This window comes from Acinonyx jubatus, chromosome A3, assembly GCF_027475565.1.
Source record: "Acinonyx jubatus isolate Ajub_Pintada_27869175 chromosome A3, VMU_Ajub_asm_v1.0, whole genome shotgun sequence".
Lineage (NCBI taxonomy): Eukaryota > Metazoa > Chordata > Mammalia > Carnivora > Felidae > Acinonyx > Acinonyx jubatus.
This window is the reverse complement of record NC_069388.1, coordinates 120,843,068-120,915,156: the sequence shown is the minus strand read 5'-3', so window position 1 is coordinate 120,915,156 and position 72,089 is coordinate 120,843,068. Positions and strand designations below refer to the sequence as shown.

Sequence of the window (72,089 nt, the reverse complement as noted above, 5' to 3'; positions counted from 1 at the left end):
TAAAAACAACCTTGGAAAATGACTAAATTTAAGAAAAAAAATCTGTGATTGGTTGAATAAACTGCAGCACATTTGTGTGTTTGCCAAACTATATAGCCATTATACTTGATGTTATAAGATATATATCTAGGTAGAGAAAAAAATTCTGCTATGATTGAATTTAAAAATAGATTATAAATCAAGATGTAGAGTATCTTAAAAACTGCATATCAAAAACAAGAGCCAACAGAGATGGAAGGATCTAACCTAAAAACTTAATAGTAATTATTACCTGTTTTTTTTCTTCTACTGTGTGTTTGATTTGTTTCTGCAATAAATCTGCATTATTTGTGTAATTAGAAACAACGTATTTTCCAGTAGCCAAACAAAAGCACCATGATAATTAAGATAAACATCTCAAGGAAAAGAGCGGATTCATATTAGCATCTAAATTAATGAAGTTTGTATGTTTCAACATTAATCAATATATTAATATATGTTAATAATGCAATAATTCAGGTTAATAGTATGAATAAAAATTATGATCATAATGACTAGTGGCTAAAAAGTCACTTGAAAAGCGGGACAAGTGCTAATTATTTGAGAAAAAACAAAAAGCAAGACACCTACTTCATCTCATTCATCAAAATAAATCAGATACTTTAAAAAAAAAACACCACCATAAAGAAAGATACAAAATGAGAGCAAACATTTATATAATATTGACATTAGGGAAAGATTTTCCAACTATCCAAACAAGTGCTGAGACTTTAAAGAAAAATATTGATGTGTTTGTGTAAATTTTTAAAAAGCTTTTTTACATCGAAAAATTATAAAATTTGGGGCACCTGGGTGGCTCAGTCAGTTAAGCATCCGACTTTAGCTCAGGTCATGATCTCGCGGTCCATGGGGTTGAGGCCCACATCAGGCTGTGTGCTGACAGCTCAGAGCCTGCAGCCTGCTTCAGATTCCGTGTCTCCTTCTCTCTGCCCTTCCCCTGTTCTTGCTCTGTCTCTCTGTCTCTCAAAAATAAATAAACATTATGGAGCACCTGGGTGGCTCAGTCGGTTGGGCGTCTGACTTCAGCTCAGGTCATGATCTCACAGTTCGTGAGTCCGAGCCCTGCGTCGGGCTCTGTGCTGACAGCTCAGAGCCTGGAGCCTGCTTTGGATTCTGTGTCTCGCTCTCTCTCTGCCCCTCCCTCACTCATGATGTCTCTCTCTCTCTCTCTCAAAAATAAATAAACATTAAAATTAAAAAAAATAAAAAATATGTAAGATATAAAATTAAATCTCTAGGGATAATCATACTCTATAAAACATTGCAATTAATCACCAATGGGATCACCTAATTCATAAAAAAAGGAGATATAATTAATACTAAAAATGAAAATATTCAACTTTTTGATTAGCAATAAAAAATTCAAAATGAAACACAGTGAGTTATATTGCTATTATCAAAGATAAAAGATGATCACTTCTGCTGAGGGTTTAAGAATATTGATCATCTCAGACTCTGATGGTGCAATGCAATTTGGGGCAAGCATTCTGGAGAGTGATTCATGATAGCATATGTCAAAATCCTTAAAAATATGCATGTCCTTTGATCCAGTCATTTCATTGCTAAAAAGTTAGTTTTCCTGGAGGTGTGCTTTCAAATATAAAAATTCATGCAGCTTTGTTTATCATAGCATTTTTCAAAAATGGAAAACAATCTTAACTGTTGACCAAAGAGAGAACTGAGTGAATAACTTCATATATTCCTAACAAACAATAATATGAAACTATTAAGAGTTATTTTGTTGTAAAAACTTCACTGTTATTTAAAGGTCTATGACAGATACTGAACAAACTGAAAGTACAGCAGAATGATTTAGCAGACTCTGGAGTACAAGTGTCATAGCACCTGCCTTTTATTCCCTGTGTAGTCCTGGGCGAATTATTTACCTTCTCTGACTCTTAGTTTACTCCTCTGTAAAATAGAGCTAATAGTAGCAATCTCATCAAATTGTTCTAAGGTTTACATTAATTCATAAATATAAAGGAATAGTGCCTGGCATGAGTTATATGCTTAAAAAAAGTTAGCTGTCAACAATAAGTACTTCAGATTTAATTTCAAACATTACTTTTATCATAATGCTCTTCCATATCAAGGACATCAAGTAGCTTCTGAATGTGTAGAGATCAAGCCCAGGCATTTTCACTTAGCAGAAAACCATCCATATCTTAAAAAATAAACAGAAAATTCCTTGAATATGGACATATCCAGATGCCTCTCCTTCTCCTGGACACTCCTGCTAGACGTGGCTTCTTCACTGCCTCTCCCGTCTCTGAGACCCTTCTCAGATCTCAGCCTCAATGCTGTTTCTTTCACTAGAGTACCGTGGCCATTCCTCTGTTGATCTAAAATACACCTGGTCTTCCACACTCACATGCTTACTGTACAAATCTTTCTCTCCTTTCTCCAGTGCATGGAAATGGAAAAAAAATTGATATGTCAGGATATATCATATTCTCTGGCCTTTCTTTACCATATACTTCCCTAGATACAGGACTATCTGACTTTCCTAGACAAAAGTCCCCAAGGGTAGGCTCAAGGTCCCTTCTCACATGAAGCCTATTAACAACTAATTTAGATGCTAAATATACAAATTTAGTCATGCATTTACAATCTAACTTTAAAGCACATCACTCTGTAAACGTATAATCTGGCCTGTAGGGCTATGGCCTCTTTGGTCCAATCTGCAGGAGTACTAGTTTCTCATGAGGTCATCTCAGAAGTCTTCCCGACTGATTTTGATACAAATGAAGAGCCCAGCCTCACACAATAGCAGAAATCAACTGGGAAATTATTAAATAAGATGCCTTCCTGAGATTTATGTCTCACCATCCCTGTATGTACAGAATCCTTCATGTATAAATACAGATTTCTTCATGTATTTTAGTATTGTACTTTCATGCTTATATAAAAACTAAGGTGGAGAACATTTCAGAAGGAGACATGTGCAGTGTGCATTAGGTCCTAACTTGTCTGAAGACTTAGACAGTCAGGGAATGGCCCCAGCTTAATCAAAACAAGTTTTCTCATCTCTCTCAAACAATTTGATGTACTTGGGTGGTTGCAGGGACCCCAAGGACTTCAACGTCTAGCAAAATCTGATCAACTCTCCAAAAAGAGTCCTTCAGTACCTCTCAGACTAACTGCAAATAACTTCCCATTTATCCAAACCAGGTGACAATATCAAATCACATTATGTTCATGTGGGAAGTAATTGAAAGGCAACTCTTTAGTTCTGAATTCAGAAGTTGGTCAAAAGTCTAACATTTTCAAAAGCTATATCATTTTGAGAAAGTGAAGAAAATTGCATTTTCTATCTTTCCAAAGAATCTAACTATCTTTTATTGTATTTTTAAGGTACCTTGGCTGCTGCTGTGATGTTGAAGGAACAAATCAAGGACACAAGGTTGAGAGATACAATGTGGCAGATTTCAAACAGGAGAGCTGCTGAGTACTTTACTATCTTTTTTTTTTATTTTCAAAATAAGAATTGAAATAATAGAAATATGTCAATGGTAAATACAACTAAAAAAAAAGAAACTGGGTGATGTAAAGCAGTATTCACATTGTGAACAATGGTCAGGGAACTATTCTTGCATTCATCCTTCCATCCATCTACCAGTTCATTTTTTTTTGAAAAATGTTTTATTGAGCAACCCTTGTGCCAGGTTCTGTTGTAGGTGCTGAGGAAGCAGCATGAACAAGGCAGACACAGTCTCTGACCTCACAGAGCTTACAGTCTAACAAAGGAAGAGTGTAATTTTATGCTCTCGTTAATTCATCAGAAATTGATGACAAAGATCAGATGTTACTAGAATAGCAATGTCTGGGAGAAAGGAAAAATTGTTGTCTTCTCTTGAGACACTTTTACTTCTCTACTCCTGCACTTGTTCCACCTCCCATAGACAAATGCGTTCCACCGCCACGGACCAAACACTGGATTCACTTCAGTACTAAGCACCCAGCCGAGTTGCCTGCCTTGTAAACAGGAAGCTCCTACATCCATGTAAAAGCATCTCACTATTTTGTGTGTTGTATTTACTGTGGTAGACATTCAGTATACATGTGTTTTAATGCAAAATCACTCACATATTCCAAAAGTCTTTGAACTATGGCCCCATTTCCAGAGTCTTCTTTCCAGCATTTACCCTGCCTTACCCCCATGTAATTAATACTTTATTACTCCCCCTAAGGTTCTGTAACACAGCAAGTTAACTGCCTTGGTTTCCTGCTAATTGTTTGACTACTTTTTCTCTGGTGTACTTGATGATCTTGTTCAATTAATTTCAGTCCAATGCAATTCAATTCAGTTTCATTAATTTCTGAGCAATTACTATGTACTGAATACATGACTACTTCTCTATAGAATACTCCAAAATCCAGCCTTCAGCTATCTGATAGATCTAATTCCAAAATGTCTATTGGACATCATCTCCTGGGTAACTGTAATCTCCTCATTCTCAACATATCCAAAACTAAACATCATTTTACTCTAAAATAAGAGTATACTTACTTCTCCGATTAACATGATGATATAAGTAATATGAGTATTACTTAAGTCAGCAATATATAAATCTTAGTGTTGTATTTAACTACTTCCTCAACAATTCCCCTAAATGAAGCTTGATTTTATTCTGCATACAACTCACCTCAATCAAAAAATTCTCTTAATGTGCCTTATTACTTTTATAATCTCTTCCACTCCAAACATACTAGATTACAAAGATGTGTCAGCTTTAATGACACTTAACTCCTACAGAATCATGTCTACTTCCATCAGTTTGGGGTATAATAGCTTGGGGTGCAGTGTCTTCACTCTAACTGCCTTATTTGCCACTTTTGATCCACATATGTTCCAGGGAAAATAGATGTATCCCAAATGGTATGTGATTTCTTGATTCTGAATTGTTTTCCAACTTCTCTCTCACCTTTTAGTATTCCTACCCCTGTCGTTCTGAGTGTTAAAATTCTTTCCACTTTTTAAGCCCTAGTTTAAGTCACACTTTCTTGATGATTTAAGCTATGAAATAAATTTAAAAAGATAAATAAATAAAGAACATGGCCTTTAGTAACAAACAGACTTGGATTAAATCCTGGATGCACAACTTTACATGCTGTTTGATCATTGACAAAATACTTAAAATTGTGGCACTGCTCTAAAGGAAAAAAAAAGTGTGTATCTTCAGAATGAAGATAATCCTACCTTGCACTTTGAAGTGAAGAAGGTTTATGCTTTGAATCCTTTCTTACTTTTTAGTGTTTATACAGAAGTATTCTTTCTTAATGGTATTTCTGTCACGTCCATTACCTTTCAGTGGGAATGGAAGTAGAAAAATGACCTAAGTTTGTAATCTTGATCCAGCTCCTCTGTCAGATATTAATTTTGTATGCAGGAAAACAATAAACTCTAAAAATATTCCAATGATTAAAAATAAATTAAAAAGTTAGTGTTTGCTTATGTGAAGAAACCAGCTAAGTGGAACACCTCATTTCCCACTGATAATCAATATAATTAGGCATTTCTGTGCCATGTAAAAAAATAAAAATAAATTAAAAAAATAAAAATAAAAAGCTTACTGTAGGAAATTATTTGAGAGTTAAATGTAAATTTTTAATTTTCTGTAATTTTTTCCTACATTTTTTTTGCTGCTCCAAAAAAAAATGTGGTGTTCTACAAGATTTGTAGTAAAATATTAAATATGTGTATCTCTTCCATGGGTATTAAGGTCAATCTTTAAGTTGAATATCAAATATTTATTGGGCTTCAGTTGACAAGACAGTAAATAACAGAACATAAGTTCTAACTCACTATTTGAAATCCATTCCAAACTTTGAGAACTATAGAGCTAAAATGATTTGCAAACCTTTGGCAAATAGGATTAAAGTATAAGCCATATTAAAGCATTTGACGTGCACTGTAGCTAAGCATGTCATATCTTTCGATAATGTTGCATCCTCTGTATCCCACTAATGAAAACGCCTATCAGGTATTACTGTCCAGCCCCGATGTATGAAGATAGCTAAGGATAAATGCACATTTACCTGTTACTTGCCTATAGTACATTCACAATTTGTTTTATGTATGTATACATCTCCTTGCCTCTTTCACCTTTCATTACGATAACTAAAACATAATATAGCAAATATTGTCTTCTTGTACTAAATCCTGCTTCCCCTGCCACCCCTGACAAATGTCCTATGCTCTGTATTTTGGGGTTGGAAGACTAGAAAGACATTTGTTGGACTCCTCTATCAGATGGATTCTGGGGTTGGGTCCTACCAAAAGAAGTACCAGATAAAGGGAAAATGTGGACTCCAATAGCATCTGGGGGTTAGTGTAAGGAATTAATTCTACTTTCTCACTTTTCTTTTTCTAGCCCTGGGAGGAGGGGGATAGCGGCTTTCTCTACTTTCTGATCTCAGAGTATTACCACCATTTTCTGTATTTCCCTATAGCCCTTTCCAACAATTTGTAAATATATTTCTATACTAAATTTTCTTCTGTTTGAAATTCTGAGAGTGGTTTCTATCTTCCTTACTGGACCTTGGCTGATGCATATAATATATACACAAATTATATCAATTGAATGAGGACATGAATTAGGACCAAGTTGTCAAACTCTGCAATGAAATCTTAGGGGAACAGATTAATGCTTTCTCAACAGCATTCATCCGAACTATCTTCTTGAAGAATAACTTTATTTCTTAGTTGTAGATCTCAGTTCTAGAGACCTGGTAGTGTAGCAGAGAGATACCCTTCTTTATGCTCACTGCCTAATTACACCTCCTCTGACTGATTGCTAGAGCATGTCAGCTCTCAAAGATTGACTTTTGTCACTTTCTGGAGATTGCTTACTTCTGTGCCCATATCCAGTGTGGTCTTCACATGGGTCTCATATTATCAAAAAGCTTGAAGGATGTGGACAAAAGTGATGTGCCCTTTGAGGTAGTATCTTTGCTAAAAGCAGGGTTGGTTTCAGATAAGATGTCATATTTTTCATGTGTAGCATTGCCTGCATGATCCACTTGTCATATTACTTCTTCTAGTATGTGTCATATTATGTTAGGTCATGCCATCAGAGTTAGCAATGAGACATGCTATTGCCAGAGCAGCAGCATATAGATTGCCACAGATTCAAAAGCCTTTGGTCTTTACACACTTCTGGGAGATACATGAGCTGGATCTTGTACCATTAAGTTCTGTGGCCACCATACAAGATATATCATATTTTTTCCAAGAGAAAAATAGTCAATAGGCTTGAAGAAATCATGAGGTAACATTCTGGAGAAAACAATCCCATCAATATTGAATTTTGAACTCCAGTGCCTTGGCAAGCCAGTGCCTCTTTACATTCAGCTCTTGACTTCCAGCAATGGCAGTCATTTTGGATAAATTGTGCCTTGACACTTTAGCACCAGCCAAATTCACAGGAGCATCTTTACAGATTTCAAAAAGCTCACATTTAGAAAGATAAGACAGTCTGGGTCTTGCCACTTTGATTCATATTTAGAACCAGTACAGATTTCTCTTTCAGTTGCCTATGGAAGACACATTCCCCAAATCGATGTCTGAAATTGCTAAATAAATTTCAAAGAATAGATTTTTTTCCTGACCTCATTTGAATGTCTAGACATTTGTGGATTATTGAATCTAAACCATCTGAAACATCAAGACAATGTTCCCCAAACCAAATTTAACCTGTAGATTAAGAATGCAATCAAGAATTGTAAAATCAGAGCTTCAGTGCCAGGTCTGTCGGGGGCGAACTGAGAAGTGGAAGAAAAGAAACAATCACTTAAAAACCTTCCAGCTAAATGCAGAAACAGGGACACAATCAGAGAACAATGTATTTGTGCAGATATTGGGGCAAGAAGGGTGGGGGTAGGGATCAGAGAAAGTTAATGTAGCTGGGAAAACTAATTACGCTTATTCTCAGATAATACACATTTACCTGGAAGCATGATTTATGTTCACAAGGTGCTTGTCAGCTTTCCTTTATTTGAAATTCAAACTATTTTAAGGCTATTTTATTCTATTAACAATTGCTATTAGATGACATTTGGAAGAAGAAATATCTGACCTTAGCCCATAGGAGGAGGCTGTATCAACATAGCTGGCACTAGAGAAAGATCTTCCTTCCCCCTTTTCTCCTTACAAGGAGCAAATTGCTACAGGGACATCACCTTGAATCGGTGAGCTTCCCAGCCATTTGGAAAACTTCAGGAATTACTTCCTGTTTTCCACAAGTATCTCTGGTCATGGGCAGGGGTTGGGGGGGGTGCTATTTCCCTTCTAGCCCATATTTAACTATCATATTTGAGCATATGATTGCAGCTCCTCTGAAAAGACTTAGAATGAGCTGCCAGGCTGCAAGGGATTGAATCGAAAGCCCCCTAACAGTTAAAGTGTCCATTAGCTCCTCTACACTTAGCATCCGTCAGAGACAAGAAGGGCTGGGAGCCCCGGGCGAATTTCTAACTAGCCTAATGAGGACAGAGATTCTGGGAGCAGAAAAAGTTCATTTGCTGAATTTCCAGCAAGAAGTCACTTCAATGTTGCTTCTAGGAAACACTGACAGGCTTTGTTGGTAAGAAATCATTATGCTGAGAGAGAAATGGGATATTGTTATATGAGGTTTTTAAAGAAAATTCATTTTGATAGATGTCTAACTGTGCATTCAATTAAATTTCCTTCTCTTTCTTAAAAAATAGATGTCAGGTAATTGTACTCAAGTTCTGTAAGCTGAAAAGTGTTATCCTTTCCTTCCAGTTATTCAAATTTCTTTATCAATATGTGTCTTTCTTGTCTTTATCCTTTGAGTATGGGGGGGGGGCTCAATGAAAATACATGGAGTTCTCCCCTCCTCTCCTGTGGATATGTGTGTGTCTTCCAGAAGGATTAGTAAGGACTGCTTTTGTGTGTGTGTGTGTGTGTGTGTGTGTGTGTGTGTGTGTGAAAACTGACTTCTATATGAAAATTATGTAGGTTCTGTGCCCCTGTAAATTCTTCTTAAAAATCAATGGGAATACATAACCGATTGCTAGACATAAAGTCTGTTTAGTTACATAATCACAAATCATCTTTGTTTATTGTGATGACCCACTATTTCCTAACTATATATCCTGCCATTTTGTGATAGTCTTTTTGAAGCTTCCTTTTTATTTTTTTTAAATTTTTTTTTAGTATTTATTTATATTTGAGAGAAAGAGACAGAGCGTGAGTGGGGAAGGGGTTAGACAGGGCAGGAGATACAGAAACCGAAGCAAGCTCAGGCTCCAAGCTATCAGCACAGAGCCCAAATGCTGGGGCTCAAACCCATCAACTGTGAGATCATGACTTGAGCCGAAGTCGGATGCTTAACTGACTGAGCCACCCAGGTGCCCCTATCCTTTTGAAGCTTTTGATAATGATAAACCAACTACCATTCAAAGCACTTACCCATTTCAATCCATCCTCTCTCACTCTCACCAAATTGATCATTCTAAAATATGGCTTTACAAATAATACACTCCTACTTCTAAAACTTCTAGCCCTCCATGTGGCTATGCATCCATCATTCAACTAGCTTCTCCTCCTGCTTATCTACTTTCCAATAATGGCCCTCTCTTATTCCTAAACAACCAATTCCTGGAGTCATATTCATTTACCCATCAATTTTTCTTTACATTCATTACAGCCACTCACTCTACTCTAAATCTATATGCCAAGTCATACAGAATTCTACCTTCATAATATTCATCTCATTTACCCACTCCTCTCCCTACCCACTGCCATCTAATTAATTAGGCTTTTATTATATTTTGCTTTGGCATTTTTAATAGCTCATTAATTGGTTTCTCTAACACCTACTTGCCTTATTCTAGATAATTCACATATGACAGCCATACTAATTTGGTGAAGATAAACTTCAACCACATAACTATCTCCAGCAAAACCTCTATGACTCCCCCAGTATGTCTATTGGATTTTACACACATCTTAACATTTAAAACTGTGCAAAATGTGGTTGACACCTACATTCAAGAATTTACTTCATTTTTTTTCATCAATATACGGTTAAGTTCCCACAAAATGTAATTACACACGTCCCTATCATGGTTCACAGTATTTTATCTTTGTATCTCCACTCATGTTCTCTGCAAGTGAAATGTCTTCTCTACTCTGTCTCCCATGAAAATCTTAATCTGTATTTAGATTTGTTTTCAAATTCTAGCTACTTTGTGAAGTCTTTCCTGATATACAATCCAAGCATGATTTCTCACTTTTCTGAGAAATAGTGCTTAATAATACTTTGTTGGCATGTCAAGTAGAGGAAAATGAAGAGGAATAGTAGGTCTTGGTTTCCATTACAGTGAGATTTCCAAACTTGTTCTTTCCAATTCTTGCCCTCTATGAACAAAAGGTCTTTAGAGTAATATTGGACAGAAAAAGCATTCCAGAATGTCTCAACCCATGGGAATGAGATTTCAAAATGACTAAGAACATTGGAGAGAAAATCAAGTTGGTTATCAGATCAGGCTGACCCAGCCCATGTCTTTCCCAACTTTCAGTTTGTTAAATCCTGGGCAATTTGGACCTTTGATTTATGAAAGCAATGGCACTAGGGTTAAATGTTGCAGGCAGGCTGTTTCTGGAGTAAAATTAATTTCTAATTCCCCCATATAAAAAAAATAATAGGCCACCTACTAAGTATACTTTTATTTTTGTTTTCTTATTTGCCCAAGCCTCTTTTAAAGATTTACAGGCAAGCAGAAAACAAGGGCTGTGATGGACTCGTCTTGATGTCCTAAGTGTTTACAAAGAGATGAGAGAGGTATTTGATACACATTTACTGAATTGGAGTCTGCCTTATCAGGTACCTGACTCTAAGCCCTACTAGCTGTTAGGTACTTTACAATGCACTATATCTGTAATAGATACTGCAGCACCCCCATCTTTTTTTTTAACATATATGCATACATTTCAACAAAATATTAATTCCTCAAGCTCAAGATGTGGAATTTATTCTTATACTGTTACTGTAGCATACATCTCTGAGTACATGCCATATGCCTAGCACAAAACAGAGATAGACAGATTCAAGAAAGTTTAATTCATGTTTGGATATATATGAAACTATTACTATATTTTTATATCTATTTTCATAATAACAGATTAAACAGAGAAAAAGAACAACAATCAAAGAGTTGACACAATGCAGGAGATTGCTTTTGGAACTTCCAAATGGCTCCTTCCTGTAGGACAGTGAGGGAGAATGAACCCCCCCAATCCCAACTGGCACGCACACTGAAGCTTGACAGGTTGTGAACTCCGAAAGCCTTCAGTGGCCATTGCACTGCAAGTCTCCATATTCTAACAAATGAGTAAGTACCTTAGTATATGAAAATATCCCAAAGATGACCTTTTTCTCTGGATTCCACTGCAACCATCCCCTGCCTTTTCCGAGTGGTTCTCCCAGTGATCCTTCCAAACCAGAAACAACACACTATAAGTCAGAATGGTATCAGTTCCTTCCTACCTTCTTTATCATTGGCGCTTCATTTAGTCACGTTTTCTCTCCTGATTCTATCCACCAACAAGCACAATGTAAGTAACCTGTCATTATTCCAATAACTACAGGGTTCTTTAATTGCTATTCCATATTTTATCTTAAACAAAATGAATTGAGTTGTAGAGAGAACTGCATTCAGAAACACTAGCCTATAGTTATAATGTCTCTGGTTTTTAGAAGGTAACAACCATGCATGCATGAACACACACACACACACACACACACACACACACACACACACCCCAAAACCAGTTCTGAGAAGCCATTACTGGGAGGACAATGAGCTGCTTCATATGTTTGTAGTAAGATTGTCTGGTCTGCTCAAACTCCTTTCAAGACTCCTTCTGCAAAGTAATTTGTTTGAAACCCAGAGAGATGCAGAGATCTGTCTGATAGGTGATTACAAGCGTCACATTACCAATATTACTCAATATTTTAAAGAACTATTGCTTTTTATCTCTGAATTCAGGTCTGCCATGGGCTGTTGCTAGAGCTGATGAGAATTTGTTCTTGGATGCATTTTGGGGAATGTCTGTAAGCCTTGTGTCTTGTTGATTCTTTGTTTCTGCCTTTTATCTCCAACATAGATCTTGGTTCCTAAAAATCCCTCTAATGTCAAATATTTGTATCATAGAAAGATCCCAATTATTTGGCTTTGAGGCACAGTCGAGAGAATCCTGCCATCTTTCATTAAATCCTTCAGTCTTACCTTTCAGTCAATATATTGAGCATCCTCTGGATGCTATTCCCTGGTATAGATTTTAATCATCTTGATTAGATTATTGTTTCTGCTACAAAGCACGATATGGGTTAGTATAATAACACAGAAATAGCAATAGTCTTACAAATTTGTATAATATTTCATAGATTTTGAAGTTCTATAAAATACATCAGCAATTTGTTCATCAAAACAACCATGTGAAATAAAGCATATGCTACTTTCTTTCAAGTGGACAAGGGATCAGGAAATTAAAGGGACTTACTCTAGAAGCCATGGATAACAGTCACATGTAAAATTTAATGACCAGAGATTTCTTATAAAACTTTAGCATAATAAGTAAGAGTAAAAATGAAAACGAAATAAGATCACATTTAAAAATTAGCAAGGTTGGCTTAAGAATGACATCCATCATGAAAGAATCTTGACTGATTAGTGATGCTTTCACTATTACTATATGAGGGACAAAAAAATCACATGTAGAAAAGTAGATTTTAGAAATAAATAAAAATACTAAGAAAAGGGACTTTTAGTTTTTAGAGTTCAGTTGTAACTAAACTCTATATCTAACAAGGCATTAGTTCATCTAGCGCTTTATAAGTGACATTCTGTGTTCATTAAAAGAGCCATAGATTTCATTAAAGTATTTTCATTACTAGACACACTGACCAATCTCTTGACATTTTGAGTAATTAACAAGAAAGGTGGTTTTGTGTATGTGTGTGTGTATGAAAATAGAATATTCTGGGTCCCCTTGTCAAAATATCAATAGCACTTCGAACTAGGGAAAATATGTGGCATTGAGATTATGTGTTATAAAAATATAAAATGAATCTCAGTATTTCAGGAAACTGCTGTCTTCATCAGTCTGTGTCAGGGAATTAATTTTCAGTCGTACATCCCCGCTGATCCATCTACAACCTGAGAAAGTCCAATTTCCTTCCTTCATACATGTCTAATAGAGTATGAATAGTTCAAGTGTCTGAGCAAAAGTAGAGGCCATGCCACAGACCTACTTCCTCAGTAACAAGGAGGACAGTAACTTCAACCTGCTGCTGATAGAAGAGCTTCCACCTTCCTTCCCCTAGGAAAGGTTTCACACCTGGGTGAGGTGAAAATTGCAGTCAGAAAAGAAAGGCCCAGTGGAAATAGGATGGACTGTGGAGCCCAGAATGACTTTCTGCCCACCCTTGCATCTCTGCAAACCAGTCCTGGTTGCCAGGGGAGAACTCTAAGCTAATCCCTCTCTTTTCTCCCTGGCAGAATCCCAAGGTTACCAACAAGTCCAAAGGTGCAAAACCTCCATTTAGGAATTTATAAGAAAATGGGAAAGAGGGCAGATGCAATTTGTAGACCACGCAAATTCCCTCCCAGCTAAAAACCTGAGAAAGTGGGAAGGGAACCTCGCCCGAAGCATTTCTAATTACAGACAATGCACACTTGAGAGCCATATTAAAATGGTTCATCCATTCTTAAGTCCTAAGTGACCTTTGCTGTGTGCCCTGCTCAGGACCCATATACTCTACAATAGTGATCATAAGAACCACTAATGAACATTATCAAATAATGGTGTAGTCCATATCACAGCAGTGACTGCATTTCCAGTATTCCGTATATAACCTTATGCCAGAAGTCATTAAGATCCTTCTAACTGGCTGTGTGTACCCAGGAGAGAACTGCATGTGGCTGTTGAAAGAGATGCATCATCCAGTGTAATGACACCCTCAAATGCAAGAAACCCTGGCCTGGTTCCTGTTTGAGCACGGCCAAGGCACACTGTTTACTCACTTTCTGAAATCAGCAGGGCAGGTGGATGCTAGAGACACCAGTGATGATGAATGCAGAACTCTGACCTGCCTGGGAATCTTCCAGCATAGCCAGGAGTCCCTGGGCTACCTGGATCATTAGGTCATATCAATAATGATTGTTAACCAATTTAGGCAAATCTTCTGTGGAAGTCCAGTCACAAGCAGTACTGAAAAGCCATATGCCTACCTTTGCTTGGGTAGTGAAAGGTTTCTCTTATATTGAGGTCCATTTGGAGTTTACTTTCATCATCAACTAAGGAGTATTTTCAAGGGCAAGGAAATCTGAGAGTGACTTAAAAAAAAAATGACTGAGCAAAGGTACGTATGTGTAGCACTAGTTTGGCAACACCTTCAGGAGATGAGACTGATGCCAGAGCAGTGAACACCAACCAGGGGGCACACCTTTGCTTTGTAGATCTCTCAGCCGGTGCTTTGTGGACTTGCTGTGGTAAAGCAGGTGGAGCATTAGGAACGATGAGCATCAGGTGTAAGTGGTGACGGATCTCTTTCTGTTTTCTCCACTAGGGCCTATGCAATCATGTTGTGGAGGGAAGCAGCCATTTCAACACGGGCTAGAACAAGGTTTCCAGCACAGAAAAGAATAATAGTATGTATCTACCTTGTAGAAGAACACGCTATATCCCACACCACATATTGGTTGGTTCTTACAACTCTTGAGGGTAATATATTAACTATTATTATCTTCATCTTGTAGCTCATAGATATCAAAAGACTTTCCCATAATTTTTTTCTAACTCTTTTATTATATTTGACACACAATGTTACATTCATTTCAGGTGCACAACATAGTTACCCCACAAGTTTTTGGTTATGCTATGCTCGCCATAAGGGTAGCTACCATCTTTCACCACACAATGCTATCACAGTCATCATCAGTCATTTCTTATGCTGTGCTTTTATTCCTGTGACTTAATCATTTGATAATTTTCGTGCATGCATGTGACAGAACCAAGACTTGTCCCATCCCACAGCTCATTCTCTTTAAAGCTGGTCGGTTCCACTGCTCCCTAAATATCCATGGACAGTGCCCATGACTGAGGAGGTCTTAGGACTGCCACTCATGCTCTCTGTTTAGAGACAGCAGCTCTCCACCACTCACTCTTCCTCACACACTCATTCCTCCCTCTCTCTCTCTCTTGTTTATGTACTTGATTCTCAGCATAAGATTTTGTTAGAAGAAAGAGGCATGCAGGTAAAAAATAAATAATATATTAAAACAGAATAGAATAAGGTAGTTTGAAAGCCTCTGCAGTGCTTTAACAATGAAAGAAACATCTCTGCACACTTCCAACATCAATTTATAGTTTGCTAACTACATAATTATGCTAAGTTAGAAAACTACATAGAGTTATTTCCATAAACTGGGTTTAGCCATTGTTATTTAATCTTTATTGCCTTTATGTACAGCTCTGAGAGACCCTTCAGGGATTGCTAAATATAGGTTTTAGGGCAAGGAAGGTACAACGTGCAATTACCATTGAATTCTGGTACCCACACTGGTAAGAAGAGTAATATGCCCCCCACAGCACCCCTCACACACACAAATGTATTTCCTACCAGATACTGGCTTAACAAGCCGCAATCTACTCTGCATGTGTGAACTATAACGTTAAAGAATTTCAAGTTACTAAAACACCAAGGACTGGGGAGTCCTCCAGTCTAGGTGGGACAACAGGGAAGAAGCACAAGGACCCAGTAAGAAGTGATGTGGTGAGCTGTGGGGGCACCTGCACTGAGGAACAAGGGAGAGAAGAACAGTGTGGCCTGGAGAAGACAGGTTCACTACTCCTCATTACATGACTTGAGATGAGAATGATGCCCTTTACTGAAGGAAGGGTAGGAAAGTGTTTGTCAAGCTCTGGAATCAGGAATCCAAGGATGCAGAGCTTTCTCAGTCCCCATTCCTATAGTGATACAGTGGATTTCCAATAGACTCCAGACAGCTGCCTCCAGAAGCAGTATGAGAAGCATGCCTTAGACATATGGGATGCTTGATACTTGTCAGGGCATGTTCTTGGCCCTTACCGTACACTCCTCCGAGCTTGGTACACCACTGGCACCATTTTGCATATGAGTAAACTGAGGCACAGGGAGGTTTGGTAACTTGCGCAAGATCACGTTGATGGTTGCATGCAGTTGTCAGCAAAGATTTAGATTTATTTGAAGTGCTTTGGGCATTTGAATTCACGAATCAGCACAAATTCAGGATTCCATTCCTTGACTTCTTCATTGTCGGGGCTCCAATGAAAACTTTTCTTGAAAATGTTAAGGGTTTCATGAGGCAGTGGGAGAGGGTTTGCATGTTACTAGGGTCTACAAAAAGTAATGTGCTCTAATGCAGGGGGAGGAGAGTGGCTTGCCTGCATCTCCTATGTTTTCAGCACAATGCATAAACCCAGAAAACTCAAGAACAGACACCAGATCCTAGTCTTTAAGCACAACCCAAGAAGAGTTTAACAAAAGATTTGAGGATAAGTTTTCTCATTCCCAGGGAGCATTCACTCTATAAAAGAGCAAATCATGTAGGGATTTGCTAGTTTGGAAGTTACCACGATGCATTTTAATTCACTGTGAAACACAGTACCTTCTAGAGGCTTCTGCCACTCTCTGGGCAGAGTTCCTCTATCTAGTTCTTCTATCTTAGCTCCTGGGAAGGGTTTGCTCACCCTATGGGATGAGCAAACATCCATATGGGATGGGATGGGATTCATGCTCACATGCATATGGGATGGGAGAAGGATTTCAACCAACTCAAACACAGAAATCAGTATGAAGTGCTTGGAAATGCTAACCTTACCAAAGATCAAACAGTGACCAGTTTCAGAAAAAAAGCACTCTGATTTGTGATGTTTGCCATACTATTGTAACTGCATTTACAACCCCACATTTCCAACATGCAATTCTCTTTCCCCTGCCCCAATAAAAAAGCAAGACAGATATGCAAATTTGGCGGCAAATTAATCAAAGTTCATTTCATTTTTATAATTATTTCATGTCTGCTGTTGTTGACTCTTACATACAACAGAGAGTATTTATCTATCCAGTCACTCATTCAATTTATGATAATATTTTTACTTTTGTAGAACTCTCAATTTATTTGGAAATAAAGCATTTGCAGATAAAATAGAGTATTATTAAATAAATTATTATTAAATTGACTTTTTCCCTTGTCAAACACCTTGTTCCTTTTGAACAAGCTGAGCAATTTGTAAGAGAACATCTGTCTCTTGACCTCCGTGTGTTATTCCCACTGAGGTACCAGTCACACAATGAGAAGAAAAATACAGATATAAATCTGTTAATCTTACCATAGGAGTTGACTATATGAGCCAGTTATTAGCTTGTAAAACTACAAAAAAGAATAGCAGAAGAGAAATTTCTAGAGAGTATCCTTTTTTGGATAAATGTCTGATAATATGATTTTCTTTGTAGGACTTGCTGGCAATTGAGACATAAAATATATATCTTGTACTAAAGGATCTTCTGAGTTCAACAGGTGTGTAACAACCACAAATTTCAGACAATAGCATGTCTATTGTGTGTTTATTTAAAATTCTTTTCGTTGTATGATATCTATTTTATTTCCATCATATATCTTTCTCTGTATTCTCCAAAGTGTACCTTGAGGACAGTGCCTTATATTACTTGTTTTTGCATCCTCAATGACTTGACCATAGTAGGTCCTCAAAAATTTTTAATAAAATAGCACAGAATCTTCTCATAAGTATAATTCTCTATAAGAGAAACTTGAAGGGCTATCTGCTATTATTGCAATCTGAATAAGATCAGGAATTGCAAATATGATACATCATTTCTACCTAAACATAATATAAGCAGAAATGCTTTTTTTTCTAATTTTTCAGAAGAAAAAAAAAACCCAAAAAACCCTTGCTTATCCTTAAATTGATTTGTCATTCAAATAACAGCCAACCAGCTTGTCTTTTTTGTGAATGTACTATTATACTATTGTACATGTAGAGACATTGTACAAAGACATTATCCCAAGCTCAAATATTGGTCATACAGAGATAAATTAGACATAGTTGACACCCTAATTCTACTTGAAAGGACAAGCTTGAAATATGTCAACAGATAATTAGCTATAAAGATCGTGGGAGATCAGTTGAAAATAGAAGCCAGAAATGTAAGAACTGCTGGGAAGAAGGGGTTCCAGGGACTTGAGGTACCCCAGTACAATCCTTGATCTCAGTCGCTGGAGCCAACGTCAGGGAAAAAGGAACATGAGTCATTCTGGTCCAAGAGAAAATGATGGCTACTTGAAAACTCCTTTTCTTTTTATTTCTTCTTTTAAAAAATTATCAATGACAGTTGTAGAAAACAGAATATTCTGTGTTAGTTTGTCCCGATAGCAGTTGCAAATTAGAGCAATTAGTTTCACAGTGCTAATGTATGCCATAATAATTCTTACTAAAGAATAAATGCAATCAAAAATATTTTCCAAATTTCAGCAACACCCAGGTTCTGTTTTTATAGGTAAATGATTAAAGAAGCTATAAAAACATACATGTCCAACATAAATTTGGTAGTAGACATGATAAGAAAATGATACCCTCACCTTCCCTGCATATGGATTATCTCTTCTTTTTCATATCATTTAATCACTGACAGTGACCAAATGTATTCCTATGTCGGTCGATTGTTGTATCTCAGGGTAATCATCTATTATTTGGGGCTACTAATAGCCTAGTTAATAAGGCCTACGGGAATATTATATTAACAGAATGAGCAAACCACAACCAGGGCTACTCTGGTTCAAATTAAAATGCTAGGTTTTTTTGTTGTTTATCATTATGTGTGTTGAATATTGTGTCTTTACCTAAGGGATTATGTGAGGTTTGTAATATTTATAAAGAGAACAGCTACTCATCTCAGGGCCATTTCAAGAGTATGTATTATTTATTTCCTGATCTACCCCCTCCAATGTTCAATATCTTTTAAGAACTGTGATTAATAAAACATTCCAATTTGAACAGTGTGGGTTCTATTCACAAAACATGGTTATTCAGCCCATTTCTATGCAGACATCACCAGGGAGAGTACTTATCACCAGAAAATGCATAATCAACATCAGATATTTTGAATTAATGATTTTAGGGAGGAGGTTCATTAAACTCTTTGCTTCATCCCTAAGTGGGACTTCTCAATTAAGTATGAAGAGATTGGGAAATAGAAGGGATGTGCACATTAAAAAATGGTGTGTCAAGCTCAGTTAAAGCTGTGCTAAAGCCTTTCATTCAAGATCTGTCAAGAAATCATTATCTTTTCTTTTTCTTTTTTCTCTGAGTTTTTTTTGTAACTGAGGTTTAATGTATTATTAATAGAAGAAGAGGGATAAGGAACAGTAGACAGTTATTGTGCAGTGCAGCAGCAGTTTTAGGTTTGGGTACAAGCACTAAGAGGTATTTCTTCCATCTTTAATAAACACGGATGCTGGAGAACGGGATCTGTGCTGATGTGAGCACATCAAAGCCGGTCAGAGCCACGGCCCTGCATGGGAATGTATCTTTAGAGCAATTTATGGGTCCTCATATCACAAGACCCATGGTACTGAATCTGTAAAAATATTTAGTGTTGCTATGTTTAGGCATCAGATGGCATTTTACATTCTATTTAGAAATGGAACTGAAATGAAGAAAGAGAAGCCATCGAGGGGTCACTATCAAACACCTAGCTTGTTCCCTCTACTGTTCTGCTTCAGAAGAGATAAAATGACCCCTATCCTCAAGACCACTGCCATCTGGTTGGATAACAATGGCGATGTAGAAGTCATCAGCCTTGTCAGAGATTAAAGCCCCAGTTTAAAACAAAATAAAGCAAAAAACTCTGCTTCCTTCTTTGCTGGCCTCAAAAGCTCTTCATGGATATGCTGAGGCTGGGATAAGAGACCTGCCAACTTTCCCCCATCCCCCGCCCCGCCGTGGTCCAACTCTTAGTGAACCTTAGATTCTTAAAAGAATTTGGATTCCTTTTATCCAATCACCCCAAAAATGCTTAAGTTATTATTTTCTCTGGTCCATGAACGTCAAATTCCTTTAACCTGCCTCTACTTACATATTACTCTGTTCTGTATATTGAACAAAGGAAGCCCTTAGGTATTTTGTAGCCAAATGTTTTATCTAAAAATGCTAATGTAATAATAGTTTTTTAATGTAAAGATTTAATATTTGCAAAAAGTATTTTTAAAGTGCTTTCCATGAATATCTCATTGCATACACATAACAGTGTGAATTACAGGAAGTAACACATGTTGTTAGTATAATAATTTTGATATATGAGTACAGTGAATACTTTGACCATGCTCACATTGCCAGGCCATAATGGAAGCAGCTGTTTTGATGATTCCCTTGAAATACTGAAATATAAACTTAGTTAAAAATAACTAACATTCTATGTGCATCCATTATGAAGAATAGTATAGAGAATCCTCAAAAAATTAAAGATATAACAACTACCAAGTGCTCCATCAATCCCACTTCTGGTTATAAATCCAAAAGATATGAAAACAAGAGTATCAAAGAGATAACTGCACCCCCATGTTCATTCCAGCATTAATCACAGTAGCCAAAATAAGAAAACTGCTTAAGTGCCCATCACTGGATGAATGGATAAAGAAGTTATACATACAATGGAATAATATTCAGTCACAAGAAAGAAGGAAATCCTGCCGTTTGTAACAACATGGATGGACCTTGAGGGCATCATGCTAGGTGAAACAGACCAGACAGGGAGCAGACACTTGGTTGCTAGGGACTGGGGGGTAGGGGAATTAGGGAGAGGCTTGTAAAAGGCTCCAAACTTTCAGCTATAAAATGAATAAGGTCAGAGGATCTAATATGTAACATGGTGACTATAGTTGATAACATTGTATTGCATAATTGACATTTTAAGAGGCTAGGACTTAACTGTTCTTTTAAAAAAAAGGTAAATATGTGAGGTGATAAATGTAATTCACTAGATGGGAGAAAACTTTTTCATAATGTTTATGTATATCAAATCATTATGATGTACATATTTTAAATATCTTACAATTTTATATGTCGATTATATGTCAATAAAGCTAAAAAAAAACCTATTCTTGCATCTTTACCATAAAAATAAGCAAATAAATAATGTTTACTGGCAAAATTAAATATTCAATACAGATATATTTTACACACAAACAAAAGTCTGCCAGATTGTTGCAGATGCTATGTGATAGCTTCTATAAAAAGGAAAAAGAGATTTTACACTTAGATCAACGCCATCTCACTTTACCAAGGACTAGTTTGTTTGCTAAATAATAACATCTCAGAAAACTGGCCTGGGGCAAACTTATAACTAACAAGATATCTTGTTTTTATTATTTTAGAGATGGTCCTCCTAAGAATCCATTTTGTGAAATGACTTCAATTCAAAAATTCAACTTATTTCCTGCGTTCAGACAGAGAGCATCTTCTCTCGTGCGGAGGATTTAACACACGATGGTGAACAAGAACATCAGCTTCTGGCCAAAATGAATGTGGCTGGAAAGCCGTGTTGAAATCAATCACAGGCACAGCTGGGACTCCTTGGAGCTGTCAGGAAATGGAATGGAGTCAGTGTTGCTTTGGAGAGCCTCTGACCTGGAGGCCAGGGCCCATCGGCATGAGTCTGTTAGTGCTAACCTGCAGCCGAGTGGTTTGAAACCCAGTCACTTCAGCACTCCTGGAGAAGGTCTTGATCACTATCACTGGACATCAGGGAGCTGCAAGGCTACTCTGGCATGTGATCCAGTGTAAAACACACACATAAATGTCTATCAACCTTTCCCACTTGGTCAAGTTTGCATCAGCCTATTACAAGGAGAAATGCATGAGACTGGACAGGAGGGAGACTCTCTGCCCACCCCTTCATATTGGACAGTCTCTTTCTTTAACTGATTTTGTCAGTTTAGCCAACACTTTGGCCTGCCATGGAGCATGGCACAAATGGTGCAGGGGGATTATGTGAGCACAGGCAGCAGAAAAATATCCAAGTCTATGGCTTTAGATTTTTTTTCTTCAGATAACTGGATTCAAAATAAAACATACAAATTTCCAGTGCTCTTTTCCCATAAGACACTGAAGAGTCTAGAGGTAGTGAAAGTCCAAGTCAAGATCTATAGACCATGTTGCAGCCCTGAGTTATTTCTTCCTGAAGGCTAATGAGATGTTTTCACAGAGATATTTTGTCTCCATCTTTTCTTTCCAAGTTTCCCAGGAACTAACCAACCTAACTCTAGTTTCTGTTCCCACTTGCTTTTTCACCCTGGCAATCTTAATTCTGGGTCTCTGGAAAATACTAAAGACACACATCCATTCATTCATCAAATATACTTAGAAGCAGCTGGTACAGAATGTTTAAGCTAGTGAGGAAGATAGTAATAAGCTGATACTTGTTTCTTCCCTTTGACTTCTTTATTTTTATGTTTATTTATTTTTGAGAAACAGAGAGCACATGTGCCTGTGTTGCGGGGAGGGGCAGAGAGAGAGAGGGAGACAGAGAATCCCAAGCAGGCTGAACGCAGAGCTGGAACACACAAACCAGGAGATCATGGTCTGAGCAGAAATCAAGGGTTAGATGATAAACTGACTAAACCAGCTACCCTTAAACTTCTAAGCAGAGACAAATGCTTTCATTTTTTAACATGTTTTCATGTGTGACTTTGGAGTTAAATGGGATTAGTTAATATCATAGCAAATATATGGGAATTAGTTACCTCCAATTCTGAATAGCCACTTATCACAGCCAAGAACTCTCGTATTGAGGAAGCAAGGGAAATAAATACTCCAACCTCTTTTTCCTTTACAATTTCCTGTTGATTCCACCTAATGGTGAAACTAAACTAAACTAAACTAAACTAAACTAAACTAAACTAAACTAAACTAAACTAAAGCAAGAAAGCCATGGGGCCTGTTTGAAGCATTCCGTAGGCATCAGCCTCCTGGAGTTCAGAGGACAGAAAAGAGGGAGGCAAGGTTAAATGACAATATACAGAACACATATTGCAAAGTGTGTGGAAGGCTTGATTAAACTTCTATGATCAAGTGTCTCAAATTCCAATCCTTGAACTTTTTTTGTATGCTCACTCCCTAGATGATTTCATCCAATCCTTGTCTTCGAATACCATGTATATTCTGATGACTCTCAAATTTCCCCCTACTTTTTCCCAAGTTCCAGCTGTGAACCTGACATCCACATGAGGATGTTTCAAATTCCACCCCTGCCCCCAACAGAAATCTACTCTATGCATCCCTGCTGCATCCTTCCATGTTCCCCAAATCACTAAGGGATAACATCATTGCCCTGGTTGCTCAGGTCATATATAGCGAGCCATCCTTAAATTACTTCTTTTTTCTCGCACTCCTCATTTCCAACACTACATTCAAAATGTAGCCTAAATTTATCTAAATCTTCCTTCCTGTACAATGACTGAGTTTAAGATTACATCCTGGCAAATGCCACCAAAGTTCTCTTTCTGCTCCATTTTTGTTCCTTCCCATGGCCAGTATAGTCATTTCTTCATGGAAACCTAACTACTGTCTTCTAAAAGACCCTCGTGGCTTCCAGTAATACTCCGAATAAATGATAAACTCCTGACCCTGGACCTCCAAAGACCCACCTGATTTGGACCTTTTCTATGTCTTAGACTTCATATTCTTTACTCTTCATTTATTCTCTTTAAACCCCACTGGCTTTCTTGCTGTTTCTCAAAACATCAGGGTTATTCCAGTTTGGGGGCATTTTCACTAGCTCTTTCTTTTGTCTACTATGCTTTGTCTCCACATTCCATATAGTTCCTTCTACCTCTCAATTCATTTCTCTTCCCATATGTTACCTCTGGGTCTCTCCTAACCTCCTCAATCTAAAATAACCTTTCTTCATTAATTTTCCTTATAGAATGTATTACCATTTGAAGTTATTCTAAATCATATCATATTATATTTATATTTAATGCCTATTTTCTAATTACAATGAAAGTCCAATTAAGGACATTTTTTCTTGTTTTGGGCTGATCTCTCTCTCTCTCTATATATATATATATAAACCTGTAAATAATAGCTTCTATAAATACATTTTTGACTAAGAAAAATAATTTTGCAAATTTAAAATTGGATATATGGGTATGTACATATGTGTGGGTATATATAAATAGATGTATAGATATATTAACAAGACATGTTAGCCAGCTACAGCTTAGCCAAAGCCAGTTTCAGATTGCCTCCTCCCATCCTCACTCCCATCTTTGTCCTAGAAAAGCAGGAGTGCCTGGAAAAACAGTGTAAAAATCCAGATCATTTCTGGAATCCATGCATCTTTCTTTTTCACTTTTCTATACAACTCCACAATAATATCCTATTGGACTAAAACCTAAATCATTTTTATAATTCTCTAGCATTGATACAAATGCCAAATTTTGGTATATGTATATGACAGCATGTGGCAGTTGAGATTGTTAACTTGTTAGATAGTAAATAGTGTTTGTGGGTTCCTGGGAGAGTAGATGGAGCTGAGAGTGGGGGAGGAATGACCAATATTATTGGGAATACACAACTTGTGTGGGGATGGACTGTAAAACCCTTAGCTGATGGACCTAGCAAGGGCTGAAGTTCAAGTCAAACTTTGTCAAGCCCATTCCATACAAGCTTGTCTACTTCCCACTAAGCCACTCAGCACTGTCTTCCTACACCCCACTTAAAGCCACTTAAAGTGACACTTTCACAGAAATGCTTCCCCTGATCCTAATGTGACAGTGAGTTTCCTGTCTCAGAATTCCCATCGTATTTTGTTTGTACCCCTTTTATGGCCTTCATCATGTGTAAATATTTACACATATCTGTCCCTGGCTCTACTGACAGTAAATTGTTTGATAGCAGGGACTGTCATATATTTCCCCAATGGTCAAGCATACAGCCTTGTCCATTGTATATGTTCAAACAAAATGTTTAAATATGTTTTATAAAATAAATAAATGATCCCAGAGGTATAGCTTATTTCAGTAAATTAATAAGCATGGAGTGCCTAATTTCAAGACCAAATCTGCAGTTATGGTCAGAGAAATCAGTTTCACAGAGGCAAAGAGCTCAACCATATTACCTCTTTAAATAAGATTTCACTTTAGAAGAAGAGCAGGTGGCACTCCATTTGGCAATACATGTCCCACCTAGCAGAACCACTGCACAAGTTACTGAAAATTATGGTGAACTAAGAGGTTATTCATTTTCACCAAACAGACTCGAGAGAATACAACATTAAAGTACATGAGATTGTCTGATTTAGTTTTGGGGGTAAGCAAGATGAAAAAGGATGGCTGCTAGGTTTCTCGTTGGGAACCTGGGTAAATAATGGTATCATTCATGGAGTCAAAGAGCACAAAAATGAAATTACATTTGGAAGTTCATGGTAAGTTAAATTTAAGATACATTATCTTAAAGTTCCTATGATGTATCCAATTAGAGATGTTTACCAGCATATCATATGTAAATCTGAAGTTCAGAAGATGAGGCTAGAGATATTGAGATTGGTGCCATCACCATATAAGTAGTAGTTAAAATCTCAAGAGTGGGTGAGATCCCTGGGAAGTTTATAGTGAGTGGGCCTGTGTGTTGCAGACTAAGCCCTTGAGATACTGGCATTTTAAGGCACCGGCAGGAAAATAGGTGCTGATGACAAAGGGAGTGTTCCAGAGTATTAAATCTATCAGAATATAGTTGGATAAAGTGGTCATTGCATTTACTAATTAGAAAGTCACTGACATCTCAGCCAAAGGGCAGCATCAGTAAAGTGATGAAGCAAGAAGCCAATTGTTTGGGGTTGCAAAATGAAGGCGAGGTGAACAAATGAGTGCAGCAAATGGTGTATTTAGAAGATTGACTATAAAGAATACATAAGAGATGTTAAATAGGCTTGGAGAGGAGGAGCTTACAGAGAGAATAGCCTTCTGGGAAGCAGTGACGTGATGCTGGCTGTACCTTCCAGTGTCAGGGCTGGGGATATTGGTGGTGTAAACTGTTAGTGCTTAGCGCCCAGTGTGATGTCTGGTGTTGGTATCCTCACCATATCGTGTCTGAAGGTGATGTGAACATGTTCTTGGCTTTATCCTAGCTTTCCATGCACCTGTCTTTTCTGCTTAAATCATCCAGAGTTAGTTTGTTTTCAAATGAGTATACTTACTGATATTTTGGTCTTCAACATCTAGACCAATGAAAGATAAATGAGTAATTAATTTAGTATTTGAGAACTTCAGGTTCAAACTTGGAGATCTTAAGTAATCTAAAAGTACATTTGTGTTCTCACTAGTCTTGTCTCTTTCTTTTATTTATTTCATTGCTTTTCAACTACCCAAGTAAGCAACCAACTGATGAACTAGGTAACCAAATACAGTTATCAATAATTTATTGACCCTTCTCTTGTTCAGTGATGTTCAGTGTGGGGGAATAACAGATTAAAGTTCCCGTTATCAAGGAATTCACAGGACAGCAAGGTAGTCTGGTGAAAACTATGAGAATAAATTGTCAGCTGCAGCATGTATACTCAACATGAGCCTTCCCAAGGCAATAAGTGTTTCTACACTTTATGTCTACTCTTTTCCCTGGGAGCACTTCAGAATTTTAAATAAACCTAAATAAGCCTATTTCTTCACCTTTCTACCATGCAACTTAGGGTGGATGGAATAGCAACTAAAGGCTCAACTAAAGCAACTTAGTTGGGTGGGGTGCTTATTATTAAAGGGTCTCCAGATACCACATGGGCATCTTCAGAAAAGCCCCTTACCTTCCTAGAACTGATCTGACACCAATATTATGACTTTCCAAATAACCAAAGTGTCTCAACATAATTATTGAGAACTTTTAGTGCACTTAGTCCTATTTCTGCTATATTTTTAGTGATGTCTAAAAGATTGATTACATATTCCAAACAATGATATCCTTATATTCATTTGATAAGAATAAACTAGACAATGTTATGATAGCAAATAATTTATAGCATCTTAATGACTTAGCAAAATAGCTTATTTCTCTCTCATAAAATCTGCTGCAAGCTAATCAGACTCTTCTCCATCCACCTACCCGTGATATTCTGTTTTTGACAATCTCATTTCAACATGTAGCCTTCAAGATATCCAAAGTAGAGGGAAGAGAATGTTGGAGGGTCATGCATTGTCTCCCAAATGCGTTGGCTTAGGAGTGATACATTTCACTTCTGCTTGTGTTTTATTGGATAAAAACAGTCATCTGTCACTGCTAACTCCAAAGGAGGTTGGTAAATATGGAAGAGCTCATGAAATATTGGATTTATTTTACTCTATCCTCCATAACATTTTTTGGGAGGGGGACTAAGACCTAAAAAGTTTAGAAAATGTAGATCAGCATACATTTGCTCATGCTTTCAACTATTCATCCATTCTTTTCATAAGCACTAAGTACCTGATTCTGTATTGGATGCTAATAATAAAAATAATGAATAGGTCTCAAGCTGTTTAATGCCTAATGTAGGATTGAAATAATATAGAGACAAGAGACTGATCTATCTATCTACCTATCATATATTTATTTTACCATCTTAGGGAGTAGTAAAACAACAGCTGCTTGATAAATGCTTGTCTAATTATACTTCCTTCAGATTTTTCTTGAATATTCCCTACTCCATGAAGCATCCCCTTTACTGCTCTTTACATCCTCTTTACTACTGCATAGGACTCAAGCACTCCTCTGTGTTGTAATTTAGTCTTCTCCAGAGCACTTATTAAAATATATGCTACTGATTTGTCTATCATCTCATTCCCCACGATATACTATACACTCAAGGAGGGCAAAGATCTGTTTTTTAATTCAGTATTTTTTCAAAGCTTCCACAATTATACCTACAATGCAGTCATCTCGATACATATTTATTGAATTACATGATTGAAGAAAATGATCAAAGCATAAAAGAAGTAAAACTGATGAGTGATGAGATTTTAGGTGAGAGGATTACTTTAACAGACACGGAGAGTCACGGAAGGTTTGATGGTGAACTGGGTAGTAGATGTGCAGGGTGCATAGGGATTTCCTGGAAGAGACTATCAAACATGGTGTCACCATCAAGATGAGTGAATAAGTGGTTGCCTAAGAGCTGGGTGGATGAATGTGGGCAGAGGAAAATTAATCGGTATCCTCAGTGACTAATTACATACTTTCTTACGAGCAAAGTGTGATGAGAAAGTGTTGTATTAGAGTCCGTCATAAAACTTCAAGAGACTCCCCATGATACTGGGATAATGGAATGCTAGAAAGATGTGCAACCTTTTGTGCTACAGACGATAAGTGTTCCAGAAACTCATCAGAGTGAGTAAGCTCAGGGTTGGGAGGCAGGTTACAGAGATAGTTGTTGTTATTTTTTGTTTATTTCTTTGTTTTTGAGAGAATTCAGCTGAATCAGTGAAGCAGAACAAGAACACACTAATAGGTTGGCTGGAAATGATAGAAACCTAAGTATCCCTCAAGGGCCAGTATAAATATCTCCTTTCCTGACCATTTCATTCTCTTCTCTCCTCTCTCTCGCCTCTCCTCTCTCTCTCTCTCTCTCTCTCTCTCTCTCTCTCTCTCTCTCTTCCATAAATGTAGCATCCTCTACCCTCTACATACTACTATTTGGGGTATAGGTGAATTTGCCAAAAGTGAATTAACTGAATGCCCAATGTGAAAATGAAATTATTTGCTGAAAATATAAATATACTGACTATAATCTGTGATGGGAATGAATAGCAGTGCTAAGCGTTTTTAACAAATTATTCTGTTTTTTGTGAGCCAATGCCTAGAACATATTTGGCACTCAAGTGCTCAGTGGCTGAACTTTGGAGTTCAAAGTTTTAGGCAAAAATATCTTTATTATTGTCTTCTTTGAAAGTAATCTTCCTAAATCAGAAGCCTGAACAGCAGCAGTCCATAAGATGGTAACATACATTGAAAAAGCACCAAGTGGTATGTTCATTTTTGTTTCTGATTTATTGTTCATAGACAGTAGATACGCATTAACTGGTTTTATTTTTACACTAGAATTCTGTGCCCTTTGTGCAAGATGTAGAAGTTAATTGGCAGCTAACTCACTTTGATGACAACTTTGGTGTGCTTGAGGGACATATTTTCGTAAATTGCCACATTTTTGATAGATTTTACCATGACTGGTTTACTTATAGATTGTTATTACGCTCCAGTAGGATTCACTGCCTCTGCTCTGCACAGATGATGGGGTAGAAACTCGTGCTCTCTTACTTCTTAGCAACAATGATAATAACAATGTATATGCAGTGTGTGTTTTCACAGCACAGCAAAGAAAGAAGAAACCCAAGAGAGCCCACACAGCCATCGGAGCATTTACTGTGAAACTAGAACAAAGTACTATAATTTCAAAGATGCTGTTAAAGGCATCTTGCCTTACAGAGAGGCACTGAAGAACACATCCATTAGACATGAACTTTTGTTAGATCTGCAAGCAGGCTTTTCTCTAACAGAGGTCAATAATGTTGTTTTCAAGCTGCTTTCTGCCTGAAAGCAGTTACCACAGGTTTGCTAAATCCCAAGGAACCGAACTCCCAGTGGTTTGAGTCTGAGAGCACTGGATTGGCTTTCATTTCCAATATCATGCTTCCTGGAGATTTAGGAGAATCACTACCCTTCCTCCTTAGAGCCTCTGTTTTCTCATCTTTACAAAAAGAGATTTATGATTATGTGAAATTCAGGCTCCAATCAAATTCCTCTTTGATGATGAAGTCTCAGGTAGTGGGTGTGATGAGGAAGGGGATAGGGGAAATGTGTATTTCAAGATGTGAATGGTAGAGTGTGGGGGCAATTTAATCTTTCTCAGAAATGGGCACAGGCCTAAACCATGCAGGGGATTCTGACTTCATGAGAGGAGGTAGTAGAATTGGCAGAACAGCGCCTTGCTCTAAGCCTCCCATGTGCAGAAGGTAACCCTGGACAGGTGGTCTTTTGAGTTACACTAGTTCCTTATTTAGCAATTACTGTCAAGGAGTAAACTGTCATTGTAATAAATAGCATTTTTACCATCAAAGTTTACTCTATAGAGCTTAATTAAAGAAAAGTCACTTTATTTGAAAATTTTAACCAACAAAGGAATTACCTATCTACCTGCCTTCTTGAGAAAGGACAAAAGACATGGTTTAATCTTTTATAGCAACCAAGGGTCATTATTATGACAATAGATTACTGCGTTGGGGTGATAACATAGCTGCTGGGTCACCATATAGCTCACCCCTGCACCAGGCATTCCTATTCTGGGATGGATGAAAGCAGACATACAAGGATCCCCTACCTGTGCTCCCCAATTTGTTGACAAGTTCTACTGTATCTGTGCTTATAAGCATGTGCATAAGAATTCCACATTTTCCTTAGACTGTCCAAGAGGTTCATATCCAAGTTGTTAGGAAACACTGAACTATGCTAAGTAGCCCTCATAGCAATGTTCATATGGCTGATGACATGCTTTTAACAGATGCTGTCACCTTCATCACCTGGTACAGTGTGGGAACAAAATGCATGGAAAATAGACTGTATTTTTAAAACATACAGACTTGGATCTACACTAGCAGTTATGTTCCTTAGTGACTTAAAGAATTTTTTCGATAAACAGAACAACTCAATTGCATGTTGGTTCACTGGCTAGCAAAATTCCGCATGTTAACTTTTTGAGATCTTATTTCTCCTTTATAACCCCCTGGCATCTCTCATGCTGTGTATTTGCCATTTTGGATATCATTAGTCACCTTTATTATCCATCATTTCAGGTAACTTAAACTGTATATACTTCCTTCGGAAGAGGCACAATGTAATATCTGGGCCTGATATTTGAGGCTTCATTTTTTAAAATTCAATTACATTGTAACTGGAAAGAATAGTGACAATTAGCAATGTAAAATGCAAAAGTAATTAATAACCATAAGCATGTGTCAGACCCATAAAAGACCAGTCCCCACCCCTACTCACTCTTCCCACCTGCCAGACCCTCAATCTCGGTTATTATATTCCTCTAAATTCCAAAACTGCAAACATGGCACTTACTTACAGTATGATTTATTACACCAAACCCAAGCTCTGCTGAGCCCCTCTGGTTTATTATTAATAAGGTACCTGTGAGGTCACCATCAAATCTCAACAAGATACAAGTTTCCAGAGTGCTAGCAAGAAAAGAAAATCTTGGCTGATAGAAAAAGAGGAATTCTCTTCCAGATTTGGGCCCAGTGCATTTGGCAAAATTAAACAAAAAATGTACATCAGCAGTTTTGTGTGTGGAGTATCATGTTTTGCAATTTTTAAAGCCCAGTTGAAAAATTATATTGCTGTGCATGAGAACCATTTAGATAATCAGCTACCTGTTTTCCAGTAGAATTTCAGAGTTCATTCTTGTTATTATGGAGAACAAATGTGGTTGCAAATTAATGGAATCATGCTCCTTGGAACTGGGAGAAGTCAGACAAGATTGAAGACTGAATATCTACCAGGAGTCAAGGAAGGACCTAGGTAACTGGAAGGATGCCAGTAACTTCAATATTTTAAACAAAGGACTAGGCACCTTAAGTGAGGCCCCAGTAATGTATGGCTGAATTTTAAGAAGTACACCTAGCTGAAAATTATACTGAATTTATTTAGCAGCTGTTATGGGTCCAGTATTGTGCTTTTAAATAAGGGGAAATGTCTTAACATAGATCTTGTTGTCCATAACCTTACGGTCCATTTGGAAAAACCAAACAGAATATTTAGGGGGCAATTAATTACTGGGCTGCAACTTGTGTTAAGTATCTGAGGAGGGTAGGTGCACTCAGGGTAGGTTTACTAGAAATGTTGGGGCTTGCACTCTACCTGGATATTAAGCATCAGAGGACAAGGGAGGTGAGTAAGCAAAGGACAGGGTTGGGAGTAAGAAGTTGAGGAGGGGAAGAGGAGAGAACTATAAAAGCAAAATGCTTCTAATTCAAAGGATACATTTGTGAGTTATTTGAAGCCATGGACTATGATTAATATATGTGCTGTGACATCCTCCTCAATGACTGGTATAAAATGAGGCTAAATATACATGATGAATGGACAAATTGATGAATAAATGATTGAATGAAAAGAGAGCTGGGCTTTTTTCATCTTGATTTGTCTACAACCTCACCCCTTCCTTAGTGTGCACTGCAATGTGAGTATGAGTTCAGGATCCATGGTTTGGTGTCCAGAACCATGTCCCAAATCCTGGCAAATTTGAAATTAAATTCTAATGTTCCCGCCTGACAGCTGGATAACCTTGGATAATTCATTTTAACTCTCTAAGCCTCATTTTTCTCATCGGTAAAACAGAGAAAATATCATTCATCTTTCCTTTTTATTGTGAAGCCTGAATAAGAAACAGTTGATAAAGTACTTTCTCTAGTGCTTGAGACATTATACTTTGGTATTAAACTTAGGTATACTAGAAAGACAACTCTACTAGGGTAAAAATGTCTACCCAGTGAATTTTATTCATAAATATAAATTATTTTGAATCACAGATCCTTGTTTATGGGAATAGCTAATAATAGATTCTGGTGGTCCTCACTGGGTGATGTAGGAACACTAGTTCTGAATTCTAAGCTCCTGAGACACCACGGCTTGTTAGGGTCTTGTCATCATGTCTAAACACATGGAACAAAGGGGAACACAATCTAAGCGCTATTTCTCGAGTATTCTCCCTTCTTCTTACACTTCTTTTTAGTAAACAAATGCCCTGCTGCTTTCTGGAATTGTCGACTTTATCACTGGAAATAATATGCAGCATAAAAGTTATTTCAGTCTGAGTCAGACATCTACTTGCATTAGAAAAGAAGAGCTTTGCTGAAGTTTGGAATGTTTCACTTAATGAAAACTAGGAATGATCTAGATTCACTGGCAAGCACACTGGCTAAGAAAGTTTCTTAAGAGTATTACTTTATGCTTGGAGTTAATTGTGTACAATTCCCACCTTTCACTGGCTTATTTACTCCTGAAAATAAGATGCTATTTCTTACTTAACTCAGTGACATTACCTCATAGATATAATGGCTTGTGTAAACAAACATACTCTTCTCCCCACCCCCACCCCCCGCCGCCCTTTCTGCCTTCCCACCTTCCTTCCTTTCCTTTTCAGTATGTACTGAGTCATACTCCTCCATATCATTGTTTGTTTTTTGAAATCTCTGGATGGATTTTACTGTTTTTCTGGATAAAAAGAATGAGGCTTCTGGGTATACAGAAATGTGCTGTGATTATTTCTGGGTACACTAGCCACTACTCTGTGTGTAATGTTAGGTATTTGGGGGCAATATCAGGAATCCAGTTATAGAGTCTTGATGACTACATAAAGAATTCTAGCTTTATAATAAGTTGGAATGAGGAAATGGATGAAAACAGAGATATCCCTGAGATCATAATGCAAATTAACAAAAACCCTTTGTCAGGGAAGAGGAAAACCAAAGAAGAAGCAGAGGAAGGGATGAGCCTTTTAAAAACTCAGAAATGTTCCTCAGTCTCCTCGTGTCCATTATCCTTCCCTTCAGAATACATACACCAGCCCTAGAACAGAGCCACATGACTATTATACTAGTAAGGGCTCTCCAGAGAAAAAGATCCAATAGTTGAGAGTGAGAGAGAGAGAGAGAGAGAGAGAGAGAGAGAGAGAGAGAGAGATTGATTGAGCATCCTGGAGACCCAGAAAGAATCAGTGTTTCAGTTCATGTTCAAAGACAGGAAAGAATTGATGCCCCAGCTCAAGGCAATAAGTCAGAAGGAATTTCCTCTTATTTGTGGGAGGTTCAGCTGTATGTCTGTTCTATTCAGGCCTTCAACTAACTGGATGAGGCCCATCCACACTGGGAGAGCAATCTGCTTTACTCAGTATGTACGTTCAAATATTAACCTCATCCAGAAACACCTTCACAGACATACCAAGAGTAATGCTTCACCAAATGTCTAGGCACCCTGTGGTCCAGTTAAGTTGACATAAAAATTAAGCATCACATGTATAGAAAGGCATGAATGTCAACATTCAGTAGTAAGTGACATAAGTGCTCTGACAGTGGAAGAAGAAGAAATTTTACTCCTTCAGAGCATGCTTTGTGCCATTACCTGGAAAGCGGTTTGCCTGAGCTCACCATGTGCATGGAGAAAAAAGCCCAGTGAATACTTGGTATTTGTGAAATATGCCTTCCCTATGATCCACGTTTTATTTCCACCTATTCCTGAATATAAGCCTGGATATGGCACTGTAGCTAAACACTAAATTTTCTCATTCTGTGTCATTAATCTTTGCTGATCACTCAGTGCCTATTGTGAGCCTTTGGTGGAAATGACAAAACCTGCCTCAGCCGTGGCTCATTAAAGGCCAGAGATAAATGGCCATAAAGTGTTAGTTCAATGTTTCAGTTTTGGGGCTAAAATATATAAAGCTCCACATATTATCTGTGTACAGGTTTTCTTCTTCCACTATGTAGGCTTGGCTCATGTTGGATAGAAGGCTGGAATCTACTCTGAGCATATTGTTATCATCCTCACTTCTTTGCCAAAGCTCTTTGATTGGCTATTAGCAAAGTAAAAGATGAAAAAACAGCTTCCTGAAGCCACTTAAATCTTTCCTATAACACAGAAGGCTAACACAGATGGTAGGAAGACAAACTATAGTTGAACAAGCTAGAGATTTGGTCCTCGTGTTGTGCCTAATTGATTTGACCAATTTCTGAATTTGCCAAATTAGCCAGGTGAGTGTTTCTCATGCTGCTTTCTTACAGTGTAAAGTTCTTTCCCTTAAAAAAATGCCTTTGCCCCATCTATCACACACCTTGTTCAACACTGAACTGTGATGCCAGGAAGGCACAGTCCTGTCCTTCCTACTAATACCGAGCACAGGTGGGAAACCAAAAGTTCAGGCCAAGAACTGGGTAAGGAGTTTCTCTCATGTGAAAGGGCTTTCATCCCAAATTAGCTTACTGGAATGAAAGAGAGTTTCAATATTTTGAAGCATAGATTGACAAATTGATATGAAAAGAAACAAGACGGTTTGTAGCACAGAACCTGGATGATCTTAGAGACATTTTCTCAAAGTCAAAGATGATCACATTATTCTGAAAAACCTTGGCTGCAAAAATGAGCTGTGCGGAGGTCTGAAGAACATACCTACAAAGATGCAAAGACTGGAGGCACAGAAGTGTGAAAACTCCATTCAGGCGGTATGAAATGAAGAAAATAAAGTGATTTTAAATACTCCTTCATAGCCCTAGCTCCTTTTAAAAAACCCATTTATGCATTTATTTATCTTAAAACATTGTGTATTGTCTCTTTGCATGCTACTCACTCCCACCCACTCTTCCAAATGTAAGACCCACAAATTCATGAAAGTTGCCTTATTCATATTTGTATTTTCAGAATCTCGACCACTACATGAGGCAAAGGTTTCCAGGAAGCGTATTTGGATTAGTTTACCAAAAACACACAAAACTAGGAAATATTCATTAGCACTTGATATCAGGGAAAAACCAAGTGTAAATAGGTTCAGCTTGAGAAAAAAAAAGGGTTAATTGACCCAAGAATTCCCACAAGCAAAGAAAGAGTTGTCCACAAGGGTAAATGAGTAGGATAATTTAATGTTATCCCATCAGTATTCTTAGGCTCCAAGTGGTAAGGCTGAAAGTCAAGATCTAGCTGTGACACAGTGATAACATATAAATGAGTCATGGTCCTCCCTCACATGGAACTTTTACCATGCATGGCATGTGAACTGAAGAGTTTATTTCTATGGCAGTATCCAACAGTACTGGGAACCAAGGACACATGGAATGAAGTTGCTTCCACTGAGAGAAGTGGCTTACTGTTTCTTCCTTCCTTCCTTCCTTCCTTCCAGCATTCCAGGAATGCTACCCTAGCAAAGACACACAAGCCCAGTGTTTCTCGGTTTAAATTTAGAATGTGGTCTTCAATAATATAAGCTAATGTGAGTAAAATGGGGATGTGGAATTTATGCTCTAAGAGAGAATCTGAGTAAGTGTGGGGAAAACCCCTAAAGGAAATACGGACATATGGGGTTACAAACACAATTGGATAGGATTTTTTCATTCAAGAAAAGGGACATCATATCTCTGACCTCCAGAGGAAGGAGATAAATATAGGAGAGAGGAAGTATTTAGAGAAGTTGTTCATGAAGTCTCCAATATTCTTCAAGAAATAAAAGGCAAATTTCTTTGCTGAGAATAAAATTATGTAGTTGGAGAGCAGGTTTAAGAGAAGATCTAAGTTTTGAAATAGTAACTACAAAAAATGAGAGCAATCCTTCCTAGGAAGAAAAAACTACAATGGTTGCTGAGTGATGCTGAGACTCTTTCAGGAGTGGACATGGGTTGGTTTGTCAACTACAGGCATGGTGGTGTTTTCTTCAAAAGTTACCCATCACCTAGGCATGCAAATAGAGAGTGCAGATCATGGCATCCCCCAGGCCTGGGCCACCAGGAGATCAGGGGAAGATAGCAATGATGGTTCACTGATGGTTCTAGTGAGAGAGGATTTCAGATGTATCACCCTACTCTGTTAGTGGCACAACTATTCCCCTCAGCCCTGTCACTTTGCACCTACCCTAAGTGCAAAGTGATCTACTTAAAGCAGAGTCATCCCTTATATATCCCTCACCAGCAATAGGAGAAAATTCATACCTTTTTTTTTTCTATGAGACATATCCCTTCGTGATATTCGCAGAATCTACCTCTTCAACCTTACCTCCTAATAAATGCCCCTTTGCCTAATCTTGCTCAGTGCTTTGTGGATTCCTTTCCAAATGGAGATCGATTTCTGCCTTCTCCATTAGGATGCAGTGACTTGCACTTGTAACTGCTAGAATGTTTCAGTCCTCTGTAGGTTTACACAATCTGTTCCCTCTTCTTAATACACCCTTCCCGCTGTCTGGGAATTCATAGGCATTGTTCCTAACACTCATATATCACTCTGACTGTCAAGCTTTCATTTCACAATTGCAATGTGTTTTGATGTATGCAAAGTAAACCACTCTTCCCTTTATACAAATTTTGTAACTTGCACATATTTCCAAACTTATTTGATTATAATTATGCATTTAAATAATGTTTCTCTTTGTAGATTGTGAGCACATTAATAACAATGACTTTCTAACTTGCTTGCTTGCTTGCTTATTTATTTATTTATTTGTTTATTTATTTATGTATGTATTTTAACCTCAGGACCTTTGTGAAACACCAGAGTTTCACAATAAATATGCATTGGCCTGAAGACATGGTGACTATAGAGTTAGCTATCAGGGATAATGTGGATTTGAATAGCAAAGGGGCACTAAGAGGGCAATTCCAACAGAATGAAAGATGCGAAGAGACTTTAGGTGTGGAAGATAATGACAGTTCTGCCTTCATAGACTGCTTCAGAGAGTAGCACATAATATGGATGCAAAGGTCAGGTGAACCAGACCATAGAAATCTTTAAAAACTACATAATGAAGATTAGATGATATTGTTGAAAATTAGAATCCCAATGATTAAAAGACTTTTCATTCTTTTTTATGAAAAACACTGGTTTAGGAGATAAAATTACTAAAAAAAATCACATTATACTAAAATTTACTAAATTTTCCTTTTCTACAAACATGTGTAAAAAAGTATTTTCTTTATTCACTGAGTGTTTAAGAGATTAAATTATTTAAAACATCAAAAAACACTAAACTAAAATGAGAGGTGCCATAATTAAATTAAAGTGACAGAAGCCAGACACAAAAGAGTTCAATTCCATATGATTCAATTCACTTAAACACATTAATCTACATTGTCAGAAGTGAAGATAATAATTACACTTGGATGTAGTAATGCCTAGGATGGACCAAGAAGAAAGTTTCTGGGCTGCTGGATTATTTTCTTTTTTCTGTGATGTAGGTGCTAGCTACACAGCCTTGTTCAGATTATGAAAGTTCATCAAGATGTAAATTTTCCTAAAGGTAGATCACTTTACTAAAAAAATTAAAAGCATAAACAAGGCTAAGAGTAAAGTTTACAAAAAAAGATATAACACACAGAAAAGGTTACTGTGTCTAATGTAAAAAAAATCTCCAACAAATTTATCTGAAGAGGACAAATAACCCAGGAGAAAAATGGGCAAAGAGCATTAACAAGCAACTCATAGAAGGCATATAAATGGATAATAAACATGTTTTTAAAAAGATGTTTAATTTATTATTGATCTGGAAGCTGCAAATACAAACAACAGCTTGCTACCATTTTTCATCTAGCAGACCAGCAAACATTAAAAAGATGGATAATACCATAATGGCCAGCCTTTGTTGAGTACATACTATGTGATGACATTTTTCTACATGCTTTATTTTTTTTATACTGCTCATTTAACTTGTGGTCTCATTTCTAATCTCCATTTTATAGGAAATATTAGTACTTTTCTCAAACTGTAGGTGGTAAAGTTAAGGCTTCAAATCAGGCCATTGATCCCACAACTTGTAGCCATTATTTTAACCACCATTTTGCATATTTTATGTTCTCTATTGGAATTCTGCATGTTAGTAATGAACATCTCTCCTCTCTTCTACAGACACTGACCAATTCACAAACCAAACACGAGTAGAGGGAATTAAAAAATATATTAGTTGTGTTATGGCGGTTATTAAAATGCTACCTTAATACTTTTAGGGAGCTACTCAAGTATCTCAATGCTAACTTAAAGAAGATTCTCCCATGGTCCTTTGTGTATTATTATTATTATTATTATTATTATTATTATTATTATTAACCTACTGAAGATTCAAACTAAGTCTATAGTCAAGTGGCATTGAATTCATTTAATTATGCAACTGAGGTACAAGAAATGTGGGGATTATGGTTAAATTTAGTCATAAACTTTAGTTTTAGATTTAGTCATAAACACTGAGAGTGTAGGTACGCTATAACCGAATAAATGGTTGGAAATAGAATATAGATACTAATTTCTTCATGTTTTGAAACCAAAGTTCAATGAAAAGCAGGAGGTTAAGAACAGAAAAATGAAGAGAAAGTAAAATCTGTAAGGCTATTATTGCTTAATAGATATTACTTTTAAAAAATGTTAATTATATTACATAAAGAATTAGTTATAGTTACCTTTACAAACCTACTAGGAGAAAATGTACAGACCTTCAAAATTATCAGAACGCATACACAAAACATAGTAAATAAAATCACCACATGAAGATTAAAGAGCATAGAAACATATCACACACAAAAAATCTGAAGCTAAACATATTTGTTATATTATGTGCGTGTGTAAATTGGCTACAATACTAATTGAAAGAAACGATATCAGTTGGACCACAAATCAAAACCCCACATGTACTCCATACAAGAGAAACACTTAAATGATTCAGAAAGGTTATCAAAGTCTTTAGTTACAGTGGGTTGGTAAAATGTCCTTCACCCACACAGGCAGAAACAATAGATAATGATGTGATTTGAGGGGGCAGAGATTAATTATAAGCCTCTCTCTCTTGTTTCTGAACAATGTTGAGAATTTACTCAAGAATACAGATGAGGTACGATACAGTGCCTATTTTGGTAAAATTATACTGGGGACATAGATTTAATCCCTGAATTAAATCTATCCACTCAAGGAAGGCATCTGTAGGAGTCCTGGCCCTATGATCCTGTCCCAGGAAGTAGAAGTGAAAGGCTGCTTCCCTGCATGTCCATATCTGAGTGAGAAACAGGGTAAGGTGAGAGACAGAAAGACACAGAGGAAAAAGCATGCATGTGCCTGAGATTAAGCATCAAGAACACTAAGCCTCTTATGGAAAGTGATCACTGGAATCTTTCAGACAGGTTTGGGAACGAATGATATTATTCACTGATAAGGAAAATGAAAAGGGCCCACATTTGGGGAGAAAGACCACAAATCTGGCCTTATATACATTGACTTTAAGATGTCCAAACAATATATCAAGACTTGATATAGAACTCTGGAACAAGTAGACTTTATGATTTCTCCCACTTTCCCCTTTCTCACTCTGGGAGTTTTGTTACTCATTCATTATGCGTAAGATTAAAAATATCATGTCTTCCAATGCCATTTCTTTACAGTGTAATATTTAAACACCACCAGTGTTCCTCACCAGTCCTTTTTACCACGGTTTTCCCATTCATGATTCTGGATAGATTTCACTGTCAGGTGTTCTTGTTTTTTTCTTCCTTCTTTCCTTCCTTCCTTCCACCCTCCCTCCCTCTCTCTTTCTTTCTTTAGAAATTCTCCCCAAGATTCTCCCACAGAACAGTTATCTCCAAGTTTATCACCATTTTTTGGAATGTCTTCTTCTAAGATTTGGATAGGAGACATAACTCAGCTTGTTGTAATCATTTGGTATTGTACTATTTCAAGCTTAACTTGTAGACCTAGGCCTTTTTGTAAAAATTCAACATTGTTCTTATGAATTAGAAAGTAAACCTGATTTTTTTTCACATAGTTGTTTTCCTGATTGGATGATTGAAAATTTCTTTCTCCATTCATGAAGTTCAATAATTTGTTGAGGATATGTTGTGGCAGCAGCTGTTATGTATGAATTTTTCTGCAAAAGTCTCATCCTATATTTATTAAAATCAAGTTCAGCTGCAATGATCAGAAAACCCCCAAAATAACAGTGAGTTAACAAGGTAATAGTTTACTTTCCTCTCATACTAAGAAAAATCTGGAGGTCAAATCCCTTTGGTCAAAACTTAAGTCATATGATCATATTTGAATGGCAAAAATAGTGGCGAAAGGCTGCTTTATTCCAAGAAACCACTTCCCACATCCTCTGTTTACTTTGATATGTTCTACTTGAATTATCTTTGAATCTTTCCCACCTGATGTGAGAGTCATTTGCCTACTTTTCTGAGTGACAGAACACTTTCTTGTCTTTTCTGTATTGTGAGGGCATAGATGGAGTGGGGGGAAATGGAATTGCGGAGAGAACACAACTAGGGAGATGTATAGCTTATATTGAAAGCAGTAGACTCTTCTGAGATCATTTAGCCTGCTCAGAAATCAGTCCTGTCCCACTGAGTAACAACTTTGAGTCTTGGTCGAAATTAGACCCCGAGTTTCCATTAGAGAGAAACAATCATGTCACTCAGTCTTCCCTTCACTTACTGGAAACATTCCAACAGTTGTGGCCACCCTGCCACTAGCAAGTCTAAAGAGAAATGTACTGAAGCATGTGAGGAAGACCCGTTTTTAAGCATTCAATCTAATTGCTACAGGACCTTCTTCAAGGCTCTTGGGAAATGTGCCGAACCTGTGTGAAGCAAACTGAGTAACTCTGCTGAGGTCCGTGGAAAAGACTTGAACAAAAAAGAAAGATATGGCATTAAGTTAAATGGCAAGAATTTATATTGAAAAATTTTTAAGAAGACAAAAAAGAAAGAAAAAGTTTCCAAGTATTAATTCATGAACATAATACAAACCAATCTTATACTGACATGATTTCCTTAAGAAATGAAAACAAATACCAAGTTATATGAATTATTTATATGGAAGAATAAATGTCTAGGGATTGCAAATAAGCTTTCGTTTTAAATAGAGTAATGACAGTAGAGTAGATTTTTCTCTCCCACAGAATAAAATATATTTTAAAGCTATACTAACTGGAGGATGTTGGATGAGGCCAAGAAAAGGCAGATGTATCAGTGCCACATGTTGGAAAAGTCAGGGGAACAAATGTATTACAATCATAGTATATGATCATGTAAGTCTTTCAAATCCAAGAGAAAGAGGCATTTTTTAAAAAAAACTCTATCCACTCAAGGAATAAAAAATAAAAAATAAAAGGATAAAAATAAAAAGAACTGAACCTGAAACTAATGTAACATTGCATTTCAACTATACTCAAATTAAAAAGAAAGAAAAAAGAAACCCTAACTATATCTGACACCAAACACAAAAGGTAAAATACATTAAATATTCAAACTTGGAGAAGGTGACCAAAGAGTAAAAAAACTTTACTAAATATGCATTAGTAAAGAATATAATCATGTATTTTTACAACACACTCCAGTAAAAATAAAATGGGAAATTTACGAAAGCTCGGTGAATTGTATTCATGTCAATATCCTGGTTGTGATATTATACCATGGTTTTGCAAAATGGTACCTTTGGGGGAAACTGGGAAAAATAAACAAAGAATCACTCTGTATTTTTCTTTTACTTCTGAATATAAATCTATACTTATCTCAATATAATTTTCAAATAAAAACCTATGAAATCTGAAATAAACCCTACAAATATGTAATAGCATAGAAAAAGTTGAGGCTCCAGACCCAACAAACCCTAGACTCTCCCTTCCTCCAATCTGCATTGTAATGTTTATATTTTTCATTATAGCCTTTGAGTATCATCATAAGGGATAAAAACAGAATTGGAAGTAGAATAGAGAAAAAGTAGAATATATTGATGCCCTTTAAACCTTTGTGAAAGTTTGCTAATCTTGGGTCACTATATCTTTAGCTCCAATGATGATCTATCAGATAACATGAGATCAATAAAATTAACTAATAGTTACAAATAAAACAGCATATTTTTTCTTGTTAGGAACCATATAGAACCATGAATATGAATTTAGATTTCAATATTTATATGGGAAATATACTGGTAAGTGAGAAAAGCATATTATAAAACAGTACAAAAGTAAGATACTATTTTGGAGGAAACACACACATATATGTATATATATGTAGATTAAAGAAAGTGCTCTCATGGGGTGCCTGAGTGGCTCCGTTGGTTTAGTGACTGACTCTCGATTGTGACTCAGGTCATGATCCCAGGGTCATGGGATCAACTCGCTTCAGGCTCCGCACTGAGTGCGTGTAGCCTGCTTGGGATTCTCTCTCTCTCTCTCTCTCTCTCTCTCTCTCTCTCTCTCTCTCTCAAAATAAATAAATAAACATTTAAAAAAAGAACGTGGTCTTGTGACTATAATGGTCTTTTTTGAAACTTTCATGCTCTGAGAGCATGCATAAGATTCTGCTTCCTGAACACAATGAAGATGTGTAGCAGAGAATGTTCATCACAGAACGTTTTGTGAAAAATTTTTATACCCTTGCTGCCTGATTCCTACATCAACTCAGCTGACCCTTCAAAGCATGAAATTGTGATTGTAATATTTGGCAGCTTCTGACTTCTCATGGCCACCTTATTCAAACCTGGATCGCTGGCCTGCCTTCCTTTAACTTATGATTGCAATTTATTGAATAATCATCTCTGATTTGCCCTCCTTTAATTTCAGATTATTATTCACTTGTTGGTAAAAACTCACTACAGGCAAAAGTATAGCCTTAGATGAACAGGCTCCCCTGGAGAGAATTTCAGAACTAAGTCAGTGTGATTTTCCTTCCCTTATAGTTACAGCAGGGTAGGGAAGAAGGACCATCATCCTGCTCAATGAAATGCTGTTGATTTGGCCTGTGAGTTAATTTTTTTTCAAAATTTGTTATCTCTTCCTTCCTTATTACTTATTAAGATCACCTCTCGTATGGCCTGTTTACATAAAGGAAATACATCCAAATTTTTGGAGGGTGAGTACAGTGCACCAACTACATTTCTTAGCATCATGCTGACACATGCTCAACTGGAAAGTTATCCCCATCTCAACTGCTTGTCTTAACTGATCAATGTGAATGTAAATGAAGGAAATGAGTGAGTAGAGATTTATATTTTTATCAAAGGAAAAAAATGTACAAAATAAACTGAATCCGGTGTCCTACTTATCCAGTCTCAGATGCTGTGCCTGGGTTTACAGAGATAAAGCTTAGCTCTCTAGCAAAGGAGGACTCAGACTCATCTTTTCACTCTGCCTCGTCTCTATTTTTCCATCCCAAACTGATTCTTGGGCCAGCAATGTTTTCCTCACTCTACTCAGATGTTTGACATTTCTCAAGTCTCAGCCTCCAACACTGGCTCTCCACCCAATTCCCCTGCCCAATGACCAGTCTGCCCTCTTACTCATGGTTTTCCAGGCTTCACAAACCTGATGATCTCTACTGTAGTTTTGTATTTCCATCTCTGCACAACAGACCATACCTGCAAGTCTTCTTTGCTACAGAACAACAACAACAAAATCGTCGTCTTAACCCCTTCTCCAAGGAATTCAGTTGTTTTGCTAATAATCTATTAGAGGCCCACTGAATATATTTCGTGTCATCAGAATCATTCTATATGTCACAAGAGGAATAGAAAATAAATATTAATATGGTCATTAAGAAGTTACAGTCAAGTTGAGGAGCCCTGACATTACTGAGTCCATTGCTAATGCAAAGATTGACAACCAAATGGTTAACCTGAATTTAATGCTATAAACACTAACTGGCAATCAGCTTGGGACCAATTAGAAATACTGAAGAATTAAAACAAATCAATTCCATTGAATTTACTTCAGATCATATGGCTGACAGCTAGTGCCTTGTGGTAGAATTTTTTTCCCATGTTAATATAACCAGTGGATAAGTTTCCACCAATCTCAATGCCTAGAGCAGTGGCTGACAAGTCCTATGGGTGGGAACACTAGGAAATACAGGAATGAATTCATTTCAGGAAGAATGAATGGCATAAATTTATAGCTACACTCAGTGGAAATGAGGGTAGATTCAATCCACCCTTAATTAACAATTAAATATAGTTTACAGATACCTTCCCCCTCCCTGCCCCCACCAAATTCACCATACAATAGTTACTCAGACAAGGAGGTACAGGATTTTTTAAAAGTCCAAAATTCTGTGATATTGGTAACTATATTCATAAGTAGTAATGCTGATTTTGAGTGGAGAATAGAATCACATACAGCAAAAGCTCTTCTGTCTGGGACGTAATGTTTTTAGTACTCTCTTTGGGATGCTTAAATCTTTAGAACTATAATTTTGTGATACTTTTGTCATTGGTGACATTAAGTGCAGAATCACTTATGGGATTCTATGACTCAATGACCCTTCTGATTGATGCCACATGGGCAATTAGAGTGTATAGAAATGTCATATAATTATGATAGTAAAAAGGAATGCAGCTGCCTTTAATGGAGTATTTACTCTTTGCTAGTTGCATGTAGACATTTTAAATGTAATCATCAAAGTTAAGAAAGGAAAGGGACACTGGAGATCTAATGCATTATACTCATATATTCATTCTTGTTGTTGCCTATTATGATTTAAGACTGCTGTGCTAGACACTAGAATTGGTCAGAGTTAGTCTTTCAGGTGGCAATGGTACCATTTCATTAATGTCAGGATAATTAAGCCCTCCTCAAAAAATACACACTGCATTCGAAATAGCTGAAGGCTTTAAATAAAGCTCATCATTAATGGTCTATTTCCATACTTGCAATATGGTAGGCACTAGCCACATGTGGCTATTTAAAGTTAAGTTAATTGAAATGAAATGAAAATAAAAGTTGAGTCCCTCTGGCATACTATACACATTTCCTATGGAACATTTCTTCCATCACAGAAAGTTGTAGTGAATAGCAATAGATACCTTTCCTTGTTTCTTATTAAAGTGCATGTAACCAAGCAATCATTCGTGATTTATACCTTTGGGACAAAGAATGTTTAAATCCTTTTCTAAGGCTATGTTCTGATATGGAGAAAGGGGGAAAGGAACAGGAAGAAACTGAGGAAAATCTTCTCGACTTACCCATTTTAAGCATACTCAACTCCCGTGCTATGTGCTCCCACTTACAGCATATAAAATTAAGTCTATAGATCTAACAATGCTGAAAGAAGACCCTGTGTGTTTCCACATCCTATTATTTTAATAAGCACTCCACTGTTTGGCATTACCAAGGATATTGGTGTGAGCTAATCTCACTTTCCAGGAAAGGGTAGCAGCCTGAGAACAAATGCTCTTGAATCAAGATGGAAAATCAATCTCAGAGAGCTTGGTGGGAGTGAGATTAAAATGCTCCTGTGCCCTTTGTTGATCACCCCCTCCCATGTATCAGGAACAGCACAGACCTTGGAAGCCTCCACATATCACGCTTTGGTAAGTTTAGAACTTGCTGTCAAAACGGACCAAAGCACCACTGCATGTGCATACACACATAGCTCAAAAAAAAAACCAAAAAAACAAAAAAACAAAAAAAACAAAAAACAAAAAACAACAAAAAAACACATTCAAACAAAGAGTAATACCCAAAGAAGCCAGCAACTCTATTTGAACAGATCTTACTTTCCAAATGAAAGCAAAACTCATCACTTCCCAGGTTAGAACAGCTGAGACCCATCAACCAACGGAAAACAATTTGTTCGGAGTAGAAGCTGTCACAGGCTATTACCACGTGGAACGTGAAGAGCCATTGCAGACCTCCGCTCCCCGATTCGGGCAGGCCTGCTCCCATCTCACTTGACAGCTGTGGACATTGGAATAATACAAAACATAACCTAATCAACAGACTGTGAAAAATCTGAAAGCTAAAGACAGATGTTCTGCTGCCATCACTACCTTTCATAGTTAATTATATTTATATGGGGGGAAAACAAGTGATAAGTCAACTCCTTTAAGAAGGCCTCCTTTCCTATTAATGGTGGGTGAGTATGGAGTTCTCTGTCAAGCAGTGGTCCTCAGATGGCCTGAATCTGAGCTTTGGTGGCAGATGAGCCTGTACCGCATGAGCCTGCTTCATACAACAATCTACATCCCTCGCTTTATTTTTAGCTGCCTCATTCAACTTCGCTGTTCTGTCCCAGACTAGGCTGACAACATCAAATCTATATCCAGTAGTTACTGAATGCAGTTAGTATACACCCATTACTGCCAAACAGACTAAAGACAAGTACATTTTTTTCCATCTAACTTGAAAACGATCAAATTTTCCTTTCATGTTGTGAATCTACAAAGATCCCAAAGAAATTGCAGAAATGAAAAGGAAAAATGCTATGTCATCTGCTCCAGTGACTAGCACCAGGAAATGACTTCTCTGTAAGTTAGTTAGGGGTCACAAACTTACCTAAGAGAGCACACAAGCAAATCAAATATCTACTTCATGTTTTTTAAATGTCAAATAGTGAAATACTTTTTAAATTGCAAGGGTTCCTATTACAAGAGAATATTATCTATTGCTAATTTTCCAGCAATGAATCATCAACAATATGACTGCTCCTTACCATGTATGTCACTCCCTCTATTAGTCTGGAGGAAGGAGTGGCTTTTCGGTACTAATACAGATCAGACTGTAAGATTTGAAGTAAAAACACATGCTCTGCCATTAATTTAAGCAATTCCCTTCACCTCTGTGGAGATCTATTTTCCTGTCTGTAAAGTATAATAATTATACTCTCCATTATTATTTAGAGGGATATTATGGGGCTAAAAACAAGTTAAAAGATATTGAGAATTCAACACAATAAAAATAAAGGTAACATTCAAATCTGATAATTATTATTAACTACCATTTTTCTTTCAAAGGTGCTTTGTCTATGGAAAAGAAAAACTGTGCTGCCATCATATTATTAGTTATTAATCTTACAGATGTTACTACACATAATGCTATTTATTACATACCTATTCTGTAACAAAAAAAGTTACACCGAATAAACTCTCTAAAAGCCGTGTGAGACAGACACACTTGCTGGCCCTGCTAAGACCCCCTCTCCCCCAGTTTTTACTAACAATGGCCCAGTTCTACTTGGGCAGTAACACTGGCAGTCCCAAGGTCAACATTCTTTTTCCTAGAGTCCTTGGGAGGAAGAGGTGGCCAAGTAACAGTTCACACTGTGACAGAGCAGCAAAGTCCATGGGGGTGAGGACTTAGAGGAAGCAAAGCCCTTGCATTGTGTATGAAAGGAAACAACGAGACTGGACATTTCCCCCTTCTTACTTCTACCCCAGACACAGACAGCATGTCTGAAGCTCTGGAAGTGGTGACCAGGATAGGGAAAAGCCAAGGAAACTGCAGATCGGTTGTCAACAACACTGTTAAAGGAGGAAACCAGTACTAGAAGTTGACTGGGCCCATGTCTCTTTTTGTGTGAGATCTATAATCCCCAATTTGGTTACATCTCTGTCAATTGGCTTTCTGGTACTTGTGGCCAAACACATTCCCCATTTATGAAGGAGGTGCTCCTATCTTTATTTTTGCCACCTTGCAAACTCAGATGAAAACCAGTCCCTTTGATTCCAAACTCCATGCTGTCGAGCCATATGCTGCAAGGCATGAGAGCCATTGGTTTGAACAATGAAGTGAGAAGCCATTAATCTTTCTGGAAACCAATTCTCCCATCTATAAAATAGGGATCATAACAAATACTTCATTCATTTTTTAAGGACTGACAGAAAAATTTACATAAAAGTATCCTACAAAAACTAAGAGTGATAGAAATTAGATCTATATTATTATTAATGCAGATTTAAGACTTCACAGATTCTGCTGATCATAAAATATGATTTTAGAACATAAAGTGTCATATTTCCTAAATATTCCACCCAGGAAAAATCTGTGATGGCTGAATATATTAGCCCTCTCAAAAAAAAAAAAAAAAAAGGCAGAGATGGCCTAACATCTCTCTCTCTCTTCTGCTGGTTTCTCCTTGGAAGCTATTTCCAGTGGATGATGATTTCTTTGGCTTTTTGCAAATCCAAACGCCAGTTAAGATATCATAGTATTGCCTCTTGAGCCTTCCTATGCAAAGAATTCAGGACGATTTACGAGTTCTTGAGTTTCACTCACTTATTACAGAAGCTACAATTTGACAGTAGCAGATATACAGAGAGCAAACCGAAAAGCCACACAATTAAACTAGAAATTCTAATGCTAAAATGTGCCAGGGCCGGTGAGGACCACGGTGTTAAATACTGGTAGGTGGAGAAAAGGAAGAGACAGGAGGCGGTTGAGACTAAGCACTGAGCATGCCCTAAAATTAGCAGCCAAATTAACTAAACATGTATCACCTCTCATTTAATCCTCACAGAAATCAGGAGGTAGGCGTCATCACCCAGATTTTAAAAATGAAGTGGAGTCTTTTGGTTCTTTGCTCAAATTTACACCGCGTTTAAGAAAGGTACTTAAGCGGGGTGCCTGGGTTGCTCAGTCAGTTAAGCATCCACCTTCAACTCAGGTCGTGATCTGCTTTCCGTGGGTTTGAGCCCCACATGTGCTGACAGCTCAGAGTCTGGAGCCTGCTTCAGATTCTGTGTGTCCCTCTCTCTCTGCCCCTTCCCCTGTCTCTTTCTCTCAAAAATAAATAAACGTTAAAATTAAAAAAAAAAAAAAGAAGGTACTTACATTCCAATCTTGATGGCCTGAATTCAAACCCCTGTCTCACCTCTCAGCCACTAATATAAACTGCTTGCAGTTCCCAAAGCTTCCCAGAGACGGCGCCAGCGCTGCCGGATGTGTAGACAGTTGTGAAGTTTCTTTCCTAGTTTCCTTCCTAGAAAGTACCTCTTCTAAGAGCTAGCAGATGCAGATATGTGTGAGGAGACCTTGCTCTATGAACCACTTTTACGTCTGAGATTGTTAGGTATTTTCAGATGCGTCCCCTCCACCCCCAAATACTAGTTGAAATAAGTAAAAACAAGCACATGTGTTAATATGGTATAAATGTTTCAAGTTCAGGTCTTGCGTTCAGCCTGGGTTTGGACCTGGATTCTGTCACTTACTAAAAGTGTGACCTGGATCATTTATTTAAACCTTTTTGCTTCGGTTTCTTCATTGATTCTGCCTCATAGATTTGTTGTGAGGATTAAATAAAGTTAATTAATTTTAGCTATTATCTTTAAGGGCAACTTTAGACTGCCAGATCTTCATTGTGCTTATTTGGTTTCTAAACTTACTCTCATCTGGAGAGCAATGAATGCAAAGAAGAGATATAAAATGACCCCAGAAAATATATACATCACCATTAATTTGCCTTTCAGAAATTGTTCTTGAGGATATATAAATTAAATTGATTTAAAATTAATAATTAAGGATATATAGAGAAATACTGGAGATCATGTGAAGGAGCTCCCCAGATGTGGATATTTATATTACTAGTTATAAATTATAAGAGACAGCTTTTGCAAGGAACTACTCAGCCATGTCCTATCTATAAGATCTGTTCTAATCTCTCACGGTGAAATCAGGCAACTAGGTCTGAAAAATATGACCCCATCTCCCTCTCCACAGTCAATTGATCTGTTCCCACAGACTGACCAAACATACTGTGCTTCTAAGAAATTCAGAATTAGAATCCAGAGAATCTAGTCAATCTCTGTCAGACATCTGAACCAGGAAAATGTGCAATATTGGGTCTGGGGCCATCTGGTACAGAATGAAGCAGAAAAATAGAAAAGAAAGGTCAGCAGAGAGAGAAGAAGAACATACAGAACTCTGAACATCTGAAACTGGGTAGCTGGGGTCAAATCAGGTCTCCACTTTTCACTATTTACCAGTTTATGCCACCTTAAACTAGTTACTTAATATCTCCCTGCCCAAGTTCATCTTTCATAGGGTCATTGTGATGATCCAATGAGCTAATATAGGTAGAGCACTTAGAAGGGGGACTGGAACATGGTACACATTCTAAAATGTTACTTCTAATTATGACTATCCTCTTAATCCACTGTAATATGTCTGTATCCATCTATGAGGATGACCCACTACCACATGTGAGAGGGACAGACAGGAGGACATCTTATTTCTGGTTAACCTACTAGTGTCTTGATCTGATCTTGCATAAGAGGACCATGTGCTGCCCTGAAACATCCCTGTATCCTTCCAATAAATTATTCCCCCTGCCAATGATACTTTAATGTTTTAGTAACACTTAACACTACTAATGTTTAGTAACACTGGTAAACACTTAATCTCTGAGGAAGAAACACCAATTTGTGCTGCCCTTTAGGGTTGTTTGAACAAACTGTTCTTGACATTTTGGTGAATGATTCGGTATTAAACACACCCGTGCTTCCTTGCACCTACCCCTGAAGTGGAGATTGCTACTGGATATGTTTAGAAGTTTTGTAGTGCTCTATTAGAACAGTAATAATCAAAGGAGCACGAGGCTTGAGAGTCATATGAAACTCACACATCATAAAGATGCCTCCAAATTATTATTATAATCTACATCTAAAATCATTTCCGTTTCATAGCTCCCTCTGGTAAAAAAATAAAACTCATAATTCAGTTAGGTAGTTTCTAGATGTGGTTGCTATTGAAAGAAACTCAAAACATATTCCCTAAGACCCTCTTATGGGTAAGACTGACATAATCATAAAAAATAAAAATGCTATTAAATAGACTATAAATTTCAAAATGATACAGGAATGCAATAACCAGCCAGAGATTTGAAGGAAATAATAAAAGCAAACAAAAACTAAATGGAACCTGTCCCCTCCTTCCCCCAAAAGAGATAATTTGGAAGCCAAAAGATAGTGATCAATGAGCTTCTGCAGTATAGCCTTGCTCAATTAAAGACTTAGGGTTCTAGAAAGGGCCAGATAATATGCTACATGGGCAGCCAAACCACGATGCCCATAAATCATTGGAATTTAAATAAAAACATTCCAAAATAGATATATTATTGGTCTGTACACAAAATAAATGCACTTTGTTAGAACTAGAAGAAAATCCATGTTTGTAAAATATGCAAACTCTTCCCATAAATCTAAATCAGGGATGATTTCGGGCTCTGAAGCAATGTGGTAATGTGCAAAGCATTGCAAAATGAGATTTTGGTGAAACAAGTAATAAAATCAATTAAGAAAGTTTTGTCTTTGCTGTAAAACCTAGGTAAGCAAAAAATAAAAATAAAAAAAGAGTACCCCACAAAAACCCCAAATTTCTTTGTAAAATCCTCTGACGCAAGCTCATTGCCTTTGCAGCACTATTATTAAAAGCACTTGTTTAATTGTAGGTACTTCTCCATGCCACCTAGAAGAATATTGGCCAGAATTTAACAACCAGTTACACAAGTTGAGCTCTATTGTAAAGAGTGACATTTGTAATACCTTTTCCAAAAAGGCAAGGCAAAATATGCCATGGTGTTAACGATGTGGTATTTACTGGCTATGTCCACCACTGAATACCAAGCTCCTAGTGCCAATGGTAGCCAAAATGCCTCCATCGTGGTACTCAGATCTCAGGTCCAATTAAGTCTTTCCATGACAAACACTACATACCTAAAGTGTCCCACCACCCTCCTCTGTCCATGCTCAAGACACCTCTACTCTGTCCAGACAACAATGTGTCCAGTTCCAGAGAATGAATAATGCAATCCAATACTCTTTTACCATACTTTTGCTTTCTGGATTTTCTCACAGTTATGGGTGGCTGCACCACCCATTTCTCCACAATAAGGCATAAAGTAAAATCTTTGGGGTGAAGAAGGATGAGGTACTGTTCCTAGGAAAATTTTTCCTTACACATAATTTGGTTTCCACCATATTCTTTCTGCCTAAAGCTGCAACATATCAGGCATGGGACAAAATAATATTTGAGGATAATTGAGCTCCTGAGTCTTTGGTGTCATCATTGAGCTGCTGAAACAAACCCTAGAAAGGCTACTACTGGACTGTTCAATACATAGGATATTAAATACCAACATTGTTTAAAGCTACCCTTACTTGCCATCAAGTTCATCTTATTAATTATTAATGCAACATTTTTCTCTGTTCTCAGCACTGTCATTGTCTTGGGCTTACAATCAAGTCATCATACCTGCCAAGTGATGATGAAATTGAGCATTTTTCATGCTCACTAAGGTACTCTGCATTATCTCATGTACTCTTCACTGACCCTAGGAGACAGGTACTGCAATTCTGTTACTTAAAGCACAGAAATGTTGACAAACTTGCCTGAAGCACAAAACTAGTAAGTGGGATGGCTAAGTTTTGAATCTGAGGAAGCATTTGGAATTCCAAAGTTATTCCTTCTTTCCCTCCTAAATTCCAACAAAACTTCAGTTTTTCAGGATCAGGGCTCAGCAACTTGTCACAAAGGAAAAAGAAATCTGCATAGATAAAATACCTACAAAAGGAATCCCAATAACCAATTAAGTGCATAATACTTTTCTTCTGGTGTGATTCTACATGATCTGAATGTTGTGACTACAGCCCCCAAATAATGTCTCTGGCTCTATGAGGTTAACATTATTTTTAGCGAATGGAACAAAACAAATATATATATATATATATATATATATATATATATATATATATATATATATATACATACACACACACACATATATATATATATATAATGAAATATTATTCAGCCTTGAAAAAGAACATTGTGTTATTTGCAGCCACAAGGATGATATCAGAGGGGATTATGCTAAGTGAAATAAGCCAGAGAAAGACAAATACTACATGGAATTACGTATATGTGGAATCTAAAAACAAAGTCAAAATTACAGAAACAGAGAGTAGAAAAGTAGTTGCCAGAAGCTTTGGGGAGGGGAAGTAGACAGAGGTATAAGGTCTGAGGATCTAATGTATAATATGGTGACTATCATTGGTAACACTATATTGTATAATTGAAATTTGCTGAGAAAGTAGAATTGAAATGTTCTTACACACACACACACACACACACACACACACACACACACACACACACAGTAAATATGTGAGAAAAAAACCCAGCCATCATCTTTCCACTCCAAGATAACTGCTATTAAAATTTTGTGCTCTTTTCACAATGTTTACATAGATCAAATCATGTTGTACACTTTAAATGTCTTAGACAATTTCATTTGTCAATTATACTTCAGTAAAGCTGAAAAAAATGTTCATGCTGCTATTTCAGACTTTTTCTATTGTTGAATTCTACATATAAGTAAATATAGGTATTTTAAACAGAAACAGAATTAAAATTTATTTCATATTTTTCCTTAAATGTATATAGTGAACATCCCATATCATTTCTTGTCAATACACATATATCTATACAATTATTTTAAACTAATAAAAACAAAGTTGGTATATCAATCTAAAAGTATGAAAAAAATGTTTCCCTGTTTAATCTTATAAATCAAAATTGGTACTGTGTGTTTCCAAAACTGGCTAATTTCAGATTTTGTATATTCAGATTCTCAAAACTACAGTTGCATTTAATACATTTCAAGAAGAAAAAAAGAGAAATGTCCTTTTTCTCTTCTAACTGACTTGCTTTATCCTCTCATTTTTCTGGCTGGATTTAGAATATGCCAATTTAAAAACACAACACAAAAGAAAAACAAAAACAAAAAACAAAAACAAAAACTTCTAGACTCTGTTGAGGATTTTTTTTCATAAGCCTAATTGCCACAGAGAGGAACTTCTTATTTATCATATGACCTTGGACCCTGAAACTGTTTCTTTATCCATAAATTTGGATAAAAAATACCCTCCCTGGTCTTTCACAAATAATGTGGGATTCAGTCTTTTATTGGTCATAAAAGAAAAAAATCTTTAAAATATGTAGAATGCTGTATAAATAAAAGGTGGTATTTTCCATTGTTAATCTTTTTTTTCTCCTTTTTGTTTTAAAGTTTATTTATTTATTTCAAAGGAAAGAGACAGGGAGAATGAGTGGGGGAAGGGCAGAGAGAGGGTGGAGAGAGAGAATCACAAGCCGGCTCCGTGCTGTCCGCTCAGAACCAAACTCACAAACCATGCGATCATGACCTGAACCGAAACCAAGAGCTGCACTGGACAGTTAACCAACTGAGCCATGCAGGTACCCCAACTTCTTCTTTTTTCAATGCCTTTCATGTGTTCAAGAGTTTCACTAAATATTTTCATGTCATATATTTTCAATGATCTTGTTTCAGTAAAAAAGTGCCATATCCAACCGTGACTGAATCAAAAGTTGGTTTTGTTTGTTTAGTAGAATGAATCCATATTATGTCTATCTGAGCTTGTGTTCTGTGCATATTCTCCCTTTTCCTTCTATTTCATATCCTTCAGACTTAACAAAGAATAGAAATACTAAAAAAGAAAGTTAAAAATATATTTTAAATTAGTGCTTTTTTTATAGATAATAAATCTGACTCTATCCTCTTACCGTTCAAGATGGTAGCTCTACCTGAGGTATATCTATGTTAGAATGGCTATAGCACCGTTCACATGGGATCCTGTCTTGGCTGTGAGGGTTTACAATTCAATACTGAAGACTAAGATAATCATGGAACCATATAAGAATGAGTCAAAAAAGTTGGTGAGTTCCTGTGGCCTCTCAGAAGGCAAATGTAGACTAGGGGCAAAGGATGAGGACTCCCTGGGAGCACAAGTAGGAAGTAGAATAGGTGATAAGGCAGTGGAGATGAGGGACAAAGCCAAAGCCTACTTGTTTTCTCATTCAGACACACCAGGCAGACCTATAAATGTAAGAATAATGCCCATGTCTAGTTCAAATGTAAATTCTCTGATGCCAGAAATTCTCCAATCAAAGCTTCTTTCATTTATAAATCCATTTCAACCTTTCCATGGGATACTGATTGTGCTAAGATTCATGAAAAGATTGTTTCATTTAATTCTCATTTTATTGATGAAGAAATTCAGGATTGGAAAGCTGTAGTAACTCTCGATGGCTACTCAGCTAGCACATGATGTAGGTGGATCCAAGAATACTCCAGTCATTCTGGATCTTTGTCCCTGGAATGCTTGTATGTTTTTTTCTTTTATACTAAATTAGTTTTCTTTTCTTTCTTTCTTTTTTTTTTTCTTGCTTGATCTCAAGTCTACTTGCTGGTCAAAAATAAACTCCCTTATGTGAGAAGGGAGCACTGGGGAGGGAGTTAGTGGGAATGGAAACAACCATGTTGCCCCCATGCCCTTCATAACTATTTCAGGGACTTGTGGGGGGAAATTAGCCACTGAAAATAAGTCTGCTTCTGCAGCTAGAAAATTACTGAGGGAAAAAGTGCTTTAAAAATCTAGTATCTAATAGCATCAGAGCATTCTATTACTGGGAGAAAGGGAAACTGTTTGCAGCCCAAAGCGTTAGGACAGCAATAACTACACCAGGTTCTAGAGTCATACATGTTTTAAAACACGTCAGAAGTACCAGGCACCACTCTAACCTGACTTGCTAAAACACACAGTAACATATGTAGTGGGAGGGGGAACTCATCTTAAGTTCTGGGAGGCTATAACTGTAGCAGCAGCACCGTTGTAAAGAATTACCTGTTGTCATCTCTCCTGTTAAGATGGGGATGCATTAAATATTTCGATTCCACTCTCCACCAAAAAGTGGGTAGTGGGAGGTGTGTGGTAAATAACATCGCTTCACAAATCCCCTCAGATCTGCACACAGCTTTGGAAGTTCTTGCAGCACAGGTCTGCACTCCCACCCAGGATAAATCACTGCAAAGTGCCATGTCCCCAACAGGGGGCTGTTAATTAGTTTTAAAGGCTCCTGCAGTTCCTCTAGTGCCTCAAGGAAGTATACAAACCCAACAATATACAAAAATACCTTTTTTTTTATGGTCAGCACAGGCTGAGATTTTATGAGCTTCCCGTGGTTGTATGAAAGTTAAGCTATATGCAAATGTACAAAGGGAAGGTTGTTAAAATTGACTGGGATAAATGCCTTGTTTATCTTGCACTTGGAATGCAGCAGAACTCCATTTAATTGGAAGGGAAAGGAGGTGAAACAGGATGTGCATTAGGCTTCAAGTCCTAGGGCAGGACAGAACATCTCTGCACCTCCAGATTTATTCCACCTTGTGCCCACCCCAGTTTTGGTGCTCCCTGTTGTATTCCCAGAGAGTACAATTTTATCATAGTGTACTAGGGATAGTCAGAGAATTTCAGCATCATAGAGCTGGTATGGAGCTTAGAGAAAGGGTATCTTCTCTTTCCCTTCATATTACCCATAAAGAAAATGAGATCCAAAGAGCTGGCTTAAAAAGAGTCATGACAGCCCTCATTGCTGCAGAGTAGAGTCAATGAAGACCCTAGATATGATTGTTTACCAAGGTCAAAACATGGTGGATTTGATTCCCAATTGAACAAATATTTATTATTAACCTACTAAAGACAAGGGACTGTATTCTGAACAACCTTAGCTCTCAAAGAACTTATTTGCAAACTTTTCTTCTTGCTATGATAAAATGCTGTCTCAAGGAGACATATAGCCTTAGTCATATAGACTTTCTTCTCTTCCACATGTCAATAAGACAACATCTAACATTCCCCAGAGGGCGGGGCATTACTACTGCACAGCTAATGTATGGTGAGTGCTTGCTACATACTCAGTACCAGAGTAAGAATTATATAATTCTTCCCTGCCCACCCCTCCAAAAAAAATCCAAATACAGTAGGTACCATGATTACCTGTCCTACTTTATGAAGAATGTACCTAAAGCATAGTTAGTTTAATTGTCTGGTAAATAAATGGTAGAAGAATACAAAGAACCCTCATTTTCTGATTTTAGAGTCTGAATTTCAAATATCCACACAATACCACCTTCCATAATAATTTAAGCACCTGTGTATTGACTAAAGAGGGTTTTTGTTTGTTTGTTTGTTTGTTTGTTATTTTGTTTTTATATGAGAGTCCTTAAATCTGTAGCAGGGACCACTACTTGGTCAGAGAAAACAGTTCTGATTCCTCGAAAGAACAGAATTCCAGAATCTTAAAAATATATATATAAAAAAGAGATATGTGAATAAATATATAAATGTATTAAAACAGCTAAATGTAGACAACTAAATGCCAAAACAAAGGCTAAGATTAGCTTTTGGGCCAATAGATGAGATAAAACGATAGTTGATATATACTCACATCTGCTCTTACCTGATTTACAGTCACCCTGACCACAGTCTTCTTTCTCCTTGGTCAATTCTCCTAAAGATCTGCATTCTCCTAATGCTCATCCATTGTCCACAAAGCCTCAAAACCTACTCTTTTTCATATTTATGGTTATGGAGTTTACCTCCTTAGGGAATATCAGACAACTTAGAGACCTCAATGCTTTCAGGTAACACAAAAACATAATTCCAAATGTCTCTAATTACCAAAAAGTTTTCCTTTATATTTCTTTCCAACAGTGATATGGATGGCCATTTCCCTACTATGTTTTCCTAATCTACCTGTATATTACTACTGATTCATCAGTCTTACCAGATATTTTTTCTGTTATTTTTAAAAGAAAATGGAGACAAGACATACAGTTACCTAATGAAATTTTTAAAATATTAAACATCTGAGAGGGTATTAGTATTTTGACCTCAGGTACACAGTATATTGTTTTAAAAATTTTCAGGTGATTATTAGGATTATTAAGTCAAATCAAAGGGCAGAAAGGTGGATTCTTTGAGGGATGAGCTGGAGTGCTATGAGCAGAGTGAGCAGATGGGCATCAGGTGAACTGATTCCCCAGGAAATGAGGAAAACTACAAACAAATGGGGAAAAGTTGGGTATCTAGGAGAAGGAGATAGCAACATTGACTATTTGGATAACCAAATTATACCACATCACCAAGATGCATGTCACATAGACACATAAATGCCATACAACTTAAGGTATTATTTTAAAGAATAAATATATACTGTTCTAAAATCATATGTAATTAAACATGTCACTGACCTCTGTGGTGATTTTAGAGTAGGGGACTCTCTTAGCTGAAAAACAAAAGAAGATTAAAAATCTCAACTCAGAAATATATTTTAAATATATGGTAAACAAATAAATAATGCTATTAATAAATAATGTGCCCCTGAAAATAAGTAAGGAAAGCCCTAACATAATAAGAGACAAATGCACTAGGAACAGGAACAAGTGTTTTAAAAATAAGAAATATAACATGGCTAATAAACATGTGAGAGGATGTTTAACATCTCTAAAAAATAAGAAAGAAAAGCATATAAAAAATGGGTATTCTATTTGCTATCAAATTGTTTCAAGGTTGGTAATGGTGCAATGAGGCAGGCTTTTTCACATGCTTCTATTAGGAGAATAAAATAACAGTGTTCCTTGTAAATCAGTTTGGTTCCGCATTTCACGATCGTTAAACATATTTCTGCTGTTTTACCAAATGATTCCATTTCTCAGAATCTATCTTAAAGGAAAAAATCATTTCAACGTACAAAAAGATGGTCACACTATTTATAATAGCAAAATGAAAATGGAAACACTCTGCATGTCCAATAAAGAGGTGTGGTCACTCTATTTCAGAATATTCATGTAAAGAAATATAGCAGATCTGTTCCCAAAGAATAGTCTAAAGATTTTATATAGTCAATTATCAAAAAGAAATAGGAAAAAAGATTATAAAAACATATTACCAGTGACTTGTAGTCAAAGAAAGAAGGAAACTTGTTTTTTAAAAAAGTAGTTAATAAACATACTTTGGACAATTTAGTTATCATGCCACAAACTTTTTTTTTTTTTGTAATGCAAAGGAAATACAGAACTGTAAAGACTTGACAAATGTAAAGCAATCTTTTCTGTGAGAACAGGATACCTGTTTAGACTTGACTAAAATTTTGCATCTAGTTATGTGTAGACAATAATATATACCTATAACCTCTAATAATTAGACTGTGAACCTTCTATCTGGAACAAGGACTATGTGCCATTCAGATCACTGAAAAAGACAAGTTGGATAGGCAGGAGGCATGGCCAGATGATTGAATTGTGGCCCCTACCTCAGACTGCACAGCCAAACTAGGGTCACAAGGAGCCACACAGCTCAAATGGTGCATTTGTATGAAGGAGAAAAAGCCACCTGTTCCTCCAGACTCTTTATTGCCATCTTCCAGAAAACACCCTTTGGTTATAACTACACAAGTAAATGGCGCCCCCGGAGTTGCAGTGTACAACCATTGTAACTTTACGTGGCAGCCTTGAGCCATGTTACAGGATGACAGAGGGATTACTAAGAAGATCAGACGGCACTTAGAGGATGGGTCTAGAAGAGACAGATGTGGGCAGGCAGTGAGGAATGAGAAGCTGCCTCCCACTCCCAACCTGCAATGCCCTGCTCCCTTTAGTGATACAGGAGAAATCCATTCCTAGAAGAGCAGGAATATAATCATGTGTGACCATCCTAGGGAGTGGCCTGTGGTGAGAGACATGAGGGATGCCCCATGACGGGGCATGAGGGAAATGAGGGGACTCTCAGTTCATCATTCAGAAATGTGCAGTTAGAATACAGCAAAATTCTAGTCTATAAAATTAGGGAGAAAATTCCTCCCTTGTAAGTTTGTTGTTAGGTTCAATGTTCATGCATTTGTCCATGCATACACATATATCACTTAGCAGATGATAAATGCTTAAAGATGATAATAATTATATTAAAAACAGCTTTATTCCAGTAATATTTTAGCAAATTCTAGAGAAACTCCTACTGGCAGTTTTAAATATCCCTCCTGCTCTGTTAGAAGTCATGTAGATAAAACTCCCACTGCATTGATAACCAGTTCCACCATTACTAGCAACAGAGTAAATCTCTCAAGTTCTCTGGACCTTCATTTCTTCATCTGTAAAGTAGAAGTGAGTATAAACATAGTAATGCTGTCCCTTCCCAGTAAGATCCTACCTACAGAATGAGTCTACACAGTGTAAAGATCAACATATATGTAAAGGATAGTGTGTGTTTGCATGTGCATGCATGTCTCATGTTTCTTCTTAACATCCCGTTTGTTTTTATTAGCAGTAAACACCTCAGAAAAATGTAAAAGGAGCTTGCATGCTTTGTTTTCAAACAAAAATTGTACTTAGGAAACTATTCTATTTTCTTCCCTTTTCCAGGAGGAAGAAGAACCCCAACAAGAGAGCAGAAAGCAGCAGACAAGTCCCGGAGTTCTTGGGAGTTGGGATAAAGTAACAACAAAGGGGGAATGAAAAAACTGTCCACAGTTCAAAATCTGAAGGAAATTCTATTCCTTTAACAGTATCCAGCTGTCCCCTGGGAGCCATTTCCTGGTGACTCCTGAGAAGCTTCATTGAACTTGGTAAATATAGCCTTGGAGCTGACTGAGGACATTCCCTAGCTAAGTATTTCAGTTTTAACCAAGAGGAAGGGAAAGGAGGAGGAGGAGGAGGAGGAGGAGGAGGAGGAGGAGGAGGGGAGAGGGAGAGAGAGAGGAGAGAGAGAGAGAGAAACCATTCCTAAGCACATTGTTTGGACAGATAGATACTGTGTTGATTATGTCATGATTTCTGTATGGATCCATGAGTTCCTGCATTTTAATTAAGACTGTAGTTTTTCAGGGTGCCTGGGTGGCTCAGTCAGTTAAGCGTCTGGCTTTGGCTCAGGTCATGATCTTGCGGTCTGTGGGTTCGAGCCCCACGTCAGGCTCTGTGCTGACAGCTCAGAGCCTGGAGCCTGTTTCAGATTCTATGTCTCCCTCTTCCTCTGACCCTCCTCTGTTCATGCTCTCTCTCTCTGTGTCTCAAAAATAAATAAATGTTAAAAAAATTTTAAAAAAAGACTAGTTTTTCTGCTTACTTGCCTTGTGTAACACCAAGTGAATGTGACTAGGATTCATCACTCATCTGCCTCTTACTTTAATAAAAATGCCAAAGTCTTGAAATCAGAGTGAAAGCATGTGGAAGCACTGGTTTCGTAAGTAAAAAGTTAGAAGAAAGTCAGCCAATGTTAGCAACTTCATTTTCTAGAGGATCTTTGGGATGTTGGCACTTCTCTCCCTTACTCTATTTTATGGATTCAGAAATCAAAGGGTGCCAGATTAAAAAAAAAAGTTTATTTGGTCTGGATATTCACCTGTTAGCACAGATTCCATCTAAAAAAAGTATTTGCACAGATTCTTCCTCTTCTTCCTATGCTTATTTTTGATGTAAATGACTAGCTAACATTGAGCCTCATTAACTCTAAAATATGTGAACCTTGTCTTTTTTTTCTGTTTTCAACATTCAAAAAAGTGTTTCATAAATCATAAAAAAATTATTTCTAGTAAGACTAACCTTGCAGCATGAAGCTGATTTGGAGGCACAGACATCCACATTCCATCATTCCATACATTAACAATAAACATAAAGGCAAATGTTATTGTACTTTTTCATTATATATGAAGGAAGCATTTTATAATTCCAAAGTTTAGTACAGTATAATAATATCACTCAGGTATTAATTTCTTTCCTTTTCAAAGTTTTCTTAACTCTGCTTTTCCTAGAGATCCTCAAGAAACTTACAGGAGTACTTATTTCTTAATGAGAGTTGCAGGTGGCATAATTTTTCTGTATCATGGAGGGAAGACTATGCCAATATGGGACTTGGATGCCCCATATGAGTTGGTGGTTCAGAGGTCAGGAAAATTGGGGAAGGAAGTAATTGCAGAATCTGGAAGATGCTAAGACTGCTCTATCATCTAAACTGGTCAACACTTGGTCTTCCTTAATTTAGCCCTCCCCCACCCCCATACCAAGTCACACATCAATTCATATGACCTCCGAAAGTCAAGCTCTGATGTTGTAGTCCTTTTTCTAAATCTTTGGGGACCAGCATTGGCTACCTACTATCATTTCCTCAAGACTGTATTATTTGAACTAATGTTTAATGCCTTTCATCACTTTTCCTCTTCCAACCTACATTCTTCCCAATTATTCTTCAATATGAACCCTCACCATGAACTACTTAGAGTTTCCACTGATTTCAAATGAGAGACAGTTCCCTACTTTAAATTCCAGAAAGCCATGCACAGAGTAGCAATTCACAAGGGGAGAGAGATGCCAAAGCACAGGTATTAAATTAGATTATACATTGTCTAAAGAGAACCTTTAATTTTTAGTGGCTTTAACCACTAATCTAAAATATAATTTCATACTTGATACTTTACAATTGTGAATTCCATGGTGTGCACCTAAGCATGTTTCAGGGGGAGTTTGAAGAGCATTGCCATGTTCTACTTTCAGCTGCTGAATGACTGAAACACCAACAAATTACTGAGCACTTGCAATGTCTCTAACTCTTAGCTAAGCCTTGTATTTAATATTCATTGTGAGTCAGTGAGATAAGGCAACAATTATTCTCATTTTACAGATGAGAAAGCTCAGTACCAATGAGGCTAAGTGACCTACCCAGGGACAAACAACCAGTAAATGAATCAAGATTCCAATTTAGATTTGCCTTTGTCGAGGTGGGATTCCTGGAGGAGGTGGTCTGAATTTCAGTTTGAATGAAAGCCTACTGATCACTCAGACTTCTGAAAATTTGGTTATTTACTAGCATACTACCCTTGTCACCTATAAATTATAGATGTAGATTGTAACTCAGTTAATTTCAACACTCCAGCACAAACCCATCCTTCTTTCCTTCTTAATTGGAAACACTGGCAAACTTCATGAAGTCAGGGAATAAGACTATGCTACTAATCATTTATATCTTAGGTCCAGCACATTACCTGGCACATGGGCAGAGATCAAAGACTCTTAAGTGAATAAAGAAAAGCAAGTCCTAGGATCAGGTTTGCACTAATGTTTCTGGGGATCCTAAAGAAGTGGACAAGCCAACCCATCCAAGGGCACCAAGCAAGTCAAGCAAGACTTTTCTGGATACTTATGTATGCAGCCTCAAACCAGGTGCTAAGTCTGTATTAAGATAAGTCTAGAGGAGGCAGATGTTAGGTATCTGTCCTCAAAATTCAGAATCTGATCTGGTTCCATCTTCAAAAGCATTTCTTATATGTTATACCAAGCCACCAATGATGTAAATAAAACATTCAGGTTTCTTGCAGAAATGTTACTCCACTATTCTTCATGCAATAATGCAGCACTCTGTAACAAGCTTTATAATGAGGCTATGAATTAAAGTGAAGCATGGTTTTTCTGAGGTACAATATGCATCACAACAGCCTGTATTAACAATTTAAAACCATATAATGTGCTTTATAAGCTAATAAAGTAGCTGCCTCTAAATGATTTATCAAATATGAATAATGCATCCAGAAATAACTCACAGGAACAGGCCAGGCACCCTCCCCTCCTTTGCTCACTGACTTTCTCCACAGATGATACTGAGGACACATAGGAACTGAGTTACTGGGTTAGAGCCATCAGCCTCCTATTCTGCTAGGAAGACTGCCTGATTTCTCTCCCAGAGCCTCCCTGCCTATTCTATTTCCAGTGTTCCAGCCTCCCTCTCTGCCTATCCCCATACTTACCTCTGTCTCTACCCCTTTCCCTCTAGAGTTCTCCCATTTTGGGTCTTCCTCATTCCTTCATTCATTCTGCTTCATTCAAGGGAGTCAAGGGACTATCCTAGGAAGTTGTCATGTAGGAACAGTTATGTATAGATTATGCAGTCAGTAAATTAAGTACTCAGAAGGGAGAACTCTGAGGGCTCATAGCCCAGAAGAACAGTTATACATGCTTTCTAGGCTTCTAAGGTACATTAAACTTCCCAAACCCCTAAATACTAGCTAGATCATGCTCAAAATTTTGTCTTTTGAATACCACATTTATGAACTCTAATTTGTGATTACCTGAAGACTCAAAGCATGGTGGATCCCTATCTGAGTATTTTTTGGGGGGAAACCTGATTTCAGAAATAAATATACATGTATACAAAACCAAAAACACAGAGGAAATATTTTCAAGAGAATATTACTTCTACCTAACAATGAGAACAAGCTAGACAGCCTACACAAATTAAGCAAAATACATTTCCAATAGTCACAAGCACTTGATAGTAGAACAAAAGACCCATGACTGCTATAATCCCTAATAGAGAAGCACAAAGAGAACAAACTCGCCATAGGCTGGGATACTAAAGAAAAATACAAATTTCTACAAATTTATGAAATATATGTGGGGGCTGGCAAGACAGATTAGAATTCTAAGGAGCCCTAGCCATAGACTAAGCCTGCATCCACACAAAAACTCATTCCAGTACCAAATGAAAAGGGTAATGTGCCAAAGACCTATTAGCAAAGCTGAAAGAAATCACTTTTCCACGAGAATACTGTAGCTGTCTTCTGAAAGTTAGAATGAGGCAGTAAAGAGATCTCTATAGGCACAGGAAACAGGAGGTGGATAGGAAGTAGATAACAAAGAGAATTTTTCAGCAACCCCAAAGTTTAGAGCTAGTCTGTAAAGTACAGGGAGATCTCCTAGCATTCAGAAAGCTGGACACTTATCTATAAAGCATAAAAAAGATCTCTGGAATATCTCTTGTGTTCATACCCCAAGTCCTTCCAAAGGAAAACTGGTATGGCCCACACAATTTTGAAATTAGAGATAATCTAAATCAATTAAACCTACAGTCATGCCCAGACCCAAGTCATCAAAAAGTTAAAGTCACTCAAGCTTTCTTCTACAATATTAGCTTATCAGAAGAAGTGGAATGCCCTCTTTTAGAGTCAGGCATCATTTATCTCAATTTCTACTATTCTTCTACAGAAAATGACTATTAGCATTCAATAAAAAATTTCAAGGCATATGATGAAGAAAGTGAATGCACCTCATACTCAGAGAGAAAACATTCAAGAAATGGCCTAGATGGAATTAACAGACAGGGAAACTAAAATAATTACGCTGGGTTTTCCACTTCTGGTTATGGTGAAATGATTTTTACCAGACTATCTCTTCTGCCATAACAGCTATAAAACTGGGTCTAGTCGCTACATGTTATTCAGGGAGTGGAAAATAGGTAGTACAAGACTAAACCTATGAGAAGAGGAACTCATGAGCTGAGCTCCTTGATCACCTGCTTGGGGAAAATATCCCTACTTGGGCAAAAATTCATGCAGATCTAGTAGAGTAAGACTGTCCTATTGAAATTAAGAAGAAATCAGAATTTGAAGCTGCTGAAATGTATCAAATCTGTGGATTGGAATATTGGGGGAATGGAGGCTGTGAAGAGAAGGGGTTCAGAATTGTTCACAAGTCTGTGGTTGATGACTGGTTATATGTGATCAGGAACAGACCAACCAAGACTTCCTGAGAGCAGCCACTATGAGGTTGAGACCTGAACAGAGATACTAGGGGTTGATCACTATTGAGGGAAAAGAATGCTGAGGAATGTTGAAGTACTTGCTGAGCCCGTAGGGAGAGTTCTCATCAACAAATTCTTTTTTTTTTATTATATGAAATTTATTGTCAAATTAGTTTCCATACAACACCCAGTGCTCATCCCAAAAGATGCCCTCTTCAATGCCCATCACCTACCCTCCCCTCTCTCCCACCCCCATCAATCCTCAGTTTGTTCTCAGTTTTTAAGAGTCTCTTATGCTTTGGCTCTCTCCCACTTTAACCTCTTTTTTTTTTCTTCCCGTCCCCCATGGGTTTCTGTTAAGTTTCTCAGGATCCACATAAGAGTGAAAACATATGGTATCTGTCTTCTCTGTATGGCTTATTTCACTTAGCATCACACTCTCCAGTTCCATCCACGTTGCTACAAAGGGGCATATTTCATTCTTTCTCATTGCCACGTAGTACTCCATTGTGTATATAAACCACAATTTCTTTATCCATTCATCAGTTGATGGACATTTGGGCTTTTTCCACAATTTGGCTATTGTTGAGAGTGCTGCTATAAACATTGGGATACAAGTGCCCCTATGCATCAGTATTCCTGTATCCCTTGAGTAAATTCCTAGCAGTGCTACTTCTGGGTCATAGGGTAGGTCTATTTTTAATTTTTTGAGGAACCTCCACACTGTTTTCCAAGTGGCTGCGCCAGTTTGCATTCCCACCAACAGTGAAAGAGGGTTCCCATTTCTCCACATCCTTTCCAGCATCTATAGTCTCCTGATTTGTTCATTTTGGCCACTCTGACTGGCGTGAGGTGATATCTGAGTGTGGTTTTGATTTGTATTTCCCTGATGAGGAGCGATGTTGAGCATCTTTTCATGTGGCTGTTGGCCATCCGGATGTCTTCTTTAGAGAAGTGTCTATTCATGTTTTCTGCCCATTTCTTCACTGGGTTATTTATTTTTCAGGTGTGGAGTTTGGTGAGCTCTTTATAGATTTTGGAGACTAGCCCTTTGTCCGATATGTCATTTGCAAATATCTTTTCCCATTCCCTTGGTTGCCTTTTAGTTTTGTTGGTTGTTTCCTTTGCTGTGCAGAAGATTTTTGCCTTCATAAGGTCCCAGTAGTTCATTTTTGCTTTTAATTCCCTTGCCTTTGAGGATGTGTCAAGTAAGAAATTGCTACGGCTGAGGTCAGAGAGGTCTTTTCCTGCTTTCTCCTCTAGGGTTTTGATGGTTTCCTGTCTCACATTCAGGTCCTTTATCCATTTTGAGTTTATTTTTGTGAATGGTGTGAGAAAGTGGTCTAGTTTCAACCTTCTGCATGTTGCTGTCCAGTTCTCCCAGCACCATTTGTTAAAGAGACTGTCTTTTTTCCATTGGACATTCTTTCCTGCTTTGTCAAAGATTAGTTGGCCATACTTTTGTGGGTCTAGTTCTGGGGTTTCTATTATATTCCATTGGTCTATGTGTCTTTTTATGCCAATACCATGCTGTCTTGATGATTACAGCTTTATAGTAGAGGCTAAAGTCTGGGATTGTGGTGCCTCCTGCTTTGGTGTTCTTCAAAATTACTTTGGCTATTCAGGGCCTTTTGTGGTTCCATATGAATTTTAGGATTGCTTGTTCTAGCTTCGAGAAGAATGCTGGTGCAATTTTGATTGGGATTGCATTGAATGTGTAGATAGCTTTGGGTAGTCTTGACATTTTGACAATATTTATTCTTCCAACCCATGAGCACAGTATGTTTTCCCATTTCTTTATATCTTCTTCAACTTCCTTCATAAGCTTTCTATAGTTTTCAGCATACAGATCTTATACATCTTTGGTTAGAGTTATTCCTAGGTATTTTATGCTTCTTGGTGCAATTGTGAATGGGATCAGTTTCTTTGTCTTTCTGTTGCTTCATTATTAGTATATAAGAATGCAACTGATTTCTGTACATTGATTTTATATCCTGCAACTCTGCTGAATTCATGTATCAGTTCTAGCAGACTTTCGGTGGAGTCTATTGGATTTTCCATGTATAATATCATGTCCTCTGCAAAAAGTGAAAGCTTGACTTCATCTTTGCCAATTTTGATGCCTTTGATTTCCTTTTGTTGTCTGATTGCTGATGCTAGCACTTCCAACACTATGTTAAACAACAGCGATAAGAGTGGACATCCCTGTCCTGTTCCTGATCTCAGGGAAAAAGCTCTCAGTTTTTCCCCATTGAGGATGATATTAGCTGTGGGCTTTTCATAAATGGCTTTTATGATGTTTAAGTATGTTCCTTCTACCCCGACTTTCTTGAGGGTTTTTATTAAGAACGGATGCTGAATTTTGTCAAATGCTTTTTCTGCATCGATTGACAGGATCCTATGGTTCTTATCTTTTCTTTTATTAATGTGATGTATCACATTGATTGATTTGCGAATGTTGAACCAGCCCTGCATCCCAGGAATGAATCCCACTTGATCATGGTGAATAATTCTTTTTATATGCTGTTGAATTCGATTTGCTAGTATCTTGTTGAGAATTTTTGCATCCATATTCATCAGGGATATTGGCCTGTAGTTCTCTTTTTTTTACTGGGTCTCTGTCTGGTTTAGGAATCAAGGTAATGCTGCCTTCATAGAATGAGTCTGGAAGTCTTCCTTCCCTTTCTATTTTTTGGAATAGCTTGAGAAGGATAGGTATTATCTCTGCCTAAATGTCTGGTAGAATTCCCCAGGGAAGCCATCTGGTCTTGGACTCTTATTTGTTGGGAGATTTTTGATAACTGAATCAATTTCTTTGCTGATTATGGGTCTGTTCAAGCTTTCCATTTCCTCCTGTTTGAGTTTTGGAAGTGTGTGGGTGTTTAGGAATTTGTCCATTTCTTCCAGGTTGTCCAGTTTGTTGGAATATAATTTTTCATAGTATTCCCTGATAATTGCTTGTATCTCTGAGGGATTGGTTGTCATAATTCCATTTTCATTCATGATTTTATCTATTTGGGTCATCTCCCTTTTCTTTTTGAGGAGCCTGGCTAGAGGTTTGTCAATTTTGTTTACTTTTTCAAAAAACCAACTCCTGGTTTTGTTGATCTGCTCTACAATTTTTTTAGCTTCTATATTGTTTATTTCTGCTCTGATCTTTATTATTTCTCTTCTTCTGCTGGATTTACGCTGCCTTTGCTGTTCTGCTTCTATTTCCTTTGGGTGTGCTGTTAGATTTTGTATTTGGGATTTTTCTTGTTTCTTGAGATAGGTCTGGATTGCAATGTATTTTCCTCTCAGGACTGCCTTTGCTGCATCCCAAAGCGTTTGGATTGTTGTATTTTCATTTTCGTTTGTTTCCATATATTTTTTAATTTCTTCTCTAATTGCCTGGTTGACCCATTCATTCTTTAGTAGGGTGTTCTTTAACCTCCATGCTTTTGGAGGTTTTCCAGACTTTTTCCTGTGGTTGATTTCAAGCTTCATAGCATTGTGCATGGTATGATCTCAATTCTTGTATACTTATCTCATCAACAAATTCTTAACAGCCATAGCAGTCAGCTAAAATAACAGAAAGGCTACTGCTTATGAGTAAAAGTCACCAATTAGAGTAAGACTTGCCCTATACCCAATGTGAAGAATATTAAAACCAGGAAAACACAAAGAAACAAAAACAAACCCCCAAACCAATAAAGAAAAGAACACTAAAACCAAAAGTTAACAAGCCCCCGGGGGGAAAAAGACCCCCAGGGGAAATGGAATTTGAAGGTTATCTCATCAAATTTGAGAGGCTTGGGAAATACTATGAGCATTCCACAGATCTACATCAACAAATCAAAGACAAGCCTATTTGTTTAAGGTAATCAACCTTTCCTGGCACTGACATCTGAAACTAGAACACATTGTGCAGTCATGTTTCTATACACCAAAAATAAACAGTCCCAAAAGGAAATTAAGAAATTAATTCTATGTACAATAGATCTAAAAGTATAAAATACATAGGAGTAAATTTAACTAAACAGGAAAAAACTTGCATGTGGAAAATTATAAAATGTTTTTAAAAATAAATGAAAGACTACCTAAAATAATTGGAAGACATCTCATATCCATGAAATGGAAGACTCAGTAATGTTAAGATTTCAATACTATCCAAGGTGATTAACAGATTCAATGCAAATAATATCAAAATTCCAATGGCCTTTTTTTTGAATAAATGGAAAAGATGATCTTCAAATTCATACAGAGCCAAAGGGGTCTTAAATAGCTAAATTAATATTGAAAAGAACAAAGCTGGCTAACTCATACTTTCTCATTCTAAAACCTACTAGAAAGCAACAGTTGTAAAACAAAAAACAGTGTGGTTCTGACATAAGGATTGAAAGAGAGAAAAAATGCAATAGAATTTAGAGTCTGTAAGTAAGCCAATATACCTACTACCAAATGATTTTCAATGAGGGTCTCTTCAACAGATGGTACTGGGACAACTGAATAACCATATATAAAAGAGAGAAGTTGGACCCTAGCTCACACCATATATACAAGTACTTTTAAATGGATCATAACCTAATTCAATGGACTAAAATCATGAAGCCACTAGAAGATAATAGAGATAAATCTTCATGACCTTAGATCTGGCATCAGTTGTGTGTGTGTACACACACACACACACACACGCGTAAGAGAAAAAACAGATAAATAAGACTTCATCAAAATTAAAAATGTTGGGGATGCCTGGGTGGGTCATTGGGTAGGGTGTCCAACTTCAGCTTAGGTCATGATCTCACTGTTCATGGGCTCAAGCCCCACATCGGGCTCTGTGCTGACAGCTCAGAGCCTGGAGCCCGCTTCAAATTTCTCTGTCTTCTCTCTCTCTGCCCCTCCCTGCTTTTGCGCTTGCTTGTTCTCTCTCTCTCTCTCTCTCTCTCTCTCTCTCTCTCTCTCTCTCCCTCCCTCCCTCCCTCCCTCCCTCCCTCCCTTCCTCTCCCTCTCAAAAATAAATGAATACAGAATGAAAAACCTACATAACCTGTAAGAATATTGCAAATCATATATCCTATAAGGGTCTATTACCCAGAATATGTCTTAAACTCAACAACAAAAAGACAACCTAATTTAAAAATTGGCAAAGGACTTGAATTGACATTTCTCCAAAGAAGATATTCAAAAGCCCAGGAAACATATGAAAAGATGCTCAACACCATTAGTAATTAGGCTAATACAAATAAGTGGTACAGAGGTACCACTTCATACCCACAATGATAGCAATAATAAAAAGATGGAAAATAATAACAAGTGTTGGCAAGGATGTGGAGAAATTGGAATATTTTTACATTACTGGAAGGAATGCAAAAAGGATCAGCTGCAGTGGGGGAAAAAAACATTTGGTGGTTCCTTAAAAAGTTAAGTACAGAATTATTGTATAATCCCATAATTCTACTCCTAGGTATATACCACTTAAAATTAAAAACAAACAGGTCTTTAAACAAGTTCATGTGCATGCATGTTTGCGGCATTCTATTCAAAACAGCCAGGAAGTGTAAACAGCTCATATGTTGACCAATGGATTAGTGGATAAATAATCGTGTGGCCCCCCCACACACACAATGGGATGTTATGCAACCAAAAAGAGGGATGAAGTACTGACATATGTTACCACCTGGAGGTACCTCAAAATCTTTATGCGAAATGAAAGAAGCCAAACAAAAAAAGGACAAATATTGTATGGTTCCATTTATATGAACTATCCAGAATAAATAAACCCACAGAGACAGAACACAGATTTGTGGTTGCCAGGGCCTGGGTGAGGGAAGGATGAGGAGAGACTGTTAAATGGGTAAGTGATGGAGATATTCTAAAAGCAGATAAAAATGGCAGTTGGGCAACATCGTGAATGTAATAAATACCTCTGAATTTTTCACTTTAAAGTGATCAATTTTGTTACATGAATTTCACCTCAATATTTATTAAAAATTACACAAAGCAAAAAATAGAACTCAAGGGAAATATAAAGAAATTTTATACTGGGAATATAAATACATCTACAATTTCAACAATCCATAACTGAACATTTACACCAAAT

The 72,089-nt window shown here is 37.2% G+C and overlaps 2 long non-coding RNA genes across 3 annotated transcripts; both read left to right on the top strand.

Annotated features, from left to right (window-relative positions):
• Positions 1 to 11,222: 11,222 nt before the first annotated feature.
• On the top strand, positions 11,223 to 24,103 carry LOC128311374 (uncharacterized). Its single transcript, XR_008289776.1, has 3 exons — positions 11,223 to 11,400; positions 14,640 to 14,721; positions 21,505 to 24,103. It is a non-coding gene; the product is annotated as an uncharacterized LOC128311374 (long non-coding RNA).
• Positions 24,104 to 46,313: 22,210 nt separating this feature from the next.
• On the top strand, positions 46,314 to 63,869 carry LOC128311373 (uncharacterized). 2 transcript variants are annotated; one of them, XR_008289774.1, is made up of 4 exons: positions 46,314 to 46,727; positions 52,803 to 52,885; positions 60,868 to 61,070; positions 63,466 to 63,869. It is a non-coding gene; the product is annotated as an uncharacterized LOC128311373 (long non-coding RNA). The 2 variants fall into 2 exon arrangements; XR_008289775.1 differs by having other exon boundaries at positions 46,314 to 46,731.
• The last annotated feature ends 8,220 nt before the right edge of the window (positions 63,870 to 72,089 follow it).